Below are 65,890 nucleotides of genomic sequence, written 5' to 3' on the forward strand. Positions count from 1 at the left end.
TTCACAGAAGACGTTATAATAAATAAATTGTCAAAGCTAAACGTTCATAAGAGTCCCGGCCCTAACAGAGTGCTAAGAGAACTGTGTAACGAGCTTACTGATCCCCTGACGATCCTGTTCTGTGGATGCTTGGTTGAGCAAAAGGTCACCAGTGATGGGAAAATGGCTTATGTGAGTCCTATTTTCAAGACGGGCAATCGTCACTCCACGAATAATTATAGACCAGTGAGCCTGACCAGCATAGTATGTAAAGTACTTGAGAGCATTGTAAGAGATGCCATGATGGAACATCCACTACAAAACAACCTTGTAAGAGTGCCAACACGGTTTTATGCCGGGACACTCCTGCTTAATACATTTAATGGATGTTTGAACTCAAATTCTGGAATAGGACGGATATCTAGAATTCTAGACAGTCCGTCCCTCGTAACGATATTCAGGAGTGAGGCTCTTCCCCGAGGTGTGCTCGGGACTGTCAGTTGGTTGAAAATGTCAAAAGGAGGGCCACCAGACTGGTGCCTGCACTTCAGCACCTCAGATACCCTGAGAGATTAGAGCGCCTGCAACTGCCTAGCTTATACTACAGATGGGCAAGGGGCGACCTAATTGAAGTGTTTAAACATTTCAGGGGGCACTACTCAATCGAGTTTCCATACCTGGAGCTGGCGGACGCCTGCCCCACAAAGAGTCACAGCTCAAGGTTGAAAAAGCCATAAGTCCAGAAAACAACGAACTTTTCGGAGTGAAAATTGTGAACTTTTGGAACAATCTGCCAGAGAGCGATGCGACTGCACCGTGTGAGCAAAGTAAAAGTAAAAGCAAGTAAAAGACTTGAACAACACTGGAGCAGGTTCAGATAAATTCAGAAACCAGTTCATGCCCAGTACTTGCCAACAATGTGTGACAGAGATGTGACCGACCACCCAAGCGGCTAACGAGCCGATCAGTGGCGAAGAGGATGCTACAGGTAAAAAAGTATAACACATTTTCTCAGCTCTGTAAATATGTTAAAGATAAAGTGCCTTTGTAACTCTTGTCCATTATGTGGTTATCGGCATACATGGATCACGCGCACCTACAGGTATATATTTTTCTTAGGTAATTTGAGTTTTTACATAATTCCTCTTTTCTGTTTATCTTTTTCTGTAACGATACACCTATTTTTTTTCATAATGAACTTTTTAAATTAAAATTTAGTTTAGTCATATATTATTGTGAAGGATCTTCGTTTTTATGCTGTTTATATCCTGTTGATCAAAATCCTGAAATGAAATAATGTTTAATATTAGTACCAATTACCGTTTTTAATAATTTACTGGAAATAATGGTTGACAATTTAACATAAAAAATTTGTGGAGTATAAAAGTTATTGGTAATAGTATATCATCTCTACTGTTTGTCCGCGCGTCCTAAATGGCGACTTTTGTTGTGGGGGCCTCGGCTACGATGTAGTTTTGCTGGACACATTTTACCATATTATATAGTATCTCCGTAACGTTCAACGCTATAATATAAAATTCCTACTGATGAAAATACCCAAGAACCATTTGGCATAATGGAATCCGACTTTCCATGTAAGTAAATAGGTTTCTTTCCATAAATTGTGTTCGCTTTTTCTCGACTACGTCATCGACCTTGGTAATGGCGGACACGTTCGTACTGATCCGATTACGTGACTATGGGATTAAAAACCGGACCATATTATACGTAGCCTTTCGTTACTATCCCAATACATGTAAATGGGAATAATTATAACGTTGTAAAATGTATTGGGGGTATATGTGGTATATAGAAGCCATTGTGATAGGTCCCTGCCTCCCAACACCCGCACGAGGCTTCCTTTTGTGCTGCTTTAACTAACTATGATCAATACATTCGGACAAGCTAAGTCAAATGTCCGAGTTCCTTGACATTGTTCGTTTTACATCCTAACTGCCTATGACAAGCTTGAAGTTTTTTTTTTTTTTAGTTTAACAAATTTATTGGCAAAGCTTGTAGTACAGTTTGCCGATTGTGAGTAATTCAGTCAGGTCTTGACACTGAGGGTGGTATCACTTCTCACTGTCACGCAGGACAGAGGTTCACACACAAAGAAATACATCATGTTTATTAACAACTATATATGTATAGAGGTCAGGTTCATGTGGGTAATGTCACTGTTCACTGCCATGCAGGACAGAGGTTCATACACAAAGAGATGCATCATATTCATTGACAGTACATATACATATATGTAAACACACACACATATACATACATATACGTATATACATACACATATACATGTACACGTACATATACATGCACACACGCACACATACATACATATACGTCGGTCAGATTCATGTGGGTAATGTCACTTTTCACTGCCATACAGGACAGAGGTTCATACACAAAGAATGCATCATATTCATTGACACTATATATAGGTCAGATTCATGTGGGTAATGCCACTGTTCACTGCCACGCAGGACAGAGGTTCATACACAAAGAAGGAAATACATCATATTCATTAGCAGCATATATACAGTAGGTCAGTGGATCACATACATTGGAGTCATATTCTAATTGAAGACTAATCAGTGTGGGCTAGCAAAGCTTGAAGTGGAAATGATTGCTGTTACACATGCATACGGCACCTTCTTAATTAAATAAAATTAATAAAATACACCAGAAGTACTAAGAACACTCGTTAATTCTATAGTGAGAATCATGATCGTTCAGCTTAATAGGGATGACAGTTCTCATTACAAAGGTTAAAATACGGTAGATACATATACTATACTGTATATACTCTACCAAATATTTATCTAAATATATACAAAGTACACATTAATTAGAAACGAGCAAAGCGTTGCATTACACAAATTGAAGTTGGCTTGTCTATTTTGCACAAGGATTTTTGATATTTCTATGGTAACTTTTTATTTAGAAGATTCACGTATTCATTATTTTCCTAATTCAGTCAGTCCATCAAAGGGGAACTATTTCATTTGTTGACACCCAAAGAATATTGAAAATTTGTTGACCATTCTAAAAGACTTTTCTTCTTTGGCATTTCTATCGCGGGATATTTAGCATTTTATTTGTTAGATTGTTAGTCAATCAGAGCTCGGTATAGTATGTTGGTTAGGCTATTTTCCTTAAATTAATTATATATTTACACTATCTTTGGGTGGCAACAAGTCAAATTATACCCAACAAACGATTGTCCAAAGAAAGCTGTTAATAGCTTTTTTTTTTTAATTTATCAATTATACAGAAAAAAGCTAATCATATTTTTGTGGCAAGTTTTAATTTCTATTGTCAATTGTTGGAACTGTATTCTAAGGCAAATGTTGCTGTTCTAAGCTACTTTTGAGCAAATTGTGGAACACTATAGTACATCACTATTTTTGTGCACTGAAACAAGATAACTTTTAAGAAAAAAAGTTTATCTGTGAAAATAGCCTATATCAACCTCATGCAGAGTAATTAAGGCATTTAGGTTCTTTAGAAATTTTGAAAGTTTACCTTCTATAACAGGCAAAAGGAATCACTCAAACCTAACCAACCTACCAAACCTTATCAGTTCATACTCTTGAACACCAACTCACGATTACCAGAAACTTAGGATTTTTGGGGGGGGCAATAATTAAGGACAGTAGCCTGGATTACTCAGCTACATTTCATAATTTGGGGGGATGTATTTCTGAAACGTGCATAACGATAAATGACTCCATGACCAGTGTTAATACCCCATAGTTTTTGTTTTTCTTTTTTTATCCTCTTCAACGCTAATCTGCTTTTTAGCCATTTGGGTTGTCGGTCACATCTCTGTTACCAGTGCTCCATTGTTGGTCAAGTCTGGTCTTGAAAGTGCTCACACTCAGTGCCATTACAACACTGGCAGGTTGTTCCAAGAGTTCACAATTCTCACTCCAAAAATGTTTCCCCTCTCTGTTTTCTGGACTTGTGGCTTCTTCAGCCTTGAGCTGTGACTCCTTGTGGGGCGGGCATCCACCAGCTTCAGGTATGGACACTCGATTGAGTAGTGCCCTCTGAAATGTATATACACTTTGAGTAAGTCACCCCTTGCCCATCTGTAGTATAAGCTAGGCAGTTGCAGGTGTTCTGATCTCTCTCAGTAACTGAGGTGCCGGAGTGCATGCACCAGTCCTTTGAACATTTTCAATGAACTGACAGTCCCTAGCATATCTCGGGAACCAGATGGGGTGACAGTACTCCAAACAGGGAAGCACCTCACTCTTAAGATCGTTATGAAGGACGGACCATCTAGACATCTGAATGACTTTCTGATGAGACCTACTAGTTTAGTTGCTTGATTCACCTTCTTCTCACAATGGCCTGAGAACACAAGTTAATTGTCAACATACACATCCAGGTCCTTTTCACATTCAGTCTCTGTTAATGCAGTTTCTTTGTCCTGTTGGGACATGTGATATGCCTCCTTACTGTTGGTACAACCTCAGTGCAATCTCTGACACGTCATGACATTAAATCTTAGCAGCCATGTCTTCGACCACTCTTGAAGCTGACAGATCTTTCTGTAGCTCTTCATAGTCTGTTTGGTCTTAATTTACCTGAATTACTTGGCATCATCCACAAACATTTGTATGAAGGAGTGTATAGCTTCTGGCATGTCATTTTTTAAACAATCAACAATGGGCCCAGTACACTGCCCTGTGGTACCCTGCTTGTCACAGGTACACATGATTATTTTGTGCCATTAATCACGACACGCTGTTTGCGGTCATCAGGAAACCCTCCAATCCACACTGAGACATTTCCCCAAATCCCATACCCTTACAGTTTAATTCTCAGCCTTTCATGGGGTAAGCCTTGGCAAAATCTAGGTATATATTGTTGATATTACCACCCTGTTCCAGAATATGGGTCCAAATATTCAGTACCCTAAGTAATTGTGTTAAGCAGGAGCAGCCCGGCATAAAATCCTTTCCAAGGTTGTTTCGTAGTAGATGTTCCATCTTGGCATCTCTTGTAATGCTTTCAAGTACTTTACATACTAGGCTGGTCAGGCTCACCGGTCTATAATTATTCGAGGAGTGACAATCGCCCTTCTTGAATATAGGACTCACATAAGCCATTTTCCAGTCACTGGACACCTTTTGCATTTACAGAACAGGTCTTTAGGGACTCAGCAAGCTAATTGCTCAACTCTTTTAGTACTCTGGGATGCACCATATCAAGGCTGGGACGCTTATGAACCTTTAGCTTTGCCAATTTATTTTTTATACCCTCTTCTGAGAACACAATATGGGTCAGCATTGTGTCATACTGTCTTTCCTGAAATACAAGAAGATTGTTCATTTCCTGCCTTGTGAACACCGAGGAAAAGAATTTGTTCAGTGGCTTTGCCTTGTCCTGGTTAGAATCTGCATAATTATCATCTTCAAGCCTCATTCCCAATACACCTACTCTTGGAGTTTTGGAGTTATATTTATAATAAGTGGTAACAGTTGAGTGGGTCTTTTGACAATCCACATGCAGTAACATGTACATCTCTTCAGGTACGATTCACAATCAGTGATTGGGTTGGCATTGTTGGTGACTACCTTATGTTACCCCAATGACGGACAGGTGAAACATACTGTACATACATTTTCTTGAGCACACTTTGCCAGTGATGCTTGAGGATGTGCCCATAAGGATATGTCACTAACTGGTACAGTGTATGCATGATGGTGCCCCAGCTCATTTTGCTCAAATAACAATGGAATTCTTAAATGTCTGGTGGGTGGGTAGGGCATGGGGGCCCTGTGCCAAGGCCACCTTGATCACTTGACCTAATTTCCCTTGACCCATCACATTACAGAGGTCCAGATTAGTGAGTGCATAACAGTGCTACAAGCATTCACAACAGCCCCTGGAGTCTTAAAACATTTATGACAGTCACTATTACAATGGGTTGAAACCTGCATTCAGGAAGAGAGCCAGAACTTTGGACTTTTACTGTAAAATCCATGTCAGATTGCATATGATTGTAAATAAATTGTACTAACAACACTAGACATTTAATTTATACTCTTTAGATTTTATCATATTCCAACCCCATTTGTCATGTACTATACAATAACACTGAAAATATGGGGTATTAGTTCTATGGTCATGAAGTACTGGGTACTTTTCTATTATGCCTTTAACATAACTTAACCATAACCTAGGTTAGGTTATGTTGTGTTAAAAAACTTACTATGATTATTTTTATCTAAGATTTTTTTATACGATAATTATTTTGTTACACCTGTAATTGGCTGGGTAGCCTGGGCTACTGTCCTGAAGTATTACTTTATATTGTAGAGCAGTGGTTTGCTGGGGTCCCATAAAACTCATGGGGTTGCTGAAGTCACCTGGGTCTTGCAGTAGTCACAGGTGATTACTTTTTTTTAAGTCCCGGTGTCAAGGACTGAAGGATGTGGCCAACAGGTACTGTCTCATTAAGTCAGGACTATAAATTGTTGCCAAGACAATTAACGCAATTACTCTCCTTGTGTCAAGTCAGACTTGCCCTGATGACACATTTTACAACCTTTGAACTTTTCTCAACTCAGTTCACTCTCTGTTTCCCATGGATGTGGGCATAAAATGGGAGCAAATTTCGCTGATAGATTCCCTGAGTTCAAGACTGATGTAAAACTTTGACTCTTTTGCACTCGAAATGTTAGAATTACAGGCTGACAACAAGGCAAGGGTGAATTTTGACATTATGATGACACATCAAAGTTTTGGATTAATTTATCAAAGAGACATCCAGGGGTTAAAAATCGAGCTATGAAGGTTTTGGTACAATTTGAAATCTCTTATGTCTGTGAAGCAGCTTTCTCGTCAATGTTGTTTATAAAAAATTATTTCCGTAATCAGATATCAAACGTCAACCTAGAAAACTGTCTGCTCTGTTGCTGAACCTCATATACAGTACCTCCAGGTATAAAAAAAATAATTAAATTAATCAAATGATGATGTACATATGTGACACAGTTGTGGCATAATTATATCCCCGGTTAAAAGAAAATTTATTAATTAATAATGCATACATGTGAAGTATGACATAGTTGTAACTAAGAAAATTGTATGTTATGCTGTTTAACTACATACAGTGACCCCTCGGTTAACGAACTCAATCCGTTCCAGAAGGTCGTTCGTTAACCGAAACCATTGTTTCAATGGGTTTTGGGTAATTGGTTCCAGCTCACCGAAAATTTCCTAAATTCAACAAAAATGGGAGAAAAGTTCACTTACTTTGAGGTGTGTATGTAGAATGCTCCTGGATGATGATGATGATGATGGGAATTACAATAGGGGTGGAGGAGAAGGAAGAAGAGAAGGCATTGGGGTGGAAGAGAAGTCACCCCATGGCACCATTTCACCCATAAAATTTTAGTTCTCTTGGTGTATTTCAAGATTATTTTCTTTAAATCAACACTGCACTGCATTATATATTGTCAATATGTAAAATATATTTCAAAATGACCAATAATTTGCTTGGAAACACAGAAAAAAAGCGTTTAGTTGAAGAGATTCTCAAGCAAGATGTTACCTCCAGTGAAAACAGAGAGAGACTAACGCCTGTTTGCTGTGTTAAGAGGCTGGATGCTGCGCTTTAAACTAGTCACTTTACCTTCAATTATGTTCAATAATTGTTAAAATGACTAAAAAATTGAATATTAAACTTTTAAAATTATTGAATAGTATAAACTTCTTGATATTTACTAAAATAGTTAGGAATTTAAGCCCTAGAACCGATTAATGTATTGGCGGACTGATGCTAAAGCTGGTTGCCCGGCCAGTGCAAGCAAAAACATGTTGAGGTCGGTTCGTAAAAAACTCGTTATTCGAGGGATTGCTCGTTAACCGAAGTTAAGAATCTTATGGAAGGTAAATCGTTAACCGAGGGATCACTGTACTTCTTTACTGTATCTCCAAAAATATCAGATAATCCTCATGGGGGTCCTGAGAAAAGGAATGATGTCTCTGATTAAGTTTAATGAATGGCAAGTTTTCCTTGCTGTACTTCGCCACACTAATTTTTTCATTACAACTTTATTTCAGTGGGGTTATATATTCTGAATCAGAAATAGGTTTGTTCTTTTGTGTCCCTCTTGAAAGATTGGAATACCCCCCTCCCAGGGGGTGTGTGCCCCCCACGTTAAGAACCACTCTTCTAGATCAACACTTAATTGTTAGTACAGTACAGTATTACCCAGTACTTATAATTGCAGAATACTGTACAGTACTGTTTAAAGAAACAAAATAAAGAAAAAAGTGCTCTAGATTAACCTAATGTGCCATATTCTGCCAGCCAATCAGTTGCATTAATAAAATCTGCTCTAGACCCTGGTTGCAAAGCTCATGTGAATGGAGTACTGTATAGGTGCATGCATGCCCACAAGGGTAAGCATAGCTTTAATTAGACTCTGTCTTTGATGGAAGTCTTCACTGACACCAATTTAATGGTGATAGTTCTTATAGTAAGGGATGAAATGTTTTAAGGTTAGTCCTCAGGATCCAGTGTCAAGAGTTTCCTGAGTCTCCCTGCCTTGGTGTTTGTGCTTGCAAAAGTCACCTAGCTCTAGTTAGAAAAAGAAGTACTTTACAAAGTCAATCCTTCATGTGAGATGTGTTAACCTGTTTTTGTTCATTGTAGATGTATCCATCAGTAATTTGTGCAGTGTATCAAGCAAAATAACTTAATTATTGGTAAGAATTGGCATTACAGTAGTTAAGAACCTGATGAGAGAGGCTGCTAGGGACGGCACAGCTTGGAGAGCGGCCATCAAGTAATTGCGGCAAATCCATCGGAGCATGAAAAGGGGCTGTAAAATGTTGATGATGATAATTGGTGATGTTATGTATACCATGATACATACATATACTGTATACTGCATAATCCAGTTCAAGTATTTTATCACAGTTACTGTAGTTGCTGTAGATTAATTTGGGATTTTAACATTGTTAATTATACCATTATTAGCACTCGGTTATTAATTTTAACTGTCCTTAACTCCTTCCAGGGACAGATGAGCAGACATATTGCTTCATACAGTCCAGGGCTCGTCTGAAGATACACTGCAATGAAACTCCAGATTATGTATTTCAGTAAGTTTCCCAAATAATGTACATCATATTTAATTAATAATAAATTCCTGTAATTTTATACATTTATAAAGTCAAAAGCTAAGTGAATACAGATATATTAACCCTTAAATCTGTGGCTAATGAATTTAATGGATGTGTCAGTGTAATTTTTTTCTTAAAATAAGATGGAAAATACCTGTTTCACAAAGTTATGAAGAAAATTACATTGCATTACCATGACATGGTATTGAAAGTTGCATGATATGTCACTTGCATCATCTTCACGTACAGGAGTCATCAATGGGACTACTCTGCTGTATGATGTTTTTGACCTCTGCCTCTTATATATTGTTGCTGGTTTCATTATTCCACTAGTTTCATCGTCATTAGACTTACTTTCAGTATTTTCTGGAAACAGTTGTTCAGTTGTTTTTCCTTCTTTATCACTTCAGTAAACAGATGAATATTACTGATGTACAGTTCGGCAAGACCTCTGGGCCACCAATCCCCTCCAATCAGACAACTCAAATCCTCTCTCTATTGGCGCAAGGGCCTGACTGACCATGTAAAAAGGCACATACGTATTACTATATGGTAACCCTATACGGTTCCATAGAAATGATTGGCTGCCATAATGAGCCAAAACAAAGTGTTGACAATTTTAAATGTGCAAGAACTAGAGGTTCCAAGTAACAAAGTAACAGTATTTCATTACTTTACTATACTATACTATACTATACTATACTGTACTCTACTCAAGTAACTTTCTAGAGAATTTGAGTTTTTAAAAGTGCTGTACAGTACTAAAGATTTTGTGTGATTTATTTGAGTACAGGTAATTTTTTTTTGGGGGCACATGAGCAGATGCGGTATTTCTTGATGCATCCATTGTTCATCCAATACTAATGGGCAAGAGTCCTGCACTGCCTCAGCATAGTTACCAGAATTATCCACAAAGATGTTCAACAAAAACAAAGCATGGGAGATTTAACATGGGCTCATGAAAAATATAACATAAGAGTTGTGGGTTTTGTCTAGTGTGCTTTCAAAGCATTTTTGACCTTGGGCCAGTTCCTACATTTAAGAATATTTTTACTCTACCTTATCGCAATGAATTTGTCCCGTTAGTTCAGTCCCTTAAATTATTAAACATTAATGTTGTTTTTAAGTATGACTCAACTATTACTAATATATTAATTAAGAATAGCCCAACCTTGAGTGTAAATGGAAGTGTTTACTGCATTCCATGTAGCAACTGTAATGGAAATTATGTAAGTCAGACTGGGAAAGCATTGCAACTCAGAATTAAACAGCACAAGTACAATATAAGAACGGCATCTGAAAGCAGTGCACTGTTCGTTCATAAAAGGAATAATAGTCATCCCATAGATTGGGAAAACAGTTTAGAAATGTATAAATCATCATGTGTCACAGAAAGATTCTGGTTGAAGCTAGTTTGATTAGATATTGAATTCTATAAACCTTAGTGATGGTCAGTACAAAACTGATAATATGTTACACAAATTTATTTGTCAGTGGCCCAAGGTTATTAATGCTTTGAAAGCATTCGAGGTAGATGTAGGATAGATGATTAGTGGGTCTCATATTTTTTACCTGACTTAACTTGAGTAGTCACGTCGCCCTTTCTCTTAAGCTCCTCTACGTGTGTGGTGGTGTTGGTGTGCGGATCAGTGGATGTCATGATTATGACCTGACTTCATGTTTAATAGGGTCACCCTGTATATTTAAGCCTCTCTCTGTCCATGTAATTCAGTTGCCTCTGAAGATGTCTTGAATAAAGATGAAAGTTAAGGTGCTCCATTGTTTCCCTTTTCCTTGTGTGATTTTATCAAGATTTATCTTATCCATGTTTTCATTGTGGATCTACATGAAATATATTATATATATATATATATATATATATATATATATATATATATATATATATATATATATATATATATATATATATATATATATATATATATATATATATATATATATATATATATATATACACGTATTTAAAATGATAATAATTGGTTCGGGTTACAGTGCAGTATACAGTATTGCAAATTTATATACGTTTCTCTCTCTTTTAGATCAATAATAGATGAACTGGGTTTGACAGGTCAAGTTAACCCCAGTCAGGCTCGCAAGCATTGGGATGCTCTTGTTACTAGGTATAAGGTATGTGAAATTTATTTATTTATTTATAAATCTTGGACCATGTTGTATATATATTAATCTATTCACAAAAGTCTTATTTGATCGGGAGTTCACGTTTGTTAATACATTTTTTATTGGTGATTTTTAATTAGTATCTAGGCATCGTTATAAACCACTCTGGGAAAACAATTGTTTTTAGTTGATATGCTTTGCTCTAGATATGTAGCAGTTGAATATTAGTTTAACTCATTGACTTCAATCACTGTGTCCCTTGCGGCAACCCAGATGACAGACTTTTATGATTTCCAAAAAATGATTCTGTAATAATGATATTGAATATCTACTTCCATTTCATGTAAAACAAATATTTATAGCCTTAATAATTACATATCTAACCTCATATAGTATACCTGTATTTTCATTAAAAATTTGTGATTGATTGTTGTAGGTACAAAATCGTGAACTTAAGTGAAATAATAGTTAGGTATCATTTGAAAAACATGTAAAGATGTGTACAAACTGTAGCCATGTGGGTTCTGCAGAGATGTGGAAGCCATCAGAGTCTGGGGGGGATTAATATAAGGTGGGAGGTTTATTTGCACTTTACTGTCAAAATGCAAGTCCCTGGTAATTAATGTCGAAGAGTTAAGAAGGCTTTAGGGTTAAATAGAATTCATACATATAAAATATTAGGGATCTTTATAAACTGGCATTGATTCCAAGAAGCTGTGTTGAACCCACCAAGCCTACTAGTTACTCTTCAAACATGCCTCTCAGTGATGACAGCTTTAAACAGTTGTAAACAGTAATACGTATCTTCGTTGGCTGGAATCCCTCAAACCTGGAACTCTCCGATAGCTGGAATTGAAATTTTTTTTGAAAATCGTTCCCAAAGTCGGAATATTCTGAAGAATTCCGGCTTTGGGAGTGATTTTCCAAGGTGCACATTTTCCGGAAAATTTTGAGAAAATTTTCCCGATACCCGTAAAATTCTGGGAATGGGGGATTTTTTCCAGGTTTGAGAGATGAAAAGCAGGAGCATTTTCTGGAAATTCTGAGAATATTTTTCCGGTACCCGTAAAATTCCAGGGATGAGGGATTTTTTCTGGCTTTGAAAGATGAAATAGTGCATAATTCTGGAACTTCCAAGAAAATTTTTCCATTACTTGGGTTAAGGGATTTTTCCAGCTTTGAGAGAGTCGTCTCATTACCCGGAAATCTCTCATTCCCAGAAGTGCTCTGCACCAATTGTTCCAGCCCAAATTTTTCAGACTACAGTACATTGTCTGTACTGTACTCTACTGTATTTGGTCATCACACTTGAAAGTTTTATCTTTTTTTTTAGATTTTTTTCAGCGACTCAAGTGGGTAATTTGTACAGTACAAAATATGAAACCTAATTTTGATTTTTGCTGAAATCCAGGTGTTTGATTTATTCATTGATCAACAAAAGATTAATGTTACTTGGGGAGTTATCCAAAAGTAATTGTTTTGATTGTAGAATTCTCTGATGTCCAACCTAGTTCACTGGAAGCACTGGACAGATGACCTGCATCTCACTGATTGATACCCAATTTGCCTTTATTTCTCGACCGTATAAGTTAAAAAGGTAGGGACAGTGTAGATACAGCACACTGTATACTAAGCCTTTGGTACACAAGGAGGCAGCATTGCCATTACTGCACACATTCATTTCCCCAACTTGTAAACTTAGGGACCCATTTACAGCTGGGTGATCTGGGAGTGTCTGGGGATCGAACAACCGACCCCCTGAAATAGGAGACAAGTGATGTATCCATTCAACTGCTGCACTTCTTGGTACATGGGTAATGCAATAGTGATACTGTCAAACACAAAGAGCTAATTCACTTTGCTTGACTCCCACATGCACAGGGTGTTCAGACAAGCATTACTCACGGGCAGTGCCTAAAGCATTGTTCTTCCATACAGGACCACAAGTCTTAACTTGCTAGATGTGCAAGTAAATTTGACAACTTCATTATTATTCGGATATTTGGATCTCATTGTCAAAAAATTGTCCAGTATTATATATTAATTTTTATATCACCCAAAATATCTGAATTAGTGAAGAGCAAGTTAGAGGGATTCAGATGTACAGTATGGCATAACACCCTGTACAGTATTGCACTGTATAGGATATGATAGGTCTTAAGGTATGTTTTGAAGGGGCTATTTCCCTAAATTCCTTGTTTCCCATTAGATTCAGTCCCTATCAACCATGGTTTTGCAAATTGCAGGAGAATTTTAAAATTAAATTCTTGCACCTTGTAAGGGATTACTATACAGGTTGACAACCCTTTATCCGAAATTCCGAAAACCGAAAAGTTCTGAAAACCACCCGGGCATAGATCACTGACCTGCATCAGGGCCTGGGGGGCGAATATATAATAGTAATAATAATTATAATAATAATAATTATTCATAGTAAATAAAAATTTTAATAAAAATACACCAAAATAAAATAATATAACATTAATTATAATAATAATAATAATAATAATAATAATAATAATATATAATAATAAAATTAATAAAAATAACAATAATACAGGAGTACTGTAATAATAAAATAATAATAATAATACGGTAATAATAAAGAAATTCAAGAATGAAAAAAGATCAAAAGTGAGAAACACGACCTAGACGTATGAATTATTATTATTATTATTATTATTATTATTATTATTATTATTATTATTATTATTATAATTTTTATTATTATAATTTTTATTATTATAATTTTTATTATATTTTCGCCCCCCAGGCCCTGATGTGGGTCGGTGATCTATGCCCGGGTGGGCTAATACATTAAAAAACCATTAGCCATTCTTAAAACCGAAAAATTCCGAAATCCGAAATTCCTCTGGCCCCCAAGGATTTCGGATAAGGGATTGTCAACCTGTACCTGTATGTTGGTTACAAAGCTGATGCTAAATTGACCCTACAGAAAGGTTATTAATACTTTTGTCTTGTTACTCATCTAGTTCTAGTGGTTCCCAACCTGGTGGCCATGGTGTATTTCTTGGGGGGCCCTGGGGTAATTTGGACCATGTGACTTCAAGATAAAATTAAATAAGGATTGACCCTCATACCCGAGTTTAAACCATATGAGCTAATGATGCTAATCAATAATCAAATTTTATGTGCATGCACCACACCCATAGTTTTGATTGCCTGAGTTGTTGTTGAGTTGAGTTTATTTTGGTGAGGTTATACTACACTGCATTTACTGCAGGCAAAACAGAGCTTTTTATTTTTCACATATCTATGACTTGGAACCTTTTAATACCATTTTCTTATGCTGTCCCTGTAGCTATTGGTACTGTACCACTACTAAAATATTAAAATCTCATATCCAGCAAGCTCATTCAAGCGACTTTACTTTGTTTTGTCCAAGAAAGATGTAGATGGGGGCCATGGAGGTTATCATATTTTGTCTGGGGGAGCCACAGAATGTTAAAGGTTAAGAACCACTGTGGCCCTATACAGTATCGTTAAAGTCATGTTTTGTGACTCCCATTGACCTTACCGTACTTGGATAGATTACTGTATAGTATTATGCTGTACAGTGAACCATTTGCCTTTTCTCTTGTGTGCACTTAGTAGCACACGACAGTCACACAATACCTGTAAAGTTAAATAGCATGGCACATACCTTTTAAACATCTGTTTTGTGGAAGAGCATAACATTTGTTGAACTGTAGTGCTTCAGTTAAGAGAAATTTGCTTCATTTTCAGTTATTAAAACACAAAGGATTACTTGTAGTTAAAGGTTCTTGGTTTCTTTGAGTCATATTGAACATTGAACTTTGGGGGTAATGAAGTCTTGAAATTTTGGTGTTGTATTTTCTTTTCTTCCTCAGGAACTAAGCCAACCAGCTTTAGAACCTGAAGATGCAGCTCCTCCATCCTGGCCCTTTTATGCTGCCATGCATGATGCTCTCCTCACTATGCCCCCTTCTGTACTCCCAATATCTGTTCCTGAAGAGATGGATGGAACAGGAGGGGTTGTTGAGGAAGGGAATGGCTTAGAAGGGGCATTCCAAGAAGGTCAGTCAATTGATGATATGGACGAAGAGTATGAAGATGAAGAAGACGAGGAGGAGGAAGAAGATGAAGATGAAGAAGAGGATGAAGATGGGATTATGGAAGATGATGACAATATGGGTGAGGGATTTGATGATGAAGATTCCCAAGATATGAATGAATCTCAAGCTGATGATAATTCGCAAGGAATGGAGGGCATAGAGGTAGATGAAGTATGTAAGTGATAGCATCTGTTTTGGTACACCTTTTTTAGTTTGTTATACTGTAGTTTGATAAAAAAATTACAATTTTCACAAGATATAGCTACTGTATGTTTGATAGGCAGCCCAATATCTGATGCAACATTTTGAGTGACAGGTGACTTGTTTTATGAAGGTAACTCAGTAAATGATGATACTTGATCCATAATTGGAGACTTGTTAATGTTTCAAGAATAAGCTTGAAGTGACAAGTTAGAACATAACCTGAACCTGTGAGTTATGCAATTGTACTAATAGATCATTCTGTAGTATTAGTAGGTATTGTTTTTTCACCGTGGATTTTTTAATCATACATATGGTGATTCAGTAAAATCACAACTGAAACTGATCATATATTATGATGCAACTATCTTTCCAAGTTCCAGCCATGCCTCATGTCAGAGTTTCTATCTTACACTCTTGAAACAGTAGGTCTTGTAATTTGAACTGGTTATTGGAGGTTCAAGGTCTTCAGAAAATCCTCCATTATGTTGGACAGGATTAATCGCCCTTCTCTAGCCATCACACCATATAAACCTTGCAGGTTAATTGTTTCTTTTGCTTGATCATAAAATGAGATTTTGTACTTGAATCCTTCTTGTCTTTTTAGTGCTATACAGTAATGATAATGGTAATTGCTTCTAGGGACAGAGGCAAGAACTCTTCGTTTCATTGAACTTCGAGGTGCCAAAGAAGCAGATATGGTCTCTTTGGGGCCAGCTCCTGTGTTTGCGTAAGTACAGTAACAAATTTGATTATAAGTATACCTCTTATGGAGCCATTATTTTGGAAGAATATAAAAGGTGTCAAGAGAAAGTGGTCCTTTTTTGTTGCTGAGTCCCATTGCAACTCATTCTAATTTCATCTGATTTCTTACTTAGATTCCTACAATTCCTACATTTCTGAATACAGTATTCAGTGTTTTTTATTATCATTATTACAGTATTATCTCCCTACTAAAATAATTGTCGAACAGCTAGTTTGATAAATGGAGTTTTTTGGTATAAACGAATCCAAAAATCTCATCCAGTACTGAACTTTCTTCTGTACAGTTATATTTGACAAAGTTTGGTACACGGGGCTCCCCAAATTTGCTGATTTTTTTTTTGCGGATGACACTGGATGTACCCAAGAATGTCTGTGGGTAGTTTTAAAGTTGCTGGCATTTTCACGGCTGGGACAGGGAGCCATTCATTCTAGAGACAATAATTTCCTTTACCTGTATTGTAAATATGTGTGTGTGTGTGTGTGTGTAGACACACACGGACTTGAGGGTAGCCTCACATTTTTAATAAATTTGTTTCTGATTATTTGTGAGAGTATTTTCCCATAGTATTTATTTGTATGTGTTTTGTGTGTGTGTATATACAGGCAAAAGAAACAATTGTCCTTAGGGCAAAAGGGCAAACACAAAGGGAATATATATTTCTTTGTACACAAATAAAAATGTATCCCCCCCCTCCCCGATCAGCAAATATTATTCACGGATTTGGCGATTCGTGGCCATTTTGAGAACCTAACCCAAAGTAATATATTTCTCTTTTTCAGTGAGATCCTAGAAGAGTTGGCTATGTCAGAGGATGTAACACCTGCTGAGGCACGTAAGAAATGGACCCAGCTTGTTCGGCGCTATCTCGAGCTTAAGGTAACTAAATAAGTGGGTACTATACATATGTTGAACTGAGAGTCTTCTGGATATTTGAGTTTTCCGATTTCCTTATTTAGGTTGCTCCATTATAATTCCCCCACATGAGACTATGTTTAAAAGTGTTTGGGATAAATTATGTCTTCAGTTTCATGGTACACAGCTGTTAAGGAGAGTTTAATACCTTATACAGTATCTTGAATTGAGGCTCTGGTAACAGTATGGTTTAATACCCTGAAGGGTGTCAACTTGCCAGTGGAGTTTAAGGATGTGGTACTTTTATTATATTTGTCCTGAGAACAGAGACCTTTTTATTGGGAAGTAGCATCCTCTCAAGGATTTTAACTTTCAAACTGGCTTTCCATTCTTCATGTGGGACTGGTGAATCCAAAGAACCAAGGACTAAGTAATATTGACCTGCAAAGTAAAGAGTTGATGACCCTGGGAAGGAGTATTAAGCTCTTGTTTCTAGTGGGGAACGGAAGTCCATCACCTTCTGAACTGTTTGGCTTCCAGGGAGGCTAAATCTCAGTTTGGTTGAAGACTGATGTTTCCTCCCTGTGGAACACACTATTTCTGGGTTTTGTTTGTATCCTGCTGAGAATTTAGGGAAGGGAGAATATTCTCCTGTCCTTTGAGGAGTCCACATTACAGAGTATGGTGTGGAGACTGTGGGGTCTGTTACTGAATGATATGAATCCCTAAGGAAACATTTCCATGGTTCTTTAGCATTACAGTAAGTAAAGATAGATTTAATTTCATCCACGGTTTGGGGTCAGGGTGATAAAGCCTGGGCTTGACTCCCTTAACACTCTTGGGATTTTCATATGCAAAATTGCATGTGATCTAAATTAATGCTTTCGGGTTTTCATACACGAATTTGTGTACGAGGTAAAAAATTTAAATTAAATAATTTTATGTTTGTGTATAAATACTAGACATGAAATCAGCATGTTCTGGCAACTATGTAGACAGCACTCCAAGGTCACCACACCAGGCTCCCTTTTGTGTTTAAAGGACCCAGGATATAATATTGACCCACATTTCTCACACATTTTCTTGCAGCTTTTACTGATTTCTCGTGCATCACAATGATTCATTTATTCATAACAGTGTTGTGAGAGTTTTGAACCATGCCTCATGTTGCTGGTGAAGATGGAGGAGTGGGAAAATGTAAAATGTGCAAGGAGACTGTACCATGTGGTGCCTCCTGAGGCCTCTCCCAGTGTCCCTGGCCCTTCTAGTGTAAGTGATAGTTTGTCTGGCCCTTCAACAAGCAGTCCTAGTGCTATGACTCAATTTGTACTATTATCTTTTGCGCCCGGAGAGAAAAAATTCATGATCTGCACTCGGCCTGGGCACACTCATCAGAATGCATAATTTACATCACTATTACCTACCTTATTGCCGGTACACATGAACTCCATCTGGCGGCGGTCACTTTTGACAATGTCACTGAGTTAGGGTATTAAGATTGTGTGTGCATGTAACAGTAAAAAGAAAAGAAGAAGATTACGTGTATCTACCCGAAATTATGAGTTGAAAAAACACAACATGACACCTCACAATTTGGCATGGAGTGGTGGGAGAGAAGGCTATAGTGATGAGTCTTGTGTTACTATCACAAATACAAAACCAATATGAAAACTGAAAAACAAGCAAAACTATAAAGAAACACAAGGAATATTATCACAGACGTAACGTTATGGCCTATACGGTAAGTCAAAAGGCTGAAGCAAACTCACAACTCCCTGTACCTTCTTACCCAGGATTCATAAACCATGCCACCTACCTTTTTATGTTATTTAACAATTGTCTATTGCTGAATGTAATATGTAATTGTAATAACTTTTTTGTCTCAACACTATTCTTGACCGGTTGTGTCCTGGAACAGTAATGTACAGCACTGCACGCAAATTGTACACAAAAACAGCAGCTACCAAGGGAACAACCTTCTACAATGGCAGCAGAATGTTTTCTGGTTGAAATTGGGGGGAGGGGGTGAAGGGGCACAACTGCTAGAATGAACAGTACCTTTAACAAGCAAACTTATATCTTGAGCCCTGCTATTCGGTAGTTCCACGCTGGGTCCCTAGAACAAAGCAATCGTGAAAGTCGCGAGGCCACTGTATTCACTATACAGTAGTTAATTTCGAGAATGCATTTATCCTTAATAGAGAAATTTACTCAAGTTACTGGTTAACCTTCATAATAGTTAGTCAATATTACTGATGAATCTGTAGGATGCCGAGTTGTTTGGAGGCAGCAAGGTTGTGATGTCATTTGCTATTTTTCTTTTATTTTCTGTGCAAATTTCTTAATTTTTTTTACAGTTTTCTCTCTTTTTCCATAGTGTACCAGAACACTGTACATTTCTTAATTGTGTTTATTAAATAAATAAACATTTTAGGCATTCATGATTTTTGGGGCCCCCGGTTCCAAATTCCTCATTTTGTATGGACTTACATGTACTGTACTGTATTATTATATCACACTTTTTTACTTCACAAATGTTCTCAGTCCCTGTCTCACAGTGTAAGCTGAGGCTACTGTCCCTATTTTTTGCAGCAAGAATTACAAGTTATTTTCTAAACCTAGAATATCATAATTTGAAGATCCCTTAAGCTCTTCAGGTGAGGGATGCACGCTCAATATGCAGAAACCATTCCCCTTCTGGATTATTATGTTGAAGAATGGAACATTTTATTGGATGCTCTAGAGTCTCTGGTGGTTTAAATGAGCCTTGAGCTCAGCCTATTGAGGAACTCCAGAGATTGTAATGCCTTAGGCTCCTAGATGGCTTTTGAGACAGCAATATTTGTGGCTGAGGATCCTGTAATTTACATCCTTCTGATTTTCCCTTGAGCTTGCTGCTCTTCCACTCCATGTGTGGGGCAAGAGGTCCACTTGCTATCTTCATTTGCTAAGTTATTCTAATGGTCACCAAACAGCAGGGTTAGGTCCTTGTTGATGCATACGGCAAGAGACAATGGAAATAAGCAAAAGAAGAAACTTATATCCTCACATCTATGGTCTAATTTAAAGCTTTCTTTAAATCCAGTTTTTCTAATACTGTACTGTCTTTGGTAGCATTATTAATGAAGGCCTTTGCCACATGGATTTCTACTTCACAACTTTGGGGATTCTGAACGTTAGTTTATTTAGTGTTAGTAGTGACGCAGCACCCTAGTGGGCACTCCATATATTGTAAGCAATAAAGTGTTTAATTATTAATTCCTTGTTTTAGGGTCCAGATGCTGAAGACTATAAGCCTGGATATGGGAACAGTCCAAACCTCATCTCTGGTGATGTAGAAGGAGGATGGTTGTTTTTTGCCCCCATGCACTCTGTCATGGAAGCTATCAAGGCCACATCCCCAGATGGAGGCACCAAGTCACGCAGGTCTCCTGAGTACACATGTGAGTTTTTGTTCTTTCACCCCACTTGTGTATGGGGTGGTGGCTAAGCATTTGTTTTAAATTTCTGTTTATGTAATGGGATGATGAATCAAATTCTCCCTCCATTTGTTAGAATCTGGAAACAATGAAAAAGGAAAATTTACTAATGAGCAATTTAGACAGGTTTGGAAGCCCAATGTAGAGTTTAAATGTTGTCAGTATTGTCTTATTTATGGAGTAAAGAAATTTTCTGTTCATGTTTCCATAATTACAAGTGTTTTGGTAAGAGCAGGTAAATATTGAACTGTATGTGAAAGAAGTTAGCAAATGTATGAGGGTAATGCACTGAACCTTTGTTAATTTGAGATCATTGAGCCATCATGTGTCATTCAAAAGTAATAAACAACACTGCTAGGAAGGTATCTCCATAGCAAATACTACACAGTATGTTATAATAACCCTCTTGTAAGCTGATTTGCTGAAAGCCCTCACAAGAATGCATCCTGAGTGAATACCTTCTGATACAGCTTATCCTCTTATTTTCAAGTTAAATTACAAATTATACACTAATTTTGTCTTCCATTACTGAAATAGTTATATTAATCATGATGAATCATACACCACAAGAGGCTGATCACTTGAGAAAACAATACTTAATCAATAAATAAACCTGACAAATGTGACAGCACCCAATCAGCCCATGCCACACAACCCCTAGCCTGCTTACATACTCAGTCTTAGCTCTCGTTAGGCTTACAGAAAATCTGAGTAGACCATTCTGCAGTATTCAGTGAACAAGTGTTGTTCTTTTCAGAAGATTTATATTAATTTTACCCATTTCTTATAACTTAAGTATGCCAGTTAACTCTTAAAAGCCAGGGCAACTTAAGTCCCACTGACACCCCCCCCTCCCCCAAGGGATTTTTTTTTAATCCATTGTCATCTGTAGTAGGTAGTGGGCAGCTATCAAACAGGGAGGTACTACCACCTGGGAAGATATTGGAAGCATAATGTGTTGTCTAATGGTAGACCCTGCTGCCATATGGCATCACGAAAATTGTGACCAAGTCTCAGGTTGCTGATCTGACTCTGCCTCATTTACACACAATTGCAGGGTTTCAATTGTTTCTCTTACTTTGACAACACATCATACATACTGTATATCATTTCATGGTTTATTATTATTAATATTATTATTATTATTATTATTATTATTATTATTATTATTATTATTATTATTATTATTATTATTATTATTATTATTATTATTATTATTATTATTATTATTATTATATTTTCACCCCCCCAGGGCCCGAAGGGTCAGTGACCTGTGCCCCGATGGGCTAATCCCCGAAGAAACAACAACTTATAAATGGGTTAATCAGTATAAGAAGAAAACCAGAAGAATGTACTGTACTTGCATTCAACTTTATATTGTAGCATGGTTGGAGAGTGTCTGGAGTGTTGATGATCATTGTGGAGTGATGAAAGATGTTTTGTTTGGGGCTGCTGCCTCACAGTCCAAAGCATACAACACACAATTCTTACTTGAAGGCTCTTTTATATCATATTTCTATCTTATAGGTACTACAAAACACAAAATATTTTTATTTTCTTCAAAAGCCCTATAAAATACTGAACAGAAGTCGAAGGACATCATCCATCATGATAGTTGGCGGGTAACTGACCACGAGGCATGAGTCTTAAAACAAAGATTATACATGAGTTGAGTTGCCAATGATATAAATAACCAATACAAATTATTTTGTCCTGCCTGGACTTACAAAATATGCAGCAAATATTAAGAATGTTGTGGAACGTCAGAACTTTATGTGAGTGTAGCTAGCGAGGTATTGCCGAATGATACCGACACACACATGAATCAAATAGTTTCCATATAATAATGTATTGCTTTATATTGTTAAAATATATATGCCATGCATGAATCTATATCTATATACGACTGCAAGGGATGACTTGAAGTGAGATCCATGAGAAACTAGTTTAATCCCAACTAATTTCTGCTACTGTGATGCTGCCACATCTTTACTGGGAATATTACAGGGATATAGAAGCACCTTTCCCTGAGTGTCTCTCTATGGGAACTTGCCATAATGGTACACACACACACCTGCGCACACATTTACCATTCTTGAATACAGTTTGCAGAAATAATTGGTTCCAAGAGGTTTTGGGATTGAGATATTTCCATGTATGGAGAAAAATTTCTCATTCATGGAAAAAAATCACACACACCAGAATTTTTCCAGGTACCCTGTACTGAGGAAAGTTTTCCATGAGTCTAAACTACACATCTTGCACGGATCGACTCAGAGCTATAATTATATATATATTTTTTTTTTACGGTCATTAACCCACTCAGGTACAGGTCATTTTTAATGACCCACATCAAGGCCTTGGGGGTGAAAGTATAATAAAACAACAATAATAATAATAATAATAATGATAATAATAATAATAATAATAATAATAATAATAATAATAATAATAATAATAACCACTGTACTCATACAATATATTGTAAACAAACAAAATATGCTACTTCATACTGTACACTATATTTTACTGTACTCACCAGCAGATGATGTCATTTTGAGCTTGTGATGCAGGCAGGCCAAATGGTGATATGATGATACAGGATGGCTTGCCTGTGTCCTGTACCAGGTGTTACTGTCACTCTCCTCTCCCTCCATGAAGGATTTTACTCACATTGTATACTGTACACACACCTTCTACATGTATTAACACTTCTTGGCTGATTATATACTGGTACAGTACTGCATAACACAGATTGTATGCAAAAACAGCAGTGAGCGAGCGAACAAATTTGTACAGTGGCAGCAAACAATGAACTAAGAATGTTGTGATGCAAGAGTTTGTGTAGATAGGCTTTGAGATACATCAGCCATTCATAGGCATCCCATGCAGTCACACGATAGTAGTGGCCAGTCGTAGCTCACGACCACAGAACCTACCCAGCCACGCACCTTGCATGAGTCCCTATGTCAGAAACATGATGCTATATCTCAGAATTTCTTTTGAATCCCCAGAATAAATAGATTTTCTCAGAATGTTCTGGAAATGCTCATGATGCAATTCTCAAGAATTCGTTCAGATACACGGAATGGAGAGATTTTTACTGGAATTTCTCAGAATGCTCCAAAAAAATTCCCGCCATTGCAGAATTTCGGGGATCGAAGATTCCGGCCAGCAGAAAGATTACCATATATCTGTCACAGACGTTTTAAATACAGTACTGTACAGTTTATATACTGTACTAACATATTAAAGTTTATACATTATTATCATATGGGAAGTCAAGAGTAGGTTTTATAAGTTCAATGTCTTTCTCTCCTAAAGGGTCTGTTGATGTGACACGGAAATTTATCAAGATCCGAGGAGAGAAACATGCAGAGATATCCCAAAAAGGCCACAATGCAGTCTACCAGTAAGTGGTATATGCAGTAGACGTACAATCAGTTTTTTGTATATTGTACAGTGCAGTATAGAAAACTATATTGTCTTTTTGTTTTACTCTCAGACTTAAACAATTTTGGAGTGTGTACAAACTTGTTTATGTTCATATGAAATAATTTCTTCTTCTGCAATTTTCTCTTCAAGTTGTTTGTGTGGTTTTTATCCTTTAAACTCTCATGGTTTTATATAGTAGAAGCACAGCTTTTAACAGGCATGACATTTCTTAATAACAACACATTGTGACTGCCTTACTTATATATTTTCTGTGCTGAAATCTTCTGTAATTGTTGTGATTGTTTCTGCTGAGACAATTTTCTTCTAATCACAATTATTCCATTTTCAACAAATTCTTGTATCTTCACTTTTTCCCCATAAACCTTTTCATATCACACTACAGTACAGTATATGGTGGGTGGAATCAAGGACAAAAAATACTCTTTTCAACTGCTGTCATCCTTTCATTTCAACTGCTGTCACACCCAGTTGTAAATAGCTCCCTAAGGTTACAACTTGGAGAAGTGTATGCATTTGAGTGCATTACCAGTCATGCTGACTCCTTGTGTACCAAAGGCTGTATCCACACTGTCTCTAATGAGACCCACTTTCACTTTCATAGGCTATATATACAATCTTTTTATATATCTGTCAATATTTATGTGTCTATTTGCCAATCTATATGTGTGTGTATGCTTCCTCCCTCTCTCACTCTAACAAAATTACATTAGGCTTACCTATGATTAGGTTCTTATATATTCCTAGCTTATCTGAAAAAAACAACATTATTTACTCACATTCTCCAATGAAGCTTCCAGCTTTAGGAATTAGAGATGGGGAATATTGGCTAGAGGAAGTGTGTGTGCGTGCACGCGTGCGTAACAGAGAGAGAGAGAGAGAGAGAGAGAGTCTGCTCAGAATGGTACTGATCTAAGCACTTGCCAACACACAAAGGCACATCATTGACATTGCACATGTGGCTTGTGTCCTTTCCTTGCCTTGCATAACACAGTTGACACCAAAGTTGTTCTCTGTCTTGTATCTAGTCTCTTCCGTGGCCTAGTGAGGCATTGAGGCAGCATTCTTTATAAAAAAAAATTTTGCATTTTGCCTGCCACCTGCCCCCAAGTCCTTGCCTCCATACTCTGGCAGTAGGCTGTTGTTGAAATCTTAATATGCATGAGAGGAGTTAATGGGCCCGACACGGTGGACCAGCTCAGCTGAAGGGAAGAGACTGATGGACAGATGACTCGCCCTTATCTTCACCCACGTGTTCGTACTTTCTGGGAGCTTGCCTCATGGGATCATGCAATCATCTATGACGCACGAAAATTTGACGCAATTATCTTGAGAACTTATTTCTTGGTGATTATTTTTAAAGTTTAATGACATGATTAGCATAACCAATGCAAAAATAGTACCCAATGATTTGACACAATTTGCGTCATGATACACGAGAAGTTTATCTGTTTAATTTTGAGTGAAGAATGGAGATCTTTCTTCAAATCTTTTGCAGTATTTAAAGGGTGACAATGGCTGGAGTTTGAGATTTCTAAAGGTTGGAGACACAGGTAATCAATGCACTATCTTTATTTATGGGATGATGCAATACCTTCTGGGATGACACTACAGCTCCTCTTTATGCAGATCTTCTCTAATAAATAATGTACACACGCTCCAAAAGGTATCTTTATGGAGGAGTCCGATGAATTTTTAAATTAATACGACTCCTGTCCCGTTGTATCGGTAGGATTGTCAAAATCCTCCATGCTTTGTGTCTCACAGATAATCATAAAGATACTTTATGGAGCACGTGTACACAAGGTTGTTCCTAGTTTCCAGTGGTGCATGGTCCTTCTATACAAGTTTATTTCTGAATGGTTGGCTTTATGGGAGTGGTTGATTTTGTCAACTCAAGAAATATTTTTTTATTTTGTACAAGATTTTCTGTTTTAGACTGCCTTTCCCTGAAATCTTTCCTTTTTCCTTGGTTTTGGTATATCATTGACTATGAATATACTGTACAGTATAACTTACAATGTAATTTTATTTTTCTCAGAGACATCTTGGAAAAGCTTGGAATCACTGATAAGGTCAGCGTGATGATGGCCCGCAAGAAATGGAACTACTTGGTCAAGAGATTTCAGGTTAGAATCATGATAGTATACTAACTTAAGAGTAACTATGGAAGTCTTATTGTGGTAGCTTCAGTCTAATTTGAATTAAGGAAGCAACAGTCTGACAGTAATAGAGTATTCATTCTATTTATTCTTTTGCCCTGTGTTAATGGAACTGAACAGATACACCTGATGTTGAATAAAAAGAAATTTCAAGTTTTCTTCACAGTAGTGTGCATGAATGAGGTGAAAGCATGGTGTCAAGTGATACTTGGAGAAATATGTGCTGCTGATACTGGGTTTGGTAAAGTGACCGGTAAACCAGTTGGATATTTTGGGCTGATAGGCAGATAGTACACATCAGTTGTGGCATGGCATGGCTTGGCTATGTGAGGGAAAAGTGGCACAAAACACACTACAGGTATCACGTGCTTGACCCCATAAGGGTGAATTTTTCTCACATATTAGGAGTTTCTGGGAGAAATGGGCTCCTCATATATACTGTACAGTACGGTACATGAAATTGTGTATGTAGAACTCACATGTGTTGAGGACCTCTTGTATAGCCTTTGCAGTGGCATTCATATGACTTTCCCACACCACTCCCTGATCAGGTGGTGTGTTCTGTAGATTTTTATATATATTTTTATATACAGTATGCTGTATATACATGCCTGTAGAGGTTCCTTGGGTAGATACTGTACATATAAAATTAAAAAAAAAAAAATTCTGAAAGCCTATCAGTCCCTAGCACTTCAGATAACTGGTAGTGTACAGTCATGCCACATCTTATGCATATTTAACTTACACTCGTTCAACTTTATGTGCTTGGCTGGGGGGGGGGGGTTGTAGGAGCGTATGGCTGGGGGAGATGACAGCATATAAAACACACGGCCATATAAGAGGCACCTCCCCCCCCTTATTTTAGCAGGGAGTATTTAGGAAAAACTTTTATGTATATTTTTCTCCTGTAGTCATAGTTTTCTTAAAATAATATATATACTACCAGTAAATGTGAGGAATAAATAAAAATAAGTAATAACTCCGAACATATTTAATAATCTTGATAAAATTAAAGTTAAGTACATTGGTACATGGGTTTCAGGTGTCAACACCTCGTTTGTTTCAAGACGCAAGGGAAGATTTCTTGTCGTTTCTTAATTCTGAAATGTCATTCAATATCAGGTCATCCAGAAGACTGTGAGACATTGCTCTTTGCATTGATCATAGGCTCAACAGATGAGTTCCTTCGTTCATGTCATCAGTGAAATGCCTGGCACCCCCCAGTGGTTTCCATGTAATATTTTGCTAGCTTCTTTTTTTTTTAATATTTAACTTATTTTCTGAAGGACTGAGAACACAAGGCATTCATTTTGTAATGCCTGGCCAGAGAAGAGCCTTAACCTTACGAGTATTCTAAAAAAAATGAAACAATTAAACGTCAATCAAGGCAAGGCCATCACCATCTGGTCACCACATGATTTGCGTCTCTACCGTGACGTCATTGAATGCAGCAGAGCTAAAGTTTATGACATTACAGCGGTCTGTCCTTAATGTTTTTAGTCCTTGTACACACTCACCATGGTTGCCTCCACACGTCTTTGAGTCGTCTGAGCTGGGGATTGCCTGAACTATGTTGTGAGCTGGATGCTTGGGAGGTATGGCTGTAGAAGAACTTATTCTTTGTACATAAATTAATATGTACTCTGCCAGTAAATGTGATGATTAAAGAAAAAGAGGAAAAAAATACTGCATTGCCGTTTAGCAGGAGATGGTGAGAGAGCGGAGCAGTGAGTGAAGAAACGCCAGTTGTAGTTCTCTTCATCCCACTCTCGCTGCTTACTTCTACATGCACAATGATTAATTCCCTTTATGTTTTTGACCTTATGATAATAAATTTATTATTTTATTGGATCATACTATGTGTGGCACACATTTAAACTGAAATAGGCCTAACCAGCCAAGCTGCCAGATGTGCTGTTCACAGGTATATATAATCATGTACTTTATGGATGGTTTAAGGGATTTTCAAGGGTAATTTTGTCTATACGCATTTTTGCCTTCGTGCACCATCTTTTGAATGTAACCCCCGTGTAAGATGCGACTCAACTGTACTCAAGTGTAAAATGTTTGCAGGGTAGTGAAGACAATAGGTTGATGCTGCCTGTTAGATCATTAGGAATTGTCCAAGGTATCTTGAAATATTTGAGCTGATCAGATTGAATTGTACAGTTATCATGAAGCGATCATTATGTTTGTCCATTGCAAATGCTGGCTTCTGTAAAACCTAACTTGCAAGTGAATGATTTACTTTTTAACAATTCTTATTCCTTGTGGTGTTTCCAAAGAGCATTCTAGCAAAAAATGATGCCATAAAAGACGTCACCATCACGATTATCAAGGTGTGCCTAATTCCTTTGGAGTGTGATGGTGGACAAACATATCATAGGTTTGCAATCCCTGCATAAGTGTTCCACTTATTTCACCCACAGTCCCCCATGCTATACTGTACAGCATAAGTACAAATACACCATGTGCACAGCTCCACCATTGAAGCTGTAATGTTATACTCATTACTGGATATTATTATTGGTACTTATAATTTGTGATACTGCAAGGTATGATTTGTTTAAGTTTTTAGTTTACTCATTAATACATACTGTATTACTTTTATTACAATATGCATACCTTATACATTTCTAGGATGAAGAGATGGCAGGGGGAGAGCGCACCTGGGCATTCATGAAGGAGATGGGACAAGTAATGAAGCATTTTCGTGGTGCTAATGTCAACAAGCTAAAATCTCGAGCATCACCTGAATTTTTATGTAAGTAAGGTCAACTGCAGTAACTTTTTCTTTCTCACTCAGCTTTCCCAAATAAAAAATATTTGCAACTTCTTTTTTTATTGTATAATGAAATATAACAAAAGGAAGTTGTATATTCTGTTCCAAGACTGCAATTATCTCACTCATAAACTGTGACTCAGATTCTTAATTATTGGTGTATTATCACCCCCTTCCCGCCCAACCCCTCATCCCACTCATTTATGGATAAAACATTATACCCGTAGTACAGTAAACTCTTGAGTGCAATTTTAATGCCTTTTGGCCAACTTCTCTGTTTACCTTACTATGCTGAAGGAACACAATTAGATGTACGTAATGTATTTTTACAATATCCTCTTGATGGAGAAATATAAACATACTAACCCGTGATAGTCTGCCCCCAGTTACAATGACTGCCTAATTACTTTTTCTTATTTGTCAGGGCCTAATGAACTAACCAGAAGATTCATTGAACTACGGGTTGCCCGACATTCAGATTTTCTTGAAACGGGAATTCAGACCACGTATACGTAAGTTTTATTAAGTGTTTATTCTTATATAAATAATTGTTTCATATACCGGTATGTACTGTACAGGGAGTCCTCATTGTTCATTGGGGATGTGTTCCTGATGACCACGACTAACAATGACAGAATGAATAATGGGGCTGACTAACCCATTGACTTACATGTTAGTATACATAGATAATATATTATGTCCACATAATAATACTTATTATTCTTATAATAATACTGTATATTATAAAATGCATTAATATACAGTACAGGTATTACTGTACAACTGACACCATCAGGTATAAAGTTGGGTGAACCGAGTTGTGGAGGAGCCACATATTAATGGAATTATACAGTGTATCTTTTGCATTTATTTTTCTCTTTCAATCACTGGGAAGCCATTCCACATTATAGTACAGGATGGCTAGAATCAAGAACAATATGCAACTTCTCTCTGGTGTTAATTCTTTTTAACTTCCTTGCCAGATATGTTCTGTTATGATATTCACCATCTACAATAATGCCTCAAGTTTATGCCAATTATTTGTACACAAAATTTCATTAGCATGTCCATCCTCAAATATCCCTCAGTTCCAGCTTATATTATTAATTTATATAATTTTCTCTACAGAGAGATTATGGAGGAGCTGGGGCTGGAGCATATTCTGAACCCCAACCAGCTTAGGAAGAAGTGGAATTACCTTGTTGCTAAGTACAAGGTAAGAAAGGAAATACAGAAAAGCAAAAATTATAGGATGACAAAGCTTTTGTCTCATTCTTTCCTGTTCTGTCTGCACTGTACTAGATGAAGGAGATTTAGCTTTAAATTCTGAGGAATTACATTATCAACTCTGTGTGTAACAAATTTCTCTCAGGCTTCTTCAATGTTCTTCTATGTTTAGTGATGAACCTGTTTGAATCCTTCAGAGGATTTTAAATCTGGCTGAGCAGAATTAGGTTGTACAGTGGGACCAATATGTTCTAATCCTTCCAAAATCTGCACCTCAGTGGGTTTATTCCCAGTTTGTGGATTGCTTCAATGCCTTATAATTCAGTACTGCATCCATTAACACTCATATGCACTGCTTCATTTATAACAACTACCCCTCCAAAACATTGGGCTAGATGTGACCTTCTTGCTAAAAAGAGCGACGCTGGATAGATATTTTGGCAACTGGTTCTTTTTTCTTTTCTTTTTTCGTACAAAACCAACTACCCATGAGTCAAGTCCAAGGGTGAGATTCCTACAATACAAAAGCTGAGAAGAGACTGGAAGACTATCATTCTGCCAAATTCTAAAATAGATATGCTAGGCCTCACTGTGCCCGGGTGGGCTATTCTCCGTAATAAAAAAGAAAAAGTGTGAATGAAAGATAAATACCTATTTGGTAACATAATCTACCCAGACCCACCCTTTTTATTTAGATAGGCCCATGGAAGATCAGAACATCAAATGATGTGACCCGAAGCCTAAGGGTTAATCCTGTACCGTATATACTGCACTCCTAGAGTGTGTAGCCAAATCAGAATTTGACTCTCCAGCCTCCAATCATAAATGATGACTGAGGCTTCAAAATCCACCTCCTGGGGCTTCTTCTTGTACTGCACTTAGGAAAGATTTACTAATTTGGAAATATATTATATCTTAGTTACCTATTTGAGACTTTGTTTTAATTCAGTACTAGTCACACATTGTGGGCAGGGCCTACAAATAGAGTTAAACTATGGTGACTTGTTGGTAAAGTGAGTACACATATGTCTAGCGATTAATTATATTGCATTATAATTATTAAATTATCATGGAAATAAAGATCTTGTTCCTGGAATGATTTGAACTAGCTTAGACATAATTTGCATCAGTCAGTTTGGTTAGCAGCTGGTTCATAATGAAAACTTTATGATACCAACTACTGTACTTCTGCCCTTTAAATGCATGCTTTAATATTATTTGTAGGAACTGTACTGTACCACTGGGCCAGATGGCACGAGTCCTGCACCTCACTCGTGGCCATTTTTTGATGATATGCACCGAGCCCTTCAACAGATTCCAGAGAGTGCCATACATGGAAGTCGAGCGGTTAGAACTAATACTGAAAATACCTGTAAGTGAACAAACTTAGTTATGCTTACTAGTAGGGAGGGAAGAAATTTAGAAGACAAATGTCTGATATCCAAGTCTCATTTCAATAATTCATGAAAATTTTATTTCTTTGGTCTTTGTAACATGTTCTGTTTGTCTCTCCTTGTTTTAGATATGGAATTTTAACTTGCAGGATCTAGATAGCCCAAGTAATGTAAACCACCTGATTAGACTCTTATTTAATGTTCTTATTCATTCATATTCATACATTTATTTATAAAAATCAGTAACATATACAGTAATCCCTTGCCAAATGTATGGGTTACATTTTACAGTTTTCCTGTGATTGTCAAGGGCTGGGTGTACAGGGGGGAAATAAGATGTTAGGGGAAGTGAACCCTGAGAGATATACCAAAAGTCCTATAATGTGCAGCTCATGGTAAGGTGTAAACTGCACCTTATACTTACCTGCATGTCTCACTTCACACTCACAAATACAGAGCAAAAATATTACTGTAATGTACAGTATTAACCTGTAGTGTACATAACTATATGAAAAAACCAGGGATGACAACGTAAGTGCAATGATATCGGCCAACACAGATCACATGTTCGCAAACACAGAAGCAAAGCACTTAGTCACAAAACACCAGAAAATATCACTTCACAGTCACTATAACACAGTTCAGTCTAAATGTTAGTGCTGTCCTATCACAATACTGTATAAGAAGAAAAAAAGATGATAAGTACAATGTATGATGCTGACCCATAATCGTGGAGCCGTGTGATGGCGGGGTTATGATCGACAAGGAACCAAGCTCGGCTGTAGTGTCTGGTGGCGCGTGGGTAAGGCTGACAAGTGAAGGGGGAGATGCATGGTGCATAGGGTTAAATATTGTTTCCTTATAAAATGTCACTGACTTGATGTAGAAAAATATAATTTGTGTTGCTGGAATCTTTGCAAGACAACGATTAATTTGAGTATCTACAACCCATAGTTTGCACTGGAGATAAAAAAATTCTAACCAATGAATATCGATGGATATCATTAAAGCAAATTTTTTTTATTATATATATATAGTGAGATGGTCTTAATTCATGACCATTGTTAAAGCGGAATATCTCTGAATGAGGCATCGTTTATCGAGCTTTACCTGTACTGAAAAACTTCCTGTGCCAAACTGGCTTCTCGCCAATTATTTCGATACACAGTACTCAAAACCACGTTAGGTATACCTGTGGTTTATCTATTCTCTTTAATATGAGGTAGAGTTTAAGATGATTAATAGATTTACTGAACTGACCCAAAATAAATTATTTTCATCAGTTACTGTATATGTAACAGTATTATCTCTATAACCAGGGACAAGAGAAGTAACCATAAGATTTATTCAGCTTCGTGGTGCCAGGCCTCCTGACAACACAAAGAAGGTGTCTTCTGTATTTGCGTAAGTCTCTCTCTCTCTCTCTCTCTCTCTCTCTCTCTCTCTCTCTCTCTCTCTCTCTCTCTCTCTCTCTCTCTCTCTCTCTCTCTCTCTCTCTCTCTCTCTCTCTCTCTCTCTCTCTCTCTCTCTCTCTCTCTCTCTCTCTCTCTCTCTCTCTCTCTCTCTCTCTCTCTCTCTCTCTCTCTCTCTCTCTCTCTCTCTCTCTCTCTCTCTCTCTCTCTCTCTCTCTCTCTCTCTCTCTCTCTCTCTCTCTCTCTCTCTCTCTCTCTCTCTCTCTCTCTCTCTCTCTCTCTCTCTCTCTCTCTCTCTCTCTCTCTCTCTCTCTCTCTCTCTCTCTCTCTCTCTCTCTCTCTCTCTCTCTCTCTCTCTCTCTCTCTCTCTCTCTCTCTCTCTCTCTCTCTCTCTCTCTCTCTCTCTCTCTCTCTCTCTCTCTCTCTCTCTCTCTCTCTCTCTCTCTCTCTCTCTCTCTCTCTCTCTCTCTCTCTCTCTCTCTCTCTCTCTCTCTCTCTCTCTCTCTCTCTCTCTCTCTCTCTCTCTCTCTCTCTCTCTCTCTCTCTCTCTCTCTCTCTCTCTCTCTCTCTCTCTCTCTCTCTCTCTCTCTCTCTCTCTCTCTCTCTCTCTCTCTCTCTCTCTCTCTCTCTCTCTCTCTCTCTCTCTCTCTCTCTCTCTCTCTCTCTCTCTCTCTCTCTCTCTCTCTCTCTCTCTCTCTCTCTCTCTCTCTCTCTCTCTCTCTCTCTCTCTCTCTCTCTCTCTCTCTCTCTCTCTCTCTCTCTCTCTCTCTCTCTCTCTCTCTCTCTCTCTCTCTCTCTCTCTCTCTCTCTCTCTCTCTCTCTCTCTCTCTCTCTCTCTCTCTCTCTCTCTCCTCTCTCTCTCTCTCTCTCTCTCTCTCTCTCTCTCTCTCTCTCTCTCTCTCTCTCTCTCTCTCTCTCTCTCTCTCTCTCTCTCTCTCTCTCTCTCTCTCTCTCTCTCTCTCTCTCTCTCTCTCTCTCTCTCTCTCTCTCTCTCTCTCTCTCTCTCTCTCTCTCTCTCTCTCTCTCTCTCTCTCTCTCTCTCTCTCAATAAATTGCACATTGATGAATAATATGATAAATTTGCTATGAAAACATTGTATTAATTGTAAATTCCTTGGATATTTAAATTATACAAACAATTATTTCATTGTGTGCTTTTCCCTAATGATACTTTTCTTTTTTCAGAAATATAGTGGATGAATTAGGATTAACAGGTGTGATTACACCTAATCAGGCTCGGAAAAAGTGGAACTACTTGTGGAGCAAGTATATTGTAAGTCATATGAAGGAAGTAAACTTTTGCCAAACATGAGTGTGACATAGCTGTGTTGACACTATATTGAATGCTGTTCTTTCCATAAGAGATTAATTGGAGTTGATTGTCACCCATACTAGGACCTGAGCCATCCTGATATCAACGAATACACGCGTCAGTCATGGCCATTTTATACTACCATGCAAGCTGTGGTTGGTGCGCTGCCTCTGTCCCAGGTCCTCACAAAGAAAGGTACAGTTTTATTTTGCAGTGTATCATTATATTATTTATTAATTTCACTTTAAGTAAAGGTAATATATTGAATGACATTAAAAAATCTTGTAATTATTATAATGTACTAATTTTAGGCATTGCTAGTTTCATTTTAATATATTTGGTGTCAATGACCATAGTTTTTATGGTGCCAGGAGATATTAAAAATCAATTAGTCGGTCATTAAAGAATTTAAGAAATTATAATATTTTGTAAACTGAGAGTTCTATTCTTTGGCACATACATACTTCACGTGTCCTTTCAGTAATAGTGCATCCCAAATCCTTGTATCCTTCCTTTATTTTCCTGCTTTATTGCTCATACTTCTTTATACTTCAAAGTAAAATTTTTGAAGTTATTTATAAGCATGTAATTTATTGTAGGTAGGTGGGTAGTTTTTTTATTAACTCAGGAAGTTGCTACCTTGTTTTGCCAGCTGTTCCCACACTGTGGGTTGGCATTAGGAAGAGCATCCAACCATAAAACTTTCCAGCAAAATGCATGATGGCAGCTGGGTCACCAGAGTTATGTCCATCCCCTAGTTTCTGCTGCATATCTTGGGCTGGCACCCTGGGTTTGTGATGGTGAGTGGAGGGGAGAGGGGTGACATCCCATTGTGGTTTTACCTAACAGCTGCCATGAAGTGCAGATAATGGGTGTAAAATGTTGTTGATGACTGTACTGAGAAAAATTTAAGACAGTTTTAGGTGAAGTAGAATTCCATATGTTGTCCCAGTCAAGGCAGGAACTGTAAATGCTGGAGAAAATGTATCTAACTTAAGTCCAGGGGAGTAGAGCTAATTTAAATCTAACAATTCTTGGAAATTCTATGACAGACAATACAGTACTTGCATTCCTAATTTTCCAACTAATATTCTCAATTTTACAGTGTGTACAGTATTGTACTTCCTCCCAGGTAGGGCAAAGAAATATATGATTGAAATTAAAAACTGTTCTGAAGATGCCAGTTTCCCTGCACTAAATGCTATAAACAAAGGAATGCAACTTGGCAGCACTAGTGATGGATGCTTATGAGATTTGTACATGATTTAAAATGAAATTCTGTTATGATTTATCCAGCTTATCTTTTTTGATGGGGATATGAGTAAAATCTGTACAGTACAGTATTTAGAAAAAAGGGTAATTACAAAAAACAAAACAAAAAACGACTCCCTTTACATCTTCCCAGATAATGACTATAAGTACAACATACCAGTGGGTTGATTACTTTGAAGTTGAGGTTCATTATTCTCTTCACTTCACAGAAACTACAGAAGAGCTTGTGCTATGCCCTTAGTATTGTAGTGATTGTGGTTATTAACGTTGTCATCCTTTGTCCCAGTTATAATTCAGCAGCTTCTAACCCAATTCATTTTATATGTAGTAGACCAGCTACATTATGTTCACACAACATTTATTATAATCTAATGGCAGTTATAATAAACCTCACTGTTTGTGTATCTGTATCATTTCAGTATGTATATGATTATTCTGTATTGAGAGACTGCAGCAGTAGAGTTTATTTTAATGAAATAAGAGTTCAGTCTGTCCAGTAAACCCTCAATTTATGTTCTTCTACCCTCTATTACACAGTTAGTTACTTGTGACTATTTTTGATATGCAGTATAAACTCACTTATATAATGTTCAGCAAGGTAACCTCATGGGCCTAAAATATTTGATTCTTGCCAAGTGTCTCCCCCCTCCCCCTCAACTGCTTCTGTCTCCATATCTTAATGTGCATATATACAGTCCCAAAAAGTATCGTTAGCAATGTTACTCGACCGGTTTCTGAACGGTTGGTAGTTCTACGTCTGCGACCTTTGAGCACGAATGATGTAAAAAAGTGCATAAATATGCATCTAAACCCCTGAAATAAAGAATATCATTAATACTTGTAATAAAAAAACAATAAATTAGTAAAAAAAAAAAAAATGTTCGTTGTAGGAGTTTCGTTCGTTATAGCATTCTCAATTTTATAGGAAAAACCGTTCGTTATAGGAATATTCGTAGTAGAATCCGTTCGTTATAGCATACCCCACTATTACGTGACTCGGGATGTTTGTCGTAAATGAACATATGCCAATAATCAACGCGATCTTACATCGAATGGAGCCAGTAATTATAGAGGAGACATCACAAGATGTGAGATGTGCTATCATTGCCCTTCACAACAAGGGTATACATAACACTGAGATAGCACCGGTGATCTGAGGTGAGCGAACCAACATTATCACGATGGGTTATGCCCCATGAAACAACTGGTGCCACACTGAAACTTACACTCACAAATGTCTTACTATAGGTGGGCGAGGGGGTTCTGTTGCCTCCAATTCCCTTGATTTTAAAACTTTAGGAAACCAACTAAGGCAAGATGGTAAAACAAATATTTTAAATTATCGAAAAATTTGAAAAAAAAATTCTCGGAGCTTTGTGCACCCTTCCAATAGCCACTCCCATAATATGAAAGTTATTTATGGAAATTTTCAAGCTCAACCTATCAGGATAAAACTGCTAATGGATGAGACAAGGGTTCCTCATATATTGTGCCCGGTTAAGATTCTTCAAGAATGGTTAACCAGATTCCCTAATCGAGGCCCCTGTATACTGTATTCTCATCACAAGATGGTAAGAAATTGTCTCCTAGTCAAATGACAAAATAATTTTCTCAGTGAGTCAAGCAGACCCTTAAAAAAAAAAAAATGGCACATGACACCAGGAAATATGCAGGGTCTGTGGCCTTTCCTTCGGCATACGAGTCTCAGTCAGATCAAAGAAGTGGGCTTTTGGAAATCTTCAAAAACCTTTCAAAACAGCTATCTTCATCTATCTATGAAAGATGCTTCACATGTGGTGGTACTGGGGTCCCCTCCCCCACCTAGTCAATCTCCACAACCAGGACCTTCTTCTTCCTCATCAGAATAAAGTGAGTATCCTAATTGGGATATGTAAATTAACATTTTACCTTCTGGAAAATGTTCCTATTATTGGAAAATATTTCAAAAAGTTTAAAATTATAATCTGGGCCTAAGCTAGCGGAGCCTTATACGCATTGTCACCTCCCTCTCCACGTCTTTTTTTTTTTTTTAAAAACCAGTTTTTGTATATAGTCCAGAATGCGACGTCGACATCCCACTCATCTCCACCCCTTGAGAGTTGACATTTGTTTACTGCTCGCTCTAGGGCAAGAGATGACGGTAGCAACGTGTGTGATGGGGGGTGCGGGAGGGAGTTTTGAGAATTGCAATTAAATGCCAGGTAGCGACGTGTCCTAATATTAAGTTTTTAAGTAATTATTAGATGTTTTAATTGCCTGTATGTTGGCCTGGCGAGTTAATGCTAGGCATTTACATACCTAGGTATAAAGCTAAACGTTGCATTCTGGACTATATCACAAAAACTGGTTTTTAGATTTTTTATTTTTTTATTTTTTTACGGGATTAGCCCACCCGGGTACAGGTCACTGACCCACATTGGGGCCTGGGGGACGAAAATGTAATAATAATAATAATAATAATAATAATAATAATAATAATAATAATAATAATAATAATAATACACAATTAAAAAATAATAATAATACAGTAATATTAATAATAATAATAATAAAAATACAATTAAAAAATAATAATAGGACACCTTTTCACATGTCCGTTGAGACATTGTTACATAACTATTTGACAAATTTCATAACCGAATGACAGAACACATATCGAATGACAATCTAAAATAACTGTTCGTTCATGCTAACGGAAGTGATTGACATAAGTTATGAAGTTGACAGACGTGAACAATAAACCGACAGTCTACATACAGTATAGTTTGAGAATGTAACAATTGGAGAATGACGTACCACTGACAGTTATTTTAGATTGTCATTCGATATGTGTTCTGTCATTCGGTTATGAAATTTGTCAAATAGTTATGTAACAATGTCTCAACGGATATGTGAAAAGGTGTAATACAGTAATATCAATAATAATAATAATAATAATAATAATAATAATAATAATAATAATAATAATAATAATGCAAAATTAAAAATTAAAAATTAAGTAATAACAAAATAATGATACAGGTAACAATAATAATAACACTAATATTAATAACAAAGAACTAAAGAAATACAAAAAATAAAACAAAATATAAATCAATAGTGAGAAACAATATATGTATGTTGTGTTGTCAATGGTAAGAGAGACAATTGAGACCCTGCAATTGTGTGTAAATGAGGCAGAAAGTCAGACCAGCAACCTGGGACTTGGTCACAATTTTTGTGATGCCAAATAGCAGCAGGGTTTACCATTAGACAACAAATTATGCTTCCAATATTTTCACAGGTGGTAGTACCTCCCTGTTTGGTAGCTGCCTATTACTATATTTCAGTGTTTTTGTATCTCTCAGTCAATGGCTTGTTTACATATGCCTTGCTTCTACCCAGCATGATACATACATTAATATAGCTTGATGGATTTCTTGTTATATTGAAGTATTTGGTATGCCATACAGGGATGTCTCCCTCCCTCAGTCCTATCCTCATCTCTAGCTGTTGCTGATATGGCAAACAGGTGAACCAACTTATGATGATGCACTGGGGATCATATCAAAGCACTTTGTCTCGCGTTTCAAATTGTAGCGATGGAAAGCTTAATGATACTTTTTTGGGGGACTGTACCTGCCTCTATACTTCTGTATTTACACAAGTCAGTGGTAGACTTTTAGTTGCAATGAAAAAGAATGTCCAAGCAAAATAATGTTTAATCAAAACCTGTCTTTAAAGTTTATAAACACAACAAAACCAGCACCAACTGTATGTAGCAAAAAGCTTTTGTTTCAGTGGGTGTGAATATCATTGTCGGAGCATACTGGGTATTTTATCTACAAAGCTACAACAGTAGACTTTACTAAATAATACCAGAATATATAATATTGAAGGAAACTTAAGCATGAGGCAAGAAGTGGTGGTGTTACCAGGTTTGAGAGGATGTTACTGTTGAAATTTACTCAGTGTTTTTTCTACAGTACTATGAGAGTAGATCCAACCAAACATTACAGGAACCTTATCTAAGCAAATTATGCTTGAAGTAAAAGTATCAAAATGAAGTAGGAAGCTGGTCACTATAGAGTGGTCAGCTGATGTGTTTTGACCAACTCATGGTGTTGCCAGTATCAGGAGTCTTTATCTTTAAAAGTATTTTAGTAATATCTAGTGCTGGGTCATTTATCTCTTCGTATATATCCCAGTTGTTTTATGTTAGAACATTTATCTGAGGCAAGATGTGCATCTTTTTCTTATTTCCTTGAGTGTTTCATTTTATTTAATACGTCTCAGACGAATGTAAATTTCAACAGTTGCCCAACACCCATTTGTCATGCCTCTGTACACTTGCCATCACAAATTATTGTCTCCATTAGAGAGAATATTATACGTTTGACTGGCTTGTGAATGAATTTAAAAGATCTCATTGTGATATTGTTTTGCAGTAATGTTTTAATCCTGTCATGCTCCTACCTATGAGTGCCTTAAGTACAAGTCATGATCATGGCACTGATTTTTTTTTTTTTTGCTCAGTTTACTGTTCAGGTTAAATATAGTACTGTAGACCCTTGCCTTTTGAGCGTTTACGATTCACGATTTCAACAATTCGCGGTGAACAGATGGTGGCTAGCTCGCAAGCCTTTACCTGCAGCACGAGTCACCCCACTTAACATTTTGTGTTGTACTCTCAAAATTTTAGTGTTTCTGTGTGAAATGGCCTCTAAAAGACTGCCTAGTGTCAGTGTTAATGATGCTAGTGGAGTTTAATGTAAAAGCAGAAGTGGAAAACAAAATATTCTTTAGCCTTTTGGCTGATAAATTTATCAACTTCTTACCTTTTGTTGTTTCTAAAACACATACCGGTAGTACATATTATTGTATATAATTTTAAATGATTTTTATATACACACTACAGGTTCAGCATTTGTGAATGTCCTTTGCTCTCAAATGCCAATCCTTTTAATCTTTTATATAGTTTAATAAATTTATTTTATATTTTGGTCAATATAAATATATACTGTATATATATACTGTATATATATATATATATATATATATATATATATATATATATATATATATATATATATATATATATATATATATATATATATATATATATATATATATATATATATATATATATATATATATATATATATATATATATATATATATATATATATATATATATATATATATATATATTTTCTTAATTTTTGTCTTATGGAAATTGTAGGTTTGGCAGATGACTTTGAAGAGGATGAAGATTCACAGAAGAAGATAGTGAAGCGCACAAGACAGTACACTTGTTTTATCTGTGGCAAAACTGGTAAGATCCTCAATGATTTTTTTATGTATGAACATGACCAACGTCTTCTTTACACTCAAAAGACTGTCCTTGAAGTCATCAGTCACCTAGTTAGTCGGAAAATGGTAAATATGGAATCTAATACCTGCCTCTGTTCAGGATGCACAAATCTTGTCAATGAGGCAGATTCTGTAATCCAGAGACATGACAGAGTAAAAGAAATGGTTCAAGAACTTTATTACAGTGCTGTTGCACAAGCTAAAGCTGAACAGCAGCAACAGCAGCATCAACAGCAGCAGCAGCAGCGCTTTACTCAAAATGCTGCAGAAGATAGTAGTTCTGAGGATGAAAAAGAGATTAAACAGGAAGAAAGAGTAACTTATAGTCAGAGAGGCAGGAAACGTAAAGCTACAGTTCTTGCTGATGATACAGAAGTCAAAATAAAGACAGAGCCTCTAGATGATGGCTTTGAAAGTATTGAATGCGACGTAGACTTTGACGATGACTCTGAGGATGAGCGTAAGAGAAGGAGAACAAGAGGGAGAGGAAGAGGTAGGGGACGAGGAAGGGTTCGAGGAAGGGGAAGGGGTAGAGGCAGGCCAGCTACACGGTCTACTCTGATTGGCCGTGGGCTTGGTGGCCAGTACCCTTCATCCAATAAAAGGAAGATTTTACCTTATAAAGGGCCTAAAATATATCACTGCGCAGAATGTGACTCAGAGTTCAAGAAATATACAGATCTCATTACTCATAAAAAAGAGGTTCATACAGTGATTGATAACACTCCTCTTGAAGTTGAGGAAACTGTTCTTGAAAATGGTGTAATCACTTATTTTAACAAGGGCAAAGCAAATAACTCTGAGACAAGTCATCCATGCAGGGAATGTGACAAACACTTTCTCCGGAAGGATGATCTTTGGTATCATCAAGAAATATGTCATACTGAAGGTAAAGGCAGAGCAAAAACTGCCTTTAAAGACAGAACTTATACTTGTGAAGAGTGTCATGAGACTTTCTTATTCAAGTATAAGCTTAAGATGCACATTAATAGCAAACACCTAAATGATACTGGGCAGAACGCAAATGATTTCACTTGTGGAGAATGCGGATGCAAGCTAGGTAGTCTTCCAGGTCTTACATTCCACATGAGAAAGCATCATAACAAGAGCCTCACATACCGCAAGACGACTGAGTATTTATGTAGTGATTGTGGCTTCATGGCTCCTTCCAACAAGAAGTTAAGAGAACATCAGGAGGCCCATTGTGGTTCCTCCACAAAGCCTAAGGTTCAGTGTGAGATTTGTGGCAAGACCGTCCTCAAAGTGTCCCTAAAAATGCACAAAGTGAAAATGCACTCTGAGTTCAAAGAACAATGTGATAGGTGTGGTGAAAGATATGCAACAAAGACAGACCTTTTGCGACATATTAATGTTGTACATCTTCGTATCCTCCTTTATAATTGTCAGTACTGTGGTGAGCGCTTTGCTACCTCAGATGCTCTTCGATATCATAGAGTCAAGATGCATGAGAAACCATCTTTCTACTGTCAGATATGTGGTAAGTGTTATAAGAGGGTAGGGGAACTTAATACTCATATTAAACGTGCTCATAATGATCGTAGGAAGGCAGAGGTTTGTACTTATTGTGGCAAAGAATACTATGACCGTAGCAAGCTGCGTAACCATTTGGTGAGTAAACATAATGTTCCTCAGGAAATGACATACTCTGAGAATTATTTACGTAAAAAACGTGTCGATGGACTGCCATTGGCCAAGCATTTGGAGAAACGGGTAGGTATGGATCCTAAGATGCCACACATGGGCCAGGCTGGGGTAGTCCATCAGCAACCACAACAGCAACCACAACAGCAACCACAACAGCAGCAACAGCAGCAGCAACAACAACAGCAGCAGCAGCAGCAACAACAACAGCAGCAGCAGCAGCAGCAACAGCAGCAGCAACAACACCCTCATCATCATGGTGTGGTGCCACAACATCAACAGCACCCACACATGAGACCAGTGGTGGATGAGGCAGCTGAGGCTGCACGCAATCTTGGAGCATACCAAGAGATTGCTACTGCTACTGAAGACGAAAATTCTCTAGTTGTTACTGAGATTACAGAAGCTCCAGCTCAGGTTGAACAAACTGTACTGGTAGATCCCTTGAGTGTACCTCAGGGCATGATGCATCATCCTCAGGTTGCTCATATGCAACCACCAATGACCATGCACCATCCTATGCATCAGCAGATGCACCACCATGCAGCCATGTCTCGTCTTGGTGTACTTTATCATATGAACATGCCTCACCCTGGTCCATCACACATAAACATGTAGGCTTCAAATCATATTAATAAAAAGTAGGCATATATTTACAAGGTAATAAATATAAATAAGAAGAACAAATGGTAGTGCCAAGTTTTATAAGATTAGCGGATTCAATAAATTATTTTACATTTGCACCATATACTGTATAAAAAATTTAACATTTTCAATATGAAACGAACAAAGTTAATGTATCAAAAACAATTTTGGAAGTAGGTGTCACATAGAAAATTAAGTTTATCATTAGAAGTTAAAGAATGATTTTAGAGGGCATAAAAGCTTGAAAAGGTAAAAAAAAAAAAAATAAAAAAAAAACACTGAATTTGAAAATATTCATGTTGACCACCAATTTTCCGGCATCATTGGAACCAGCAGCAAGACTGACTATTGTTGGTTTTTCCATGGTACTGTACCCTCTAATACTTTACTAGACATCTTCCCTCCGACCCACTAGCTAAACACTTCATGCTAACTCTTAAGTCATCCTAGGATGCTAGGATATCAATATAGTAGAACATATAGGTACCTGTATATAAAAAAAAAATTGCAGTAAATTGAAATTTTGTATATTGAACCCAATTTTCCCATACTTCCATTAAGTAAGTGGAGATAGGTTCATACACAACAAAATCTTGACTATAACGTGTGCGAAGTGAACGTATGTGTGGAGGAAGTGGGCTGTGACTGTATCACCAGCCCAGTCGTGCTGCCTCCCCTGATGTGACATCACAGTATACACACAGCATAATACTTCTGCAGCCACACACGTCTCTGAGTCAGCAGGGGGGGTTGGTAGAACTGTGTGGTTTACTCTCGACGTAGCCCAGAGGTCAAACCTACACCATATAAATCACACCAGCTTTGTACCAAAGTACAACTGTCAATTTGCTTCAAAAGTTGTACCTTAACTTGTTTGCATTTTTGTACCGCCACCAACACTTGCTCCTTTCTTTTCAAACATAGTTGGGGTTAAATAAGAGTAATAATTGATAAAAATTATAAATAAAATAATTTGAGGGAAGTGTGGTACACCAGTAACACAAAAACAAAAAAGGCAGTTCAATAAACCTCCTGGACATTTTGTGTTGACCAGCGGTGGTACCAGACCAGTGATTACTGGATAATTGATGGTCAATCTGTATTAAATTATTTTTTACATTACTTAACATTATCTATGTTTTTGTGGTAATACTGTATAAAGAAAAAATAAATGGTGTTTATTCCTGAAGTGCATCATAATTTATGTACAATACAGTACATGTTTAAAGAATAATTGGATTAGCACCCATTTTTTTAATGCAGAAAATTTTATACTCTTACCCATTGTGTAAAGTCTTACCAACAAACAGTGTCAAATCAGATGCGGACGTGACTGATTTTGAATAGAACAAGACATACAGTACGTATATCCTTATCCCTGCCTTACACCCAGAATGCATCCTAGTACAGAACCATCTTAGTTGAAACCTTAGAAGATTTTTTATATGGGAAATTGGTATAATTTAATTTTTAGTGTTTGGGGTTTATTTTCTTTATACAGTACTGTATATCCTTATAAGGCACAGGGACTTTACCAATAATGTGTTGGTTATAACTGATATAGTAATGAGTTCAGCATGCAGCATAGACATTGTTATGTTGCAGCTCTGTCAGTTTTAATGCCCTGTACATGCTACTTGGGTTATAGTTATTTATTGAGGTAATAACTGATGGACATTCCAATTTTATAATTTTGAAGGGATTACATTGCTAATAATACATCAAACTCAGATTAAGTGTTGAAACCACATTTTTGGTTTAGGACATTTTTCTCACTTCTACAATATGAATGATTCTAGATTATTCTTTTTGTGAGAATAGTTGTAAGGATGTTGTAGAATGTAAAGTACTGCACTGAGAATGAATATACATTAGTTGGGCATTAAAAAGTGCATGGGGATAGTCACATTGAGATGAGGATAAAGTAAAGGTGTTTTGAGTATGAAGAATGAAATACGATCTTCTCTCCCCCATTGGTACTATTTTTTTATGCCTTGATGGAGGGTAGTTGGGCAGTTATTAATTTTCTGATTCTTTTTTAAGAGTTACATCATAAAGATTCGAAGTACTGTAGTTAAATCATAGATTCGGTATCAATTTGTCGTAAAAAATTAGAGTGGATTTAATTAATAAAGATTCTGTTTTGAGTTACATTGTACATGTTAAATATGAAGTGTCAACTTAAACATAATAGTGGAGTGTCATTATTGTGACAAAAGATGATAATATTTAAAGTGTCATCATAAGATCTAGCATATAGAGAGACATCTTGAAGGCGAATGTGGAGGGACGTTATAGATTTGAAGAATTGTCAAAGGAAGGGGTGGAAAAGGGAGGGAGAGATAGAGAATGGCAAGAAATTTGCCGTGTTGGCAGCTTTGAGGGGATACTTTGCTTTATTCCATCTGTGGGAGAAAATTATCTTGAAATACCTGTGCATCAAAAAGCTCAGTGCATTATCCTTCAGTTGATTATTATAACATTAACTATTGTCTTAGTTTGCAAATTATATGACAAACACTTTTTTGGTGTGACAGTGCAGTGTGGAAAGGGTGGTACAATAATATTAAAATTTCTGCTAAGTGCTAATCTGTAATTAAAAGAGTACGTACATGGTTTAAGCAAGAAATGCAGGGTAAAATTTCAGTAACTTTGTCAACTTTAATATGGAAATAGTGTATACATTTGCAAAGGGTGCAATTGTTACAAGTACAATCTTATGAAAAACTTTCCTTCTTATTTGTATTTTATACATTAAGATATATTTTTCATCATGAATGAAGTTGCCTCTGTGATTGCCAAAAAATAGAATTGACATTGATCTAAGTTTACTCTGTGGATGGGAGTGCAGCCTACTGCATGTTATAGTGCTCCTTGCCACTTTGTGTTGGTCATAATACAAACCTCTGCCTCACTACTGCTATGCACTAATAGGAATCATCAAGGTTAAGATAAATGCCAGTAACAATGACTGCTAAGATTTTATGACTGCAGGATTATTCTGCCCTCTGACAGTAAGTGTGGTGGTCAGTTGTGTTGAAACTACAAGTATTTGTGGGTCTTAAAGTCAGGTGTGAAATTCTACCTCTCGGTAAATTAATGCTTTTGAACATTTACTGTTAAGATTTTAGGAAATTTTCATACATTATATGATGATGGCTGTTTAATTGTATGACTCATTTTAAGAGTTTCATGTACCATATGACATTAGCTAGTAGTTCTGTGTGTCATACCAGTGAGAAAGTAATACAGTAGGTAGTTATTTTCATTGAAGTTCACTAATTAAAAAAAGCCATTCCTGAAAGCCACTGATTTTAGTGTAAATATGAATTTCTTAGATTATAGAAGAGCTAATGTTTTATTCTCTACATTATAATGTAAGTATGGTCTTCATATGGTTGTGCTTTTAATTTTAAATTATTTTAATTGATTAATTTTTTTTCCAGCAACAGTTATATATTTATATATAATAGTTGCACTGGCAGTTGTAATTAATCCCTTGTGGTCCCCTCTGAGCTGAATAAAATCATCTGGCATTAGCCAAATAAAATTTTAAAAGTGGCATCCCCTAAGTGAAGGGGTTAATTACAATTTTAATGGGAAAATGCATTGCCTCACTATAAATTAAATGGTTTTTTGTGTACCGGTATACATTTTGAATAAAACTAAATCTGCTTTATTTTCATGTATATAAGAAATGTCTAACATTTCTGTGTTTCATTTTAACTATCCTTGTGACTTGATCAGTGGCAGATAAATTATGAATGAATATATGAAGTACACTGTTGCTACACTTAAGAAGTCGTGATTCACATTGAGTGTTGGCAGAATTAGCACACTCCTTAGCATTTCATCTCCTAATCTGCATCATCACCTTATACTACTGGTTGTCAACCTTTTCTTGGCCAAGGAACCCTGTAAACCATCATGCATTATATTCTGGAACCCAAAACATCTCCATCTACTTTTCCCCTTCTGAAGCAAAATGACAATTGAAATACATATACAGTAGAACCTCGATAAATCAGACAGATTGGGGCAGACCAGTCCAAAAAATGTGAATATATGGGGCAGGTGAGTTGGAGATACCACTGTTAATCTGAACTGTTTAAAGAAAATCAGTTATGTTATTACTGCACTTCAATAACTAAGGTCTTTAAATGTATAACAAGGTTATTTAAAATATTACATCAACAATAAAAAAAAAAATACGAAAACTCTGGGTTGAAAATCAGACATATAAGTCTGGTTGTCAACAACTGTTGTCACCGAGATGATGTTATATGTAAGTAACCACAGAATTTGTCATGGATAAAGAGAAAACTGTATACAGTACTGTACAGTACTGTACTATAGGTAGCACAAGTGTACTCCCTCACCCAAGATTCCTTTAACATCTCTATGCAATTTCACCATAATTCAATTAATTTAGGATCATTTGGTGCTTTTTGAAGACGTTACATTAATCATGGTGAACCATAAGAGAATAGAATACCGAATCAATAAATAAATAAACCTGATGAATGCGGCAACACCTGATAAGCCCCAGCCTGCTTACATACTTGGTGTATTAGTTCTCAGTAGGCTTGCAGGAAATCTGATTAGACCTCTGTACAGTATTCAGTCAGTGTTGTTCATTTCATAAGATTTTTTTTTATAGTATTTCTGGTGACCAGAGCATCTCGGAGTCCGAAAAAAGCAAATTCTGATATATTGAAATTTGATTTATCGAGGTTTTACCAAGTAAAATAATACTGTAATAATAATAAAAAAAATTATTTTTATGTTGAAGCCAAGCTCAAGTTAAAAGAGTTCCATTTATGACTTATAAACTGCTGAACTTTCATTTTTTATTGTTATTGAATTTTGTGGAAACCGTGAAGGATGGTTATGGAACCCTGGTTGAGAACCACTGCCTTACACAAATATTCCCTTTCTGACCTTTATTGCCACCTTTTGGCTTCTGTTCCTGGAGCTCAACTTTGGAAAGTTCTCTTGAACAACACTCATTCACCTTGACACAGGCATAAAGTTAATCTCTTCCAATTGGCACTGACGCCCCAAATCATCATTCAAGGGAAGAAAATTCAAGAAAAATCAAGTAATTCTGATTGACGCTTGAAATTTTGGCTCATCATTCTGGTAGGCTTCCTCTCATGGTAATCCTTCACTAATTGGTCACTTGGCAACAGTCCATAGCACACCAACCATGAAACATCAGTGTTGTCTAGGCAGTGAAGCTAGAAGGCTGAGTGGGGGAGCCCTTTAAATTTTATCTTGATATCCATCCCACACACTTGTGCCCTCCATTGTGCAGTAATATTAGCTTGTAAAGTGGTTATAAATGTTTGCAAAGCATTTATTTATTCTTTTCAATATTTTACTTACAGTTTTCAAATTTGTAATTGTCATGGTGTAAAATGTACCACAATGCCATTCTGTAAATATGATAAATGTCTGAGCTATCTAAAAGTGATGAAAAGTGTTGCAATGTTTTATACTGTAAGTGTTTATTGGTTTATTTTATGACATATCACTTGTTCAAACTTACAAGCATCATGTGTGTGAACTGCATAATAAACTCCCTACTGTGGATAAAATAAACATCCGAGCATCTACCATCACACTGAAAGGTAAGGTTGATTTAAAATATAGTTTTATAATATTGATATAATATTACAAAGTTGTGTAATGTATAGTATGTTGCAATCCAGTATGTATAACAACAGTACACGATGTGGGGATGGAATTGTTTTAATCTAAAATCGTTTACAGCCAAACCGTATACAGTATGCTAGTTTAGTGCTATAACCTCCATAACATACGTAGACACACATACTAACCAATGGAGTACTAAAACAAAGATAAGAACATAGTGGTGAAAACCTTTAAGAGAGTTGACGACTTTGGAAAAAATACTGGGTACTGTACAGTACGCTATTCCGGTTTTTTTTTCCTTCAATTTACCAGTCTTATTATAACTTATAAATTTTTTGTTCACCAATATAAAGTAAAAATGTCTGCTTTTATTGTTATCTAACACTTATTGTCCTAACTTGGTTGTTTGTATTAATAACTGTTATGCGTGACTTTACGTTGTCAAAATTATTTAATCTTTTTTTACTTTCTTTTTCATATGAAAAAGTAATATATAGCACTAACCCACGGACGAGTTATTTTTATTACTGTTTATTTTCTTACATTATTTTTATCAGTGAGTTCTGATATGATTATCATTTGTTGTGCAAATTTTTTGTTTTATAGATAATTAGGCGCCTAGGCACGCACTAGTTTGTCTTCCGGGCACTAATGCTGATGCTGTGCTTTTCTCAGGCTCGCGGCAGTTTTATTTTCAGCTTGACGTGTGAGGTTGTCGCCAGTCTTATATGGACATAATTTGTGAATTTAGGGATAAAGACAACAAGACCCTTCAATTGTTCAAAGACCACGGCATTGTTCCTTTATATAGGGACTGTCTATGCTGCTGGAATTCCTGTGCTTTCAGACCGGAAAGAAATTTGTCTATCACTTTCTCAACGCCGTGGCTCGACATTTCCCACTATCACAATAAATCACTCCGCCGCCCGGGCTGCTTAAACGCCGATGCGCCCGCATCATCTCACGTCCAGAAAATGCATAAAATTTCACCATATCATAGTAAGTTCTTTCTCTTTAATATACCGGGGAAGTTAGGTAAGGTTTGTTTGGTTAGGTCTGTTCTTAATACCCACAAATGTTAAGTAACGTTTATTTAAAAAAATACAATTGTAAACACATTTGCATAAGCTACAACAGTGCCCACTGTAAAATAACCGTGAAAATCCGGCGTTTTTATAATCGTTTTCAATCAGTTTCGGCCGCGGGTTAGTCCTATATAATTACCTAATATAGTTGGTTTTATGTGAAAAAAATCTTTGTTGCCAAAAAATATATATTTAAAGAAAAATCGATACTGCATGGCATTCCCTGCAAGAAGGTAACAGCTAGCCCATGTGTTGGTGGGCGAGAGAATAATCTTTTTTTTAAGACATGCTTGCCAAATTGTTGCCTGTATACCGGTAATTGGTACAGGTGAAATATGGTGTGTAGTTACGAGATTATTTGTGTATTTAAGAGTGACAGGTAAAGTTCTAGTAGTGCCCACTTCAGTTCTGCAGAACTAATAACCAGTGTTTCATGAATTTTTATAAAAGTGAGAATAGGAATTCATCAAAGCTCTTACTTCATTCATAAATGGTCTTTCAATATTGTCTTCAGTCATACTATTAACGTACTCCAACATGATTGAGTCATCATTCACGAATTCATAGGAACTGTTTTTTTTTTTTTTTAAACCTTACCAAGGATTATTCAGCCTCAACACCGGGGGACTTCAAGGTTTCTAGTGTACTGCATTCTTAGTTTTAACAAGCTACCCAAAATACTGTTAATAGGTCAGAATTTCCAGAAAGCTTAACTTGACCCATAATTGAAAAAAAATTGTGTCTAATTTCTCGGTAACTTTTGTTTTGTAGCAAAATATCAAAATTGTGCAAAATAATGCAAAACCTAATACTGTATACATATTACTATACTGTATTGTACGTATATGTCTTTCATTGGTATCAAGTTTACCGTATGTGGCAATGTTACAGATTAAAATCTCTTCTGTAGTCAGTTTAGTTTTACCTTGCATTAATTTACAAGCCTTTCCTAGCATAAAGCTAATGGTGGTTCCATGGCGTTATTTAATTTTACTACATTTTTTGGATATTCTCATATGCATTATCAAGAAAATAAATTTAGAGTTGTTTGTACCCTTATCATGCAGATATGGAAAGATTGCTTAGGTAACTGTCAGGAGTATGAGCCCTAGATTTTTTTCAAGTATATTCAGTAAGAGTTCCTCTCATTTATCACCGGGGATGTTATTACCACAATTAATCAATCATTTAATATGTATAATTTACTTAATCCTGTTTTTGTTGTCTGCCTTCTGGCTTTAATTTTTTTCTGTGTGATTCTTTCCACTTGATGGTGGGTGACTTTGTACTCTGTATTTTCTGAATCTCTATGACTCCTAGATGTGCCTTTTGGTGGTAAAATCAGGAGGATTTTTCCTACTGTGTACTGTATTCAGGATGCTCTTGTTCATGCTGCCTTTGCCCAAACCAGAATCACATTTCATTGTTTACTTTTTACTTCCCAAATTTCATACAATATACCAAGCTAAGGTTTGCATGTACAATACAGTACATTTTTTGTTTACATACAATATGTGTACATACAGTGATGTTTGCATAAATAAATATAGCCTTGTGTCTGTTCGTGTGAGATGCATAGTTTAGACTCTCAGAAATCTTCCCTGGTACAGGGTGGAAAATTCCACTGTCTTGGCTGTGACACAGCTCCATTTATGCCGCTCACACCTGTACCATATAGATTTTTTTTTTTTTTATATACATATACAGTATGCACAAACTCTTAGATAAACTATTCAGGATTATTTTAGTAAAATAAATGGTGTTTCTAACTACCGGTAAACCTTTTGCCGGCCGATGACACTATTTGCATCACTACGCTGACCGTTAGAAACGTGATGTCTCCCATGACCATGAGTACTGACTGGCACATAAAATATTATCCTTCCACATATCATCTATACAATTATTTTGTTCTTTTATCACCTAGTCAGATAGTTTATCTTTATACAGTAAACTGGGCATTGGGCAAGCTTAACTTCTTATGGGATGGCAGGATCGTAGCCACGTGTGGACTCTTATCACGTGAAATGCATAATTTTTAAACATTTACATATTGCACAAATATGATAATAATATAACTAACATACCATAAAAAATTAAAAATATAAATGTTAAGCACTATAAAATCATATAGTAATGATGAGCATTTTAATATATTACTGTACTCACCAATCCATGGTTAGATGATTGTGGCGTAGCTATAATGACGATGAGACAATGATAGCGTAGATGTTCTGAAGCCTTCTGATGATGGTGGTTGATGAAGAAGACTTCGTTGATGATGAAACTGGAATGATTTTTATTTCTTATAGGCCAATGGATCATTGGCTTCAAGCTCCAGATCGGCAGATGATGTTAATGGTTGGGGTTCTCGTGGGCAAGCATTGCTATACACGCTCCTTCACGTAGCCGATGTAAAACCTTTAATTTCTCGGCTAATGTCACCACTTTTTTACTTTTCTTGGGTGTGCTACCACCACTAACATCACCTCTGCATTTGGGGACCAGACCATACTGCAAGGGCAAACACACAAAGAAATGCAAAAACACCAAAAGTTCAAAAACCCTTTTAGCTCGATGTTGACGGTATGGCATGCCCTTCAAATTTGCAGGGGTTAGGTTCTCAAAATGGCTGTAAATTGCTAAATCTGCAAATAACATTTGCTGGGTGGAGGGTGGGGGGAGGGTACAAAGAAATGTACAGTATATCCCCTTTATGTGTTTGCCCTTAGGACAATTATTTCTTTTAACTATTGTATATGTGTGTGTGTGAGTGCACACACACACACACTTCACCCATCTTTGGTCATCCTCTCTTAGGGATTACGGGTAAACTTTTGTTGTGGCCCTCGACATCTCCAAAGCATTTGACAGGTTATGGCACAAGTCCTTGCTTTCTAAACTTCCCTCTTATGGTTTCTCTCCTCCACTATGTTCTCTAATTTCTAGCTTCCTTAAGAACCGATCCATGGCAGTTGTTGTCGAGGGATCAATCTCTCCCTCTTTCTCTACCAATAGTGGTGTCACACAGGGTGCTGTTCTTTCACCTACTCTCTTCCTTCTTTTTATCAATGATTTACTTCACATTACAACTAATTCTAACCATTCTTACGCTGATGATTCTGTTCTTCACTCTTCTTCACATTTTCCCCTTCCCCCTAACTTTCATACTAGATCTATTTCTAGAGCTGATATCATTACATCTATGAATGCGGATCTGTGCAGCATCTCCGAATGGAGAGGTAGAAACTTGTTTAAATTCAATAGTAATAAAACTCAGTATTTACCAATTACACTTTCCAAATTAGATGATCTCCCACCAATCACATTTCAGGATGCAATCATTCTGCCAAATTCTAAAATAGATATACTAAGTCTCACCTTTTCCTCTAATATATCATGGAAGCCACACATCCACAACATTGCTAAAGCTACCTCCCGAAAGCTGGGAATGCTGTACGTATGCCGTAGCTACTTCACTCCTGAGCAGTTGCTTGAAGTTTATAAGGGATTTATTTGTCCTAGCTTGGAGTACTGCTCTCATATCTGGGGTGGCTCTTCTTCTGTTCAACTGTTAGATAGGGTGGAATCAAAGGCATTTCGTCTTATTGACTCTCCTCCTTTAGTTGATAATCTTTCTTCCCTTTCTCTTCGCTGCCATGTTGCTTCACTCTCTCTCCTTTACAGGTACTGTAACAGGCATTGTTCGGTGGATTTGGCATCCTGTGTACCGCCGGCAAGGCCCGAGGTGCCTACAGTTTTTCTGTGGCTGTCGGTCACACTAGAATAGCCCGTTATAGTGCATCCTTCTTTCCTCACACAGCCAAACTGTGGAATGCTCTGCCTTCTTCTGTGTTTTCATACTCTTACAATCTGTCTCACTTCAAAAAGCTGGCTTTCTGGCATCTTCTTGGTGTAGATGTATACTGTATACCGTAGTCTTTTTTTCCTTCTAGATTTAATTTCTTTTTACTCTGATTTTTTTGTCCCCCAGGCCCCGTTGTCGGTCGATGATGTGTGCCTGGGTGGGCTATCTCCATTAAAATAAAAAATTAAAAAATTAAAAAATTTCATAAAAGATTTAAATCCATCATTATATCATGCCAAAATATTTTGTTCAAGGATTTTTTAAAACAGTCATGTTGAGAATTTATTGAGGATCATTATGGTACCAAATTCATCTCTGGAACACAATTAGAACAGATGTTGTGGATAAAAGATTACACACTTTTTCGTTAGATGTAAATATTTTTGCTCGTGACTGCAGCCTTAAATGTAACGAGAGAGTGTTTGTCCATGCGAGATGTGTAGTTTGGTCTCTTGAAAAACTTTCCCCAGCACCCGGAAACTTACTGGGGATGTGTGATAGTGTTTGTTGGTACAAGATGCATAGTTTAGACCCATGGAAACTTTCCCAAGCACCCGGAAAAATTCCGGGGATGGGAACGTCGTCTTCACATCTGGAAATTTCTCGTTCCCGGAAGAGCTCGGCACCAATTATTCCAGCTAGCGGGCTATCACTTAAGGAACACAGGGTTCTGTTCTTTCACCTACTCTCTTCCTTTTTTTTATCAATGATTTACTTCACACTATGACTAATTCTATCTATTCCCATGCTGATGATTCTGCTCTTCACTCTTCTTCACATTTCCCCCTTCCTCCCTAATTCTCAAACTAGATCTGTTTCTAGAGCTGATATCATTACATCTATGAATGCGGATCTGTGCAGCATCTCCGAATGGGGAGGTAGAAACTTGTTTAAATTCAATAGTAATAAAACTCAGTATTTACCAATTACACTTTCCAAATTAGATGATCTCCCACCAATCACATTTCAGGATGCAATCATTCTGCCAAATTCTAAAATAGATATACTAAGTCTCACCTTTTCCTCTAATATGTCATGGAAGCCACACATCCACAACATTGCTAAAGCTGCCTCCCGAAAGCTGGGTATGCTGTACAGATGCCGTAACTACTTCACTCCTGAGCAGTTGCTTCAAGTTTATAAGGGATTCATTCGTCCTAACTTGGAGTACAGTAATCCCGTGTTTATAATGGGCGTTATGTTCCTGAAACCCCCGCGAAAAGCCAAAACTGCGAATACTCTTTTAGGAATCACTGTACCTGTGGCCACCAAACAGCTTAGGTAGGTCATGCACTTAACCACGCCATGCTTCCCACTCACGGCCCAGTGGTCATTCTGATCACTGATGCACTGTACCAGCATTTACTAACATCATTATTTGAAACTAATCATATTGTAGTATAATAATGGAAAAACGTAAACACAGTTATACACCAAAAAATTTTATTTTCAAGTAAATAAAAAATAGACCGCCCAAATGGCTAGTAAGATGATAAGTGGCAAAAATGATAAATGAAATGGCATCTCCACTCTGGCACATGGGAGTAAGTCCAAGAGTCGGTCGACTTCACAACTTTTAAGATGGTGTGCAGCTGTTTATGTAGTTTATTGTCTCCAGTACTATGTCCTATATAGGATTTATTAAAATTTATTTAAATATTATAGTGTTTGATTTAAATGTTTAAAAAGCTAAAAAATTATGATACAGTCAGTCCTTGACTTACGACGGGGTTAGGGACCGACAACCAGGTCGTAAGTCGAAAATGCAAAAATATTACATAGAAAATCTAAAATGGGTGTCTCTTTCTTCTCAGCACCACGAGAACTCTCACTTTTACGCTTGCCAGCCATTTTCAAGGGAATTACAAATTAAAATTTTGTCAGTACAGTGGGGTATGCTATAACGAACGTAATTGGTTCCAGAACCTCGTTCGTTATAGCATTCGTTCGTTATAGGATTAATCCGTTCCAGGCCCCCAAATACAACCGCTTAACACTGAAAAAATTCTGTGGAAAATGTAAAAAATACGGTACTTTATCTTACCTTAGTGTTATTCAGCATGCAGGTACCCCTAAACACTGGCACATCACTATCACTTCCACTGGGAGTCTTGGCTTTAAGGTCCTCAAACAATTGTTTAGCCTTCTCACAAATTATAGCTTCACTAATGTTACCACCTGCCATTTCTTTCTCCTTTATCCACACTAAGAGTAAATTTTCCATCTCTTCAATCACATTACACCTTGCTTTGCTAAGTCTAAAGATTCCCTTAGCCACTTGCACAGTTTTTAACTCCTCTTTATTCTTCAAAATCGTACATATAGTCGATTTAGCCATCCCATATTCATCACTAAGTTTCGCAATGCTTCTTCCATTCTCACGTTTCTTTATAATTTCTTTCTTAGTTTCAAGGGTTATTAGCTTTCTCACTCGCTTTGGACGACTCATTGTTACAATTGTATACTTGTATAACAAAATAGTTATACAAATAACGCGAATTTCCACATCAAAAGACGAAATTTCAACAATAACAGTGGTGCACTGGCTACACAATGAGACAAAGATGGCGCCTGACGCTCTTGTTGTGGGTCGCGGTACAACAATATTCATGCGCCAGGCAAAATAGTCCGGTATTCATCCGCGTTCGTTGTAGGAGTTGCGTTCGTTATAGCATTCTCAATTTTATAGGTAAAACCGTTCGTTATAGGAATATTCATAGTAGGATCCGTTCGTTATAGCATACCCCACTGTACACAGCACGATCACTAACGTCGAGACTCGAAAATACGTAATTTGAAAAATATTTTATACGACTGCGGCAGTCATATGTCGAGGAGTACCTGTAATATGAAGTTTTGGGTCGGAATTTTTTTCTGTGCGAATGCATCTTCCATTGTATAATGGGACTCAATGAGAGTAACTATAAATTGAGGTCTTCCTGCATTGTAATGATTAATAATTGGAGCACAGAATCCTCAGTTTTTCTGATTTCCCTCCTGAGTTTTTCCTAGTGAGTCAAACATTGCTAAACTGAATTTTGACCAATCGTTAAACAAGAAAGGGTGTTAAAATTTTTTATATCACTAAGTGAATGAATACTAACGAAGGATACCTGTATGGTAATACCCTGTTTAGCACTCAGGATATGTTCCTGGATAATAGAGCACTATCCAAAACAGCATTCTAAGGGGTCATTATACCATTGCATATATGGAGAGGTATTCCCAGTGATATTTTTTACCCATGAGATATAAAGTACAGTACAGTCTACAGTATTGTATATGAAGGGTACACAGATTCTTACAGTAACGTATCTTTACTAATTAATGAACAACAAATAAACAATATTGTATCATGAATAACTGTTATTTGATATATGAGTGTGAGACAGAGTGTGTGGGAGGGAGGCAGTGGATATCATATGACTCGCCCTGATTGACGCTAATCTAACTCTGCATCACTGAAATTATGATTCAAGTGGAGTGAAGTGGTAACATGCACCTGGTGTTGTCAAGTACTCCTCAGCAGCTGATCTCCAACACACCACACATTGTGTTTCAGTTAACCACACACAATTTTGTCATACAACAAGACCTACATTTAATATAATAACTTTGTAGTTGTCATGGCTGAAGCTTTTATCTTGTTTGCATTCTTAACACTTGGGATCGCCTGAAATAAATATAATCAGCCTGTCACTAACTCAGATTCGAGTCCTCAATATGACTAGAAATCGCGGAAGATATTTTTTTCCCGAGCGCTATTCGTGGCAAAGATATTGTCAAATATTTATTAAAATGATGCCATCCTACATAAAAAGGATGTGAAATCACATGAAACCCTCAAAAAAAAAATAATTAAAAGCTATTTTGGCAAGTACAGGTACTGTATTCTTTTTTTACTTTTATCCTCTTCGCCACTGATCGGCTTGTTAGCCGCTTGGGCGATCGGTCACGTCTCTTTTCCTTTATATTCTTCACCAAAAGGTCGGCTCGCTAGCCACCCGGGCGATCGGTCACGTCTCTGTCACGCACTGTTGGCAAATACTGGGCATGTACCGGCTCCTGAATGTACCTGAACCCGCTCCAGTGTTGGTCAAGTCTTCTCTTGAAAGAGCTCACACTCGGTGCCGTCAACAACACTCTCTGGTAGATTGTTCCAAGAGTTTACAACCCTCACTCCGAAAAAGTTTGCCCTCACGGTTTTCTGGACTTGCGGCTTCTTCAATCTTGAGCTGTGACCCCTTGTGGGGCGAGCGTCCGCCAGCTCCAAGTAAGGACACTCAACTGAGTAGTGCCCCCTGAGATGCTTATAAACCTCAACTAGGTCCCCCCTTGCCCGTCTGTAGTATAAGCTAGGCAAGTTCAGGCGCTCCAATCTCTCAGGGTAGCTGAGGTGCCGAAGTGCAGGCACCAGTTTGGTGGCCCTCCTTTGAACATTTTCAACCAACTGACAGTCCCTAGCATATCTCGGGGACCAGATGGGGTGACAGTACTCCAGATGGGGAAGCACTTCACTCCTGAAGATCGTCACGAGGGACGGACCGTCTAGATATCTGAACGACCTTCTTATAAGACCCAATAATTTATTTGCCTGATTTACCTTCTTCTCACAATGGCCCGAGAACTTCAGCTCATTGTCAACATACACACCTAGGTCCTTCTCACACACAGTCTCAACTAGTACATTTTCTTCATCCCGTTGGGACATATGGTACGCCTCCTTACCGTTGGTACGCCCCAGGTGCATCCTCTTACACTTCGTGACATTGAATCTCAGCAGCCATTCCTTCGACCATTCCTGGAGCCCACAGAGGTCCTTCTGCAGCTCTTCACAGTCCGCTTGGTTCTTAATTTCCCGAAATAACTTGGCGTCATCGGCAAACATTTGTATGGAGGAGTGTACAACGTCAGGCATATCATTTATGAAACAAACAAACAACAGCGGGCCCAATACACTACCCTGCGGTACCCCACTTGTTACAGGTACAGATGACGATTTCGTGCCATTAATCACCACACATTGCTTGCGGTCATGTAGAAAGTCTTCTATCCACGCTAGGACATTTCCCCGAATTCCGTACCCTTCCAGTTTGATTTTCAGCCTTTCGTGGGGTACACTGTCGAAAGCCTTGGCAAAATCTAGGTAAATATTGTCGATATTACCACCCCGTTCTAGAATATGGGTCCAAATATCCAATACCTTGAGCAATTGTGTCAAGCAAGAGCGCCCCGGCATAAAACCGTGTTGGCAATCTTTTACAAGGTTGTTTCGTAGTAGATGTTCCATCGCTGCATCTCTGATAATACTCTCAAGTACTTTACATATTATGCTGGTCAGGCTCACCGGTCTATAGTTGTTCGTGGAGTGACTATCGCCCTTCTTGAAGATAGGACTCACATAAGCCACTTTCCATTCACTGGGGACCATTTGTTCATCCAGGCATTTACAAAACAGAATCTTCAGGGGCTCTGCAAGCTCGTTGCACAGCTCTCTTAGCACTCTAGGATGCACCATGTCAGGTCCAGGACTCTTATGGACCTTTAGCCTGGACAGTTTATTTCTAATACCCTCTTCTGTGAACACAATGTGGGTCAGTGCTGTGTCGAACCGTCTGTCCTCAAACGCAGGAAGGTTAGTTGCATCCTCTCTTGTGAACACTGAGGAAAAGAAGCTGTTCAATGCCTCAGCTTTATCCTGGTCAGAATCTGCGTAACTACCATCTTCAAGCCTCAGGTCTGATACTCCTACTCGCGTTTTCAATTTCGACTTTGCATAGCGGTAAAACGCCTTTGGGTTTGACTTGACCTCGCGTGCAACCAGCCTTTGGAACTCCTTTTCAGCCCTCCTACACTCTATCTTTGCTTGGTTTCTGGCTCTTGCATACATCCTCCTGTCTTGCTCATCGTTTGACCCAACCCACGTCTTGAATTTCTGGGTTTTCTTCTTAATTTTGTCGACCGCCGCATGGTTCATGTGTAGGGATCCCCTCGTATTCCTAGAAGCACTGGGTTTGGTCTTGGGTATATATTTATCGATCAAATGGGTCATTTTACTAGTTATGATATTCAGCGTAGTGTCTGCGTTCTTGTACCTTAATAAGTCAGGCCAGTTGATACCCCTCATCTCTTCCCTCATCCCATTGTAATTTCCCTTGTAATATTTGCACCTTGGCCTGGCCTTATCTTGAACTAGGTAACAGTTAAATCTGAATGACAACACTGTATGGTGACTGGTGCCAACTGGGGCAAGGTGTTCCAGTTTGGCCACCATACCCTCCTCGTTTGTTATGATGAGGTCAAGTGGCTTGGGTGTTTGCTCCCCTCTGTAATGTGTCGGGTCTCTCACATGTTGGAACAGAAAATTATCTCTCAGAGTTTCTACAAAAAGAGTAGCAGGATTATTCAAGTCATTCGGGGTGGACTCGTTTCTCCAGTCGATGTCGCCATAGTTAAAGTCCCCCATGATAAGGAGGTGGCTGGGGTTGAGCATCGCCGCATTGTTTATTAAGGTTCTTAAGTTCCTTTGATTTAGTGGGCCACAGTTCGGGGATCTGTAGATACACCCGACGATAAGTAAGTCCCCTCCCTTTAATTTAATTTTACACCACTTGGACTCTTCAAAAACATCCTCTCCCTGTACCCTCGCCTGGCTGGCTCTAAGGTCTTGCCTAGCGTAGATAACCACACCCCTCCTGCAGGATTCTTGAGTTAGGTTCGTAAATGAGTCATATCCAGCAATACTGAACTCACATTCCTCTGGGTCGATTCTCCTGTTCTTGTACAACAGTTCTACAACTCCTACAATATCTGGTTGGTGTACTCTTAGTAGTGTTTCAAACTCCTCCCTCTTATCAAGGAACGTGTCAGTATTAGTGTACATGACATTCAAGCCAGAATTTGTTCTCGGTAACGTCTCTGCTCTTAGTAATAAACCCGCTCCACCCACATTCTCAGAAGCTGCAGCATTTGCTAAGTACACTGTATTTTGCAGGGTGTGGTTAAAAATGTCATTGTTTACACGGCGCTCGTTCCCTCCTGTCCGGTAGGCTGAGCTGGTGCCGCCTCCCGGGTGGGGGGTTGAGTGGGTGGAGGGTGCACTGCTGCCCCCTGGCCCTGTGTCGGCACACTTGTTTCCACTACCCTCCCCCTGAGTATAACCCATGTGCACCTGTCCCCGTTCCTCCTCGACTCCTCCCTCTTCTGCTTCAAGTCCTGCAGGAGCTTCTTGTGCTGTTCCCTCTGCATTACCGTGCGGTCTGGGTGAATAAATACATCCCGAAATTCCTCGCTCCTTGCTAAGTTTTTTGCCTGCCGAATAACTTGCCATTTTTCCTCCTCACTCCCTAGTGTGATCCTGAGGGGGCGAGGCTTAGCCCCCTGCTTTTGTCCCAGTCTCCTCACATCCTGAGGGGTTGCTGGAATCTTCAGAACCTCTGTGCAAATATTTTGAAACAGCACCTTGTCGTGTGTTTCCTTACTCACAGTTCCCTCTGCCTGGCTCTCTGGGACTCCAAAAACTATTACATTGTTCCTGCGCTGGAGCCGTTCCTGGTGTTCCTCCTCTCCCCTAACAGTAGGTGCGTTAATTTTCATTTCTTCGACACACTTTTTCAGAGTCCCAATCTGCTGTAGAACCTGTACTGATTCTGCATTACTCTCCGCCCCCCCCCCCCCGTGGCCCTCCTAATACGTCAGCATAACTCCTCTTAGCAACCACCTCCATTCTATTAGCTACTTCCTCAGTCTTAGCAAGGATCTCTTTCCCAACTTGCTCCAGTTTGTCAACCAGCAGGGCTCCTGCTTCATCTATTTTCGTCCCTAGAGAACTCGTTCCCTTATGGATTGCAATCGCTTCATTCACCTTGACTATGCAGCCAGAGCAATACCAGCAACAGCCATCAAGCTTTACGGCAGTTAGTAACTTCCTAAACGTTGCATTAGTTAGGCCTGTATCCTCCATATCCGACGTCTCCCTGCAGTAATCACATATCAAACTCATGGTTGTTGTTGTTGTGGGGGGGGGGGGTGCAGACTGTGTATAAATCTACACCTATTTCAAAGAAAATAAAGAGAGAAAAAGTACTTAGCTACTCTCTGTTGCCTATGGAGTTGTCGTCTGCGACTGCGTACACTGTATCTCCCTGTGAATGGTGTATTGTAGGCACAGTTTCAGTCCTTGAGAAAGCACACAATCAACATAAAATTTAAAGTCTCTGTGGCACCTATGACACGACTTGGTTTCAGCTGGCACGGTGCCTTTCCAGCTTGCTTGCTAGTGAGCGCTCACTTTAAGTTATTTACAACTTCAGCGGTCACTGATGACACTATGAACTATCACTGTGTACACTGTATCTCCCTGTGAGTGGTGTATTATAAACACAGATTCAGTCCTTGAGAAAGCACACAAACAAAATAAAATTTAAAGTCTCTGTGGCACCTATGACACGAATAGGCTGGCAGTTGTCCTTACCAGCTCGATTGCCAATATGTATTCACTTTAAGTTATTATAGTCTCTTCTGCATTCACTGATGACAACTATGAACTGATTTAACTGAAGGCACAGTACTACACTCCCTGGTTGGCCTTTATCACAGCCGTGACCACAACACCCTAAAAAATAAAATAAAATAAAAGCTTTGTCATGTGGCAGTGATTGTGTGGTTATAGGCCTGTGACTCTGGCTGTACCTCCAACTCGGTGGAAATTGAGTTTTCAAAAATACAATCGTGTCTAGCATGAAAAGTCCGACATCGATTTACACTTTCACCTCACTAAGACGATCTTGACGAACTCATGTAATCGCTGTCCAATTTCTGCCGCTCTACATCGAAGGCCCGAATGCCGAACACGCTTTGTTACAGAGACGCAACACGACCCACCCACCCTGGTTTACAAAAAAAAAAAAAAAAAGTGAGTTTACTACTGGTTCCTCTTCATTCTGTACCCAGATCATTGCATCAGTCAATATAAAATGCACAGGGCAAGAAAGAATAAATCATGAGAAAAACGATGGTGTTGTAGGGGTATCGAGATATTAATGTTGTCTAGCACTCAGGATGGAAGGAAACTCTAATGTGGTTTTCTTGTATAATATATAAGTTATATGATAGACAGTCTGGTGCTGGAGGTGTTGCTTGTTCAGGAAAATGGGCAGAATGAGAGTTGGTTGGTGAGGAGGCTCAGAGGACAGCTGGTGGGTCGCCATGCTCGCTGGCGGGAGCGAGGACCGCCAGACAGGCGAGGAGATGCTAGGGGCAGCCAGGCAGCGGCGGAGGAGGAGGTGTTGCTTGTTCAAGAAGATTGGTCAGACTGAATCTCAATGGAGAGACAGAGCTTATATACCCAGCAGCAGCTATGAGTCATGTTGGGAAAACCCGAGAAGTCGCCGGCCTTTTGGCTCGGTTGCTAGGATACGGCGGGCATTGGAATGCGGATACGCTTGGTTGCTAGGGAAGACGGTAACAGGTGGTGGCGTGGCTACGCAGTTTGTAGGGGAGACGTCCACTACAGTGTATTTAGAAAAAAGATAATAAAAAGAAACCGTTACTGTATAAAACGTAATAAGTGGTGGTTAGGCACACAGTCACCAAAATGTTTATACACATTTTCCTCCTTGCTAGTTTTGTTAAAAATTTCTGAAAGTATTTTTTTTTTCAATCCAGAATGCGACGCCTGGCAATAACTCACCAGGCCAACATACAGGCAATTAAAACATCTAATAATTACTTAATAAGTAATATTAGGAGAACACGTCGCTACCTGGCATTTAATTGCAATTCTCAAAACCCCCTCCTGCACCCTCCATCACACGCACTGCCACCGTCATCATCTTGCCTGGCGAATCAACTGTAAATACACACAAAGAAGGCTCCGCTAATTTGTGTTGTAATACCCTAGCTGAAATACTAAGTGCCATGAGGATTTTATATACGGTATTTATACATCTAGGCACAGTGAGGAAATCGTGTGACTTTTATTTTGTTTATGTCTCAGATATTGTGTTTGGGACAAATTCTTATATGATCTGGTCAACTTGGTGGCCACAGCACGTCTTCACAGAAACCACTTGTATATCGCATCTTGGACCGACACACTCACTGTTGACTAAGGCAGAAGCATTACTGGCATTTGTTGTCTGGTACCACGTGGTCCACCACACATAGAGGGGTTACCACCTCGCCTTAAGACTTGGTTCCATGCAAGAGAGTGGCGTGACAAAAGTGCATTAAAATTTGAAGTAACTCGACCAGAAACTTCTAGAGAAAATGAAAAAAATGCCATACTGGTGTGTTTGATCGTGAGGCAAAAGTTTCATCTACAGTACTGTACATCAAATCAAAATGCCACTTAAGAGTGTAGGATCCCGAGTGTTAATAATGGTTCTAACAGTTGATGTAGTCAAGGTGAAAGCAGCATCAACATTCATCTGATGCTCACCAGCTTCCAACCTTCTCAACACTTGTAATTTTACATCCAAGGAGATATTTTTCCGTGGCACTTTAGACACACAGCCATCATTAATACTTGCAGGATGTTTTCTAGACATGATGAGTAAAGAAAAGTCACTAATATAAAATAATTGGTTCGTCAACAAAATTGTGTCCACAGTTTAAGCGCAGCAAATTTGTATTGTACTGTACTGTAAACAGAGTGCGTAAAAACAAAGCGAGCTTCTCTTTGCATGTTGTGAGTGTTTGGACTTGTGACTTTTTATTAATTTTATGGGTTTTTTCCCCTAGAGCTCCAAGATACAAGTAAGAGCACTATCAGTGGCGGCTTGTCAATAAGGGCTGCAGCCCTCCTACAAAACTGCCACTTATTTTCATAAGAATAATGCACCTAAACTTAGTTGACAATCACAGCACCCGTGCTACACTGAAATTTGGGCTGCAATCTGTGCAGTCCAGTGAGCTGTCTGATACATGCGGTGGAGGGACATAATAGCAGTGCCTTGACTTAACAATAGACAGGCCTTGAGCCATGCTTGTCTGAAATAATAAAAAATGAAAAATATGATATGTATTATGATCTGAAATGACAATGGCTGATGCAGAAAGGTGCTTTTTCAACCTTGAAAAGAATAAAAACACTTGCAGAATACTATGGTGAATGAGATATTATCTGCTTTAACAATGATATGCATTGAAAATAAAATGATAACTGAAATAAGGACTTTAATGGAAAAGTAACTAATCACTTTGCTTTATCAAAGAGTTTATTTTCAAGTAATGCCCAGTTGGGCCTCAGAGTATTCATGCCATGAACTTCAACTCACAGACTGGACCCTAAGGTAAATAATATATATATACAGTACAGTATATATACTGGGTTTTTTTTTGGGGGAGGGGGGGGGATAAATTTTCAATAGTTTCACTCCTCGTGCATTTTATCACAAGCTGCCACTGGGCGTGATACTGTAACGAAACGGCGCTATACAAAGTAGTGCTAACCTGGGTATTAGTGTACTTTATAATTAAATTACCCTGTAGTGATATTGGTGTGCAAATTTTGAGCTTTTCAAAGCAATGTTATTTTGAAGAAGATTTTTTTTAAATATGCTTAGAGGATATAATTAAACAAAGTTTAATTTCTTTTGGGTACATACAGTACATAACAATATTCACTACCATACAAGATATGCATTTTGATGGAGGGAAAAGCAAACCTTCCCAATAACAGACAGGGCTTGTTGAGAGGGTTTACTGTATTGTACTTACTAAAATATAAGTGTGTTTATAAATGCATTCCTTACAAAAAATTAATATTTATTCGTTAGGAAGCAGCATCAACAAGTAATGTCTCTTTGAGTGTCTGCCTAGCTTGTTGTGCATTGTGGGTGCGATGTCAGGCCATTGAGGTGCAAACGTGAAAACCTGTAATTGCGATATCAGCAGTTTACTGAATACAGTATTGTATTGTAATATGAAGTT

General features: G+C 37.7%; 1 protein-coding gene across 3 annotated transcripts; it reads left to right on the forward strand.

The window, feature by feature from the left end:
- The first annotated feature begins 1,414 nt into the window (after positions 1–1,414).
- On the forward strand, positions 1,415–47,034 carry LOC121855306. Of its 3 annotated transcripts, XM_042350188.1 has the most exons (18): positions 1,901–2,013; positions 9,033–9,117; positions 11,199–11,286; positions 12,994–13,091; positions 15,150–15,549; positions 16,218–16,305; positions 17,121–17,217; positions 20,465–20,636; positions 23,997–24,084; positions 26,167–26,254; positions 28,928–29,051; positions 29,494–29,581; positions 30,198–30,285; positions 31,521–31,668; positions 33,010–33,094; positions 34,288–34,375; positions 34,498–34,609; positions 40,908–47,034. In XM_042350188.1, the coding sequence occupies exons 5-18, from the start codon at positions 15,216–15,218 to the stop codon at positions 43,316–43,318; spliced, it is 4,011 nt and encodes a 1,336-aa protein (XP_042206122.1). In that variant the 5' UTR covers positions 1,901–2,013; positions 9,033–9,117; positions 11,199–11,286; positions 12,994–13,091; positions 15,150–15,215; the 3' UTR covers positions 43,319–47,034. The 3 variants fall into 3 exon arrangements, with proteins under 3 accessions (XP_042206121.1, XP_042206122.1, XP_042206123.1); XM_042350187.1 differs by lacking the exons at positions 1,901–2,013; positions 12,994–13,091 and adding an exon at positions 1,415–1,574; XM_042350189.1 differs by lacking the exon at positions 12,994–13,091 and having other exon boundaries at positions 11,199–11,279.
- The last annotated feature ends 18,856 nt before the right edge of the window (positions 47,035–65,890 follow it).

This window comes from Homarus americanus, unplaced genomic scaffold (assembly GCF_018991925.1).
Source record: "Homarus americanus isolate GMGI-L3 unplaced genomic scaffold, GMGI_Hamer_2.0 scaffold32063, whole genome shotgun sequence".
Taxonomy (NCBI): Eukaryota; Metazoa; Arthropoda; class Malacostraca; order Decapoda; family Nephropidae; genus Homarus; species Homarus americanus.

Excerpts from the sequence above, each read along its gene's own strand:
- LOC121855306 (XM_042350187.1), top strand. Across the intron at positions 26,255-28,927 it reads ACTTGGTCAAGAGATTTCAG|GATGAAGAGATGGCAGGGGG; the intron begins GTTAGAATCATG and ends ATACATTTCTAG. Across the intron at positions 34,610-40,907 it reads CCAGGTCCTCACAAAGAAAG|GTTTGGCAGATGACTTTGAA; the intron begins GTACAGTTTTAT and ends TGGAAATTGTAG.